This window comes from Pseudorca crassidens, chromosome 7 (assembly GCF_039906515.1).
Source record: "Pseudorca crassidens isolate mPseCra1 chromosome 7, mPseCra1.hap1, whole genome shotgun sequence".
Taxonomy (NCBI): Eukaryota; Metazoa; Chordata; class Mammalia; order Artiodactyla; family Delphinidae; genus Pseudorca; species Pseudorca crassidens.
Genome location: NC_090302.1, coordinates 108,175,591 through 108,228,069, shown reverse-complemented (window position 1 = coordinate 108,228,069; position 52,479 = coordinate 108,175,591). Strand labels below are relative to the sequence as shown.

At 53.2% G+C, this 52,479-nt stretch overlaps 1 protein-coding gene across 2 annotated transcripts; it reads left to right on the top strand.

Moving 5' to 3' along the window:
• Positions 1 to 16,253: 16,253 nt before the first annotated feature.
• FAM167A (family with sequence similarity 167 member A) lies at positions 16,254 to 51,627 on the top strand. 2 transcript variants are annotated; one of them, XR_010945193.1, is made up of 5 exons: positions 16,254 to 16,544; positions 22,324 to 22,423; positions 32,125 to 32,904; positions 48,513 to 49,840; positions 50,062 to 51,627. XR_010945193.1 is itself a non-coding variant. In XM_067745325.1 (4 exons), the coding sequence occupies exons 3-4, from the start codon at positions 32,536 to 32,538 to the stop codon at positions 48,774 to 48,776; spliced, it is 633 nt and encodes a 210-aa protein (XP_067601426.1). In that variant the 5' UTR covers positions 16,254 to 16,544; positions 22,324 to 22,423; positions 32,125 to 32,535; the 3' UTR covers positions 48,777 to 51,627. The 2 variants fall into 2 exon arrangements, 1 of the variants encoding a protein (XP_067601426.1); XM_067745325.1 differs by having other exon boundaries at positions 48,513 to 51,627.
• Positions 51,628 to 52,479: the final 852 nt, after the last annotated feature.

Genomic DNA, 52,479 nt, shown 5'->3' with positions numbered 1-52,479 from the left:
TGAAATAATAAACTCCCCACATGTCCCTCACTGACTCCTAAAATACACACGAGGGCTTCCCTGGTGGCGCAGTGGCTGAGAGTCCGCCTACCGATGCAGGGGACACGGGTTCGTGCCCCGGTCCGGGAAGATCCCACATGCCGTGGAGCGGCTGCGCCCGTGAGCCGTGGCCGCTGAGCCTGAGCGTCCGGAGCCTGTGCTCCACAACGGGAGAGGCCGCAACAGTGAGAGGCCCGTGTACCGCAAAAAAAAAAAAAAAAACACACGAGTCACAGAGACCAGAAAGAGTCCAGCAAAAAATGAAAACCAAAGGAAACCTAAGGACTTACTGTAGATTTGAATTTGTTCCTCCAGCCATACACAGCTTGGGCAGCGGAAGGTAGAAGGCTCACATGTTCAAGGTTGCTGAGCGTAACCTCTCTCCAAATTAAATAGTGCACAAAAAGGGAATACCCTTAGGGAGCCAGACTAAAAAACAAAGTAAATTACTAAAAGTAAAAACTACACGGTGATATCAATGGCTGCACACCATGGAGGAGACCACCTTTGCAATTCAAGTGCAGAAAAGTTAATAAAGCAAACACACCTTTCAGCCAAATGAAACAGAATTCAGATATAAAACAATTCACGGCAATGTCCAATTTTCAGCTAGAAATTACTAGACACGCAAAGGAACAAGAAATTCTGACCAGAGAAAAAGCAACATTATGATGCCACATGGACCCAGATGCTGGATTTAGCAGACAAAAACTTCAAAGCAGCTCCTATAGTTATGTTCTAGAAATTAAAATAAAATATACTCAAAGAATTAAAGGAATTTATGTTAAGAATGTGTCAACAATAAGGGAATCTCAACAGAAAAATGGAAGTTGTAAAGAAGAATCAAGGGCTTCCCTGTTGGCGCAGTGGTTGAGAGTCCGCCTGCCGAGCAGGGGATACGGGTTCGTGCCCCGGTCCGGGAAGATCCCACATGCCGCGGAGCGGCTGGGCCCGTGAGCCATGGCCGCTGAGCCTGCGCGTCCGGAGCCTGTGCTCCGCAACGGGAGAGGCCGCAACAGTGAGAGGCCCGCGTACCGCAGAAAAAAAAAGAAGAATCAAGTGGAATTTCTAGAGTTGAAAACTACAAAAACTGAGGTTGAAAATTTAGTAGAGAGGCTCAACAACAGATTTGAGATGGCAGAAGAAAGATGCTGTGAATTTGCAGACAGAGCAATAAAAGTTATGGAATCAAAAAAAAAAAAAAAGAGAGAGAGAGAGCAAAAAGAGTTAAGAAAAATGAACAGAGACTTAGAGACCTGACAAACGATGTAAAATGTTCAAATATAAATGAAATAGGAGTCCCAAAAAAGAGGAAAGAAGAAAAGACACAGAAAAACTATTTGAAGAAAAAATAGTTGAAAATTCCTCAGTGTTAGTGAATGACATTAACTTAAAGGGTCAATGCTATGGTCTGAATAGCATTTTGGGTGTTCCCCAAAAATGCATGTGTTGAAACCTGATGCCCAATGTGCCCAACCTAATTAGGAAGTGGAGCATTTGGGAAATGATTAGGCCACGAGAGTGGAACCTCATGTAAATTGGATAGAAAAAAATCCCCCACTTTTATTTATCTGGAAAAGAATAAGAATTAGTGCCCTTATAAAAGAAGCCTGAGAGAGCTATCTCCTCTCTTCCACCACGTGAGGCTCGAGCAAAACGATGGCCATCAATGAAGCGGGTTCTCACCAGACACCAAATCTGCCGGCACTGTGATCTTGGGCTAGCCAGCCTTCAGAACAGTGGGAACTAAATTTCTGTTGCTTAGAAGCCACCCAGTTTATGATATTTTGTTATAGCAGCCCAAACACACTAGCACAATCAGAAAACGAATGAACCCAGCATAACATAGACACAAAGAGAACCATACCGAGACATCACAGTTATACACTGACAACCAAAGAAAAGAGATTATCTTGCAAGCAGCAAAAGAAAAAAATGATCCATCATATTTACGGCAACAACACAATTAATGGTTGACTTCTCATCAGAAACAAAGGTGGCTGGAAGTCAGTGAAATGCCTTTTTTTAAAAAAACATCTTTATTGGAGTATAATTGCTTTACAATGGTGTGTTAGTTTCTGCTTTATAACAAAGTGAATCAGCTATACATATACATATATCCCCATATCTCCTCCCTCTTGTGTCTCCCTCCCTCCCACCCTCCTTATCCCACCCCTCTAGGTGGTCACAAAGCACCTAGCTGATCTCCCTCTGCTATGCGGCTGCTTCCCACTAGCTATCTGTTTTACATTTGGTAGTGTATATATGTCCATGCCACTCTCTCACTTTGTCCCAGCTTACCCTTCTCCCTCCCCATGTCCTCAAGTCCATTCTCTACGTCTGTGTCTTTATTCCTGAGCTGCCCCTAGGTTCTTCAGAACCATTTTTTTTTTTTTTAGATTCCATATATATGTGTTAGCATACGGTATTTGTTTTTCTCTTTCTGACTTACTTCACTCTGTATGACAGACTCTAGGTCCATCTACCTCACTACAGATAACTCATTTTCGTTTCTTTTTATGGCTGAGTAATATTCCATTGTATATATGTGCCACATCTTCTTTATCCATTCATCTGTTGATGGACACTTAGGTTGCTTCCACATCCTGGCTATTGTAAATAGAGCTGCAATGAACATGGTGGTACATTACTCTTTTTGAATTATGGTTTTCTCAGGGTATATGCCCAGTAGTGGGATTGCTGTCATATGGTAGTTCTATTTTTAGTTTTTAAGGAACGTCCATACTGTTCTCCATAGTGGCTGTATCAATTTACATTCCCACCAACAGTGCAAGAGGGTCCCTTTTCTCCACACCCTCTCCAGTATTTATTGTTTGTAGATTTGTTGATGATGGCCATTCTGACCGGTGTGAGGTGATACCTCATTGTAGTTTTGATTTGCATTTCTCTAATGATTAATGATGTTGAGCATCCTTTCATGTGTTTGTTTTCAGTCTGTATATCTTCTTTGGAGAAATGTCTATTTAGGTCTTCTGCCCATTTTTGGATTGGGTTGTTTGTTTTTTGATATTGAGCTGCATGAGCTGCTTGTAAATTTTGGAGATTAATCCTCTGTCAGTTGCTTCGTTTGCAAATATCTTCTCCCATTCTGAGGGTTGTCTTTTTGTCTTGTTTATGGTTTCCTTTGCTGTGCAAAAGCTTTTAAGTTTCATTAGGTCCCATTTGTTTATTTTTGTTTTTATTTCCATGAAATGCCATATTTAAAGTGCTAAAAGAACTGTCACCTAAGAATTTGCTATCCAATAAAACTATCTTTTAAAAAATGGAGGTGAAAGAAATACTTTTCCTGATAAATAAAACAGAGAATTTGTTTCTATCTGACTAATACTACGGAAAAAACTAAAGGAAGTCGTTATAACTGAAAGAAAATGATACCAGATGGTAACCAGTTGACAAAAGGAAATGAAAAGCACTGACAATGGCAACCATGTAAGTAAATTTAAGAATATATAATAATAAAAAAAGAATATATAATGATATATTATCTTTTCTTAACTTAAAAAAAACATATGATTGCTCAAAGCAGAAATTATAACATCATACTGTGGGTTTGTAGCACATATAAGTATATATGCCAATAATAGCACAGAAGAGGGTGTAGTGAGAAACGGAGCTACATTGTACAGAGTTTCTTTTTTAAAAAATTTTATTTATTTTTTGGCTGCGTTGGGTCTTTGTTGCTGCGCACGGGCTTTCTCTAGTTGAGGCGAACGGGAACTACTCTTCGTTGTGGTACACGGGCTTCTCATTGCAGTGGCTTCTCTTGTTGCAGAGCATGGGTTCTAGGTGCGCGGGCTTCAGTAGTTGTGGTGCGTCGGCTTAGCTGTTCTGCAGCATGTGGGATCTTCCCAGACCAGGGATCGAACCCATGTCCCCTGCACTGGCAAGTGGGTTCTTAACCACTGCACCACCAGGGAAGTCCCCAGAGTTTCTTTTTGTCACCAAAAAATCAGTATTAATTTAAAGTAGATTGTGATAAATTGAAGAGGCATACTGTAATCACTAGAGCAAACATTAAGGAAAGAAATTGAAGAAAGGTATAAAAGTAAAGAGGAGGGCTTCCCTGGTGGCGCAGTGGTTGAGAGTCCGCCTGCCAATGCAGGGGATACGGGTTCGAGCCCTGGTCCGGGAAGATCCCACATGCCAGCGGAGCAGCTGGGCCCGTGAGCCATGGCCGCTGAGCCTGCGCGTCCGGAGCCTGTGCTCCGCAACGGGAGAGGCCACAACAGTGAGAGGCCCGCATAGTGCAAAAAAAAAAAAAAAGAGGAGAAGTGATCTCAGCAAGTTAGCACACTAGGAAGTCCCAATGTTTGTCCTTCACACACACACACACACACACACACACACACACACACTAATAAAGAACTACATGCAGATGAAATAGCATAGCACTGGCAGAGCTCTGAATGAAAGAAAGAACTTGCAGCAACTCAGTGGAGCACAAAACCCAAGGATGACTGCATAGAAGATCGTAGGAGGCATCTTCCTCGGATCACCCCATCCCCCAGTCTGGCACAGCTCAGTGGCAAGAGGGATGCCCTCAGCAGGACCTTCCCACATGGGGGAAGGGAGATCAGGAGGACCACAGCAGCCCTTGTCACCACTGAGACACCAAAAGCTTTCACCACTGAGGACTTCCACAGAGTTTGCTGACACTGACCCCAGCAAACGGAGATGATTGGAATCCACACTACTGTGTCTCCCTGGAGAAGAAGCCACTGTTGTGCTCCCTGCCTTGAAAGGAGCTGCCATTGCATCCCCCCCAAGGGCCAGAGCTGCCATGTCCCCACACCATCCTCCCCTCTCCAAAACAGTTGTACCCATGGCCAAGACCCTAGCTCAGAAGCCACTCTGTATACACTTGACATTGGCACCACCAGCACCACAGCAAGTTCACTGTGCCCTGAACCTCAGAGCCATAGTCACTCCATGTGTGCCTGCATCTTGGACACCGGTATCGTTGTCACAGCAAGCATGCCTGCACCCTGGATCTGGAGGCCACAGCCGCTCTGCACGTGCCAGACCTGGTCCTATGACCACGGCACACACGACTGCACCTCAGACTCCAGTGCCACCATGGTAGTGAACATGCCTTCATGCCAAACGCAGCACCGAGAGGGATCTTCTTGACCACAACATCCTCCTGCGGGGAATAAAGAGAACAAGAGCATCCCAGCAGCCTTCTCCAAAGAGGACCCCAGCCAACTCTCACCACCACCAAAAACACCCACTGAGTGTTCAGCATGAGGGATAAAATCAAGTATACCACTGCATCATAGAATTTCAGAACAATGAAGTAAAGAGAATACCCATCCACAGGCCTCCGGAGAGAAAAACAGGGGACAGAGGACCAGTGACCTCAAAGTAATCATGGAAGCTGGAAAATAATGGAACAATATCTCCAAAATTCTAAGGAAAAGTTATCTCCAACTTAGAATTCTGTCTTAAGCCAAACTATTAATTAGGAGAGTAGAATAAAGACATTTTGGGGCAGGCAAGGTCTCAAAACATCGGTTCCACGTTGCCTTTCTCAGGAAGGGACTCGGAGATGTGCACCATCAAAATGAAAAAAGAAATCAAGGAAGAAAAAGACTTGAGATCCAAGAAAGAGAACAGCCAAGATGAGAGAGATGAAAGAGATTCCCAAGAAAATAATGAAGAGAAATCTCAAGAAAATAACTGATGCAGGCTTAGGAACAACCCACGCATTTTGGAGTAGGTCAGAGGGCTCTAGGGGATTTTTTCAAGAAGGTGATATTATCATATTGCCCAATATGTTCGAATGTATTAAGAAGAGACTTACACAACTAGGGACAACTAGCTTGGAGGGTTGAATTAATGATAAACATATAGATAATTAAGCAAATGAAAAATTAAGTCAATTATATCCAGGGAAAGTTTATTATCGTGTTTGAAAAAAAAAGTGTAGTATACTATATGGCTCAGCTGCGAGTAGAATTTATGTAATCATAATACAGACACTGAATACTTATAAAAATTACATGGCTCTACTGGAGAGATGGTGAGATAAGGAGGGTGTGCTGGAGAGATTGAGAAGAGCTAAATTTGCTTCATAATAAGAAATCAAAAGGTCATGTCTGAAACCGAAAAAAATCAAGAAGTAGCAATCTAAACCTGCTACTGATATTTGGCAAAATGGGGGTAAATGTCACAAGCATCTGTTGAAATTTCTGAAAGTATGGAGTCTGGAGAGCAGAAGAGAGCCGGCAGCTGGCAGAGGCAAAGGAGCCTCTCTGAGTCTTCAAACTACATACATGTATGACCCTGAGAGACACTAAAACTAGATTAAAAAAAAAAAAAGGAGAAAGAGAGAGAGAACAGGATGACACAGGTTATGGGGCGGGGGGTAGGGGGCAGGGCAAAGCTTCTGTACTCACAGGTGGACTATTGCCCAGAAGCAAAGGGAGATTCTGGGACAGCAACCCTGAAAAAAATCTTGAGGCAGCAGGGAAATGTGATCTTTAGCAGTTATCCAGAAGTTCACCAAATTGCACTTATCCCTAATCCTTGGGAACTCCAATAGGAAAAGGACTTGTGTTTTTGTTTTATTTTTTTATTTATTTATTTTAACATCTTTATTGGAGTGTAACTGCTTTACAATGGTGTGTCAATTTCTGCTTTATAACAAAGTGAATCAGGAAAAGGACTTGTTTTTTCAGAAATAGCTCCGTTCAAAACTGGAGAGGGTACAGGGCCCATCATTAAGGTTTTGAAAGTCATAACCCCTGGGCCCTAGAGGAGGTGTCTGCAGACAAAAGGACTGGAAAGCACACAGCAATGGCTTGCCAAACTTTTTTTTTTTAATTGTGACCTGCAATTTACATTACAACCCAGTACACACATGTAAATAACTCAATCCAAAGTTTCACCCCAAATTACCTATTCTTACCTTCCGTTTATTCTACTGTGTTCTATTCCTAACCCTTCCCCTTTCTTCTGTGTGCTTTGTTTTATTTCATTTTTTAAATGCTGGTTTTGACCTACTAAATGTCCAGCAGGCATCCTCTCCATCCCTTTTCCCCAGTCACAGTGGATCCTACGTGCTCCGTTTCCACGAGATCTGGCATCTGCCCGCTCACGACCACCTCAGTGCTCTCACCCCGCACAAGACATCACTGGCCTGGACAGTGGCGTTCTCTGGACACTCCCCCAACCCCGGTTCTCTCCCTGAGTCACCCTGTTTTATTTTTTGGATGGTACTTATCCGTAAGTAAAGTTACCGTGTTGATCGGTTTATCTGATGGCTATTGCCCGTCTGCCTCCTGCGCTGACTAGAATACAGGTCAGCCCCACAAGAAAAGGCCTTACCGTTCTGTCTGTCACTCCGTCCCCAGGGTCTCCAGCAGTCCTCAGCACACCGAAGGTGCTCGGTCATAGCTGGTGAATGACTGAAGAACCCTCACCTGGGTCCTACCGTCCCCATTTTCCAGGGCTCAGAGAAGGAAAGAGATCTGCTCGGGCTGCCAGCTGGCGCGCAGGAACACGAGGACTGGATCCCGGGGCTCCTGACCCACAGGCCAGTCCGCTTTCCTCTCCAATGTGCTGCCTCCTGGAAAACTCTTCCCAGACCTCCAACCCACAAGCCCGCTAATGACCGGCTTGAGCTGAGAGCAGCTGTTCTGGGAGCTTCAAACCCTGAAGGCTGAGCTGCCGCAAATCAGACTTTCTCCGTAGTTTAAAGAGAGATCGGCAACGTCTGCAGCTTGGCAACTCTGGGCCCTCCCTGGACCCCTGAGAGGCCGCCCCGGCCTGCTGTGGCCACCCCTGATGGGACACGGCCGAGTCAGTGGAAGGGCTTTTGGGGCTGAGTGCCCAGGACGGTCCTGGGCCCCATGCAGGACAGTAGCAGAAGCTGAGACCAAGCCTGGTGACTCAGTGGAACCCAGAGCAGAAGTTCGAAGGCCCAGAGCACGCAGGGAGAAGGCACAGGCTGCCTGGGTCTTTGGGGCCTCAGCTCTCCTCTCAGGCTCCCAAGAGGGGGGTCGCCACTGCTCAGCCCTCAGTACCCTCCATTTAACTCATTTCTTTCCCCAGACTCCGGTCCTGCCTCAGCCCTGCCCCACATTCCAGCTTAAAACAGTCTCCCAAACAGGACACACTGGAGTTTCTAGCCTACTTGGGGGCCTACAGCCAGAGCGGCCTAAGTTCACGCTCCCCTGCTTCAGCATTGGGAGGGACCACCTCCACACACAGGACTGAATTCCAGGCCCGGAAAGGTACGGGGTAGGGGACCGCTTGCATGGCTCTGCCCCTACTCGGGTCACACACGTTCCAGGTACCCAGGTGCAAACACCTCAGCCCCCTGGACCTTGAGGGAAGGTGGGGCAAGTTGTGGAATTTTCCCAAGTCATAAATGGAAAACATTTTAATGTCCCGAGCTCAGCAGTCAGGTTCCCATGCAGGCTATGGGGCACTTAGAGAAGTGCTCACTCTCTCCTCGGCCTCTTCATCTGCAGAAAGGACAGAGCAAAGTTGACCCTTCGCTGATTTCCTGCAAAAGGAGACGGTATAATCTACTACCCTCTTTTAGCTCCTGAGAAAAGAGGGTTGATCACACAGGCTCTTTAATGACAGGGGAGAGAGAGCCCCTGCTGTCTTTCTGTAAGTCAGTGTCAGGGAGGCTAGTGGTGGCCAGACCACGTCCCAGGTGAACCAAGGGAGCCACGTCGACTCGTGCCTAGGACGGGAGAGGACAGACGACCCAGCTCTCAAACTACCCACCCCATCACCAGCAGCCCATCCGGGACACTCTGGCATCCCTGGCTTAGTTTGTTTCCTTCCATTTCTTCTTTGGCAGAGGAAACTAGACACAAGGTGGTACATTCAGACCACAGAACCATCCTGAATATTTTCCTTCTCTTCTCTTTTCCTCCTTTCTTCTCCCCCACTCCTCCCCTTTCTTTTCCTCTCCCTCTCTCTCTCTCTCTCTCTCTCTCTCCCCCCTCCCCCTCCCCCTTCTCATAAGCCTATGGCATCATCACAACAACCATTTTCAAGGAGGGCTGATTCTGTTTGCTAAACATTTTGATCCTATCATGAAACATTAACCTGAAAGTGACTCACAAGGGGTTCTGCAGAAGTAATTTCTCTGTGTGTTCACCATCTGTCACCCGTCCCTTGGTCTCCCACATCCTTGAGAGCATCAGTAGGCCCATCTCAGGGTGCTTCTCCCTGTCTGCTGCCAGTTCTGTCCTTGGACCAGAAACAGTCCTAGTCATGAGATGGTAGTCAGGGTGGTGGCAGGCGACCCTGCTAAGTGCTGGCTGCGTCCCCGCCAGGAAGTGCCCTGAGTCTGTGCCTGAGGACTGCGGCTGAACCACGGGGTATGTGGCTCTGCTCCGTGCTCTGTCCTATTTTCCTAGTCTCAGGTTCCAAACAGCTACTTCATGTTCAAGGAAGACAAACAAGGCAGCTAAGGCACTCGGGAATCCTGCCAGCTTGATCGTTTCATGTTTACTCACGCTGCGGTTTAGGCTAGAAAGAGCCACACGCACGACCCTTCTCAGATGGGGCACAATCAGAGGATCAGTCGGCGCACAGACATGGTAAAAAAAAAACATCGTTTACTGGGTTCCTACTCTGTTCCAAACTTCTGTCAGGCGTTTTATAGGCATTGCTTCTAATCCTCACAACGACCCGTAGTGGGAGGCACTGTCATGTGTAGGTGAGGAAACTGAGGCTCAGAAGGGTTAGATATTTGCCCAAAGCCGCCCAGCAGCAAGTGGCAGAGTCAGGATCAGACCCAAGGTCCCCAAAGCCCGAACTGGGCACTCAGTACACTTCGTCCCCTCCTGGCTGGTCAGGATGGGGTGGGAGAAAGTGTGTATCCCATTTGCTTCAACTTCTATGGGGGCAGTCAGTTTGAGTTGATCTGGGGAGAGCAGTTAAGCATAAGGGAGATTAAGGAGGTCTGTCCTTGTGGTACAATTCTCGGAAAGGGGTGAACATGAAGACCCACAGACTGGTTTCCCCCAGAATCCCTCCCCAGTGATGGATAACAAGCATGCCGTTATCTTTTTTGACTTGGCCCTATTTCTGCCTCTAAAGCCCATGCTTATGGTCTAGGTTTTCTTAGTGATAGAAAGATCAACTTTATCCCTGTATGTGACAACTTCTCCTGACACCCATCCTTGGCCTCTGTATCGTTAGAGATTGGCTGGTGGATATGAAAAGAATAAAGTCATCGGCCGCTAGGAGCACTGCTGAGCTCGTGAAGCAACTGGGAGTCGGCGGCTGTGCTTCCATCAGCCGGGAGCACCTCACCCCACCCCACCCGCCAGACTAAAGCAAGGCAGAGAACAAGCAGGCGCTACCCAAGATATGGGGGTACAGCCTTGTCTGTGAGTGTCTCACCTGCTGGCTCTCACCCCAGCCTCATTGCAAACCCACAGGACTCTTTCTCTCTGTCTAGCTGGCCTTGACCTCTTGCTGACCCAGACTTGAAGTATCTGCCAGGCCCTCCCACTTTGCAGCTTCTGGTCCTGCCTTCTGCCCAGCGTGATACATTCTATTCGGAGAGTGGGGAGCATCATGGAATCCTGGGTCAGAAGGTGCCAGAGCTTGAACCTCTCGTTCCAGTGATTTGACAAAGATCTAATGAGTAACAGAGCCAGGACTGGAGCCTGGATCTCCCGGTTCCTATCCAAGGCTCTTTCCATCATTCAAAGGGGGTGAGATGATGCTTAAAGGCTCTCCTCTGACCATCAGGGCTGCTTCACCGCCATCATTAGTGGCATCATTTCTTCTTTCCTTCCAGAGTTGGGAGTGCCAGGGAGACCTCATTCCAGCTGTCACTCAAATGTGCTGGTGCTGGGCCTGGAAATATCCTGCAGCGTCTTCTAGATGGTGAGTCTTACAAACGTCCATAAGATAAAAGCGCAAACTCTGCAGGACAAGCCACGGTGGAGAGGGGAGTGACCGGGTGACAAGAGTTCACACTTGCGTGCAGTGTCCTGGGCTTCTTAAACAAACCAGCAAGCCGGGCCTGTAATCAGGCCCACCCTCAATGTTTGAGAGGCCCAAAGCCAACACGTAAATGGAGGCCCACGCGCCACGTGTCCAAATATTTGAGAGCTGTAAACCAGGCTAACGAACTGTTAGACAATGTTTGTTCTTTCCTCTTGTCTGGACAAACATATCTTTATAACAACCTCAAAGGCAGGTTTCAATTCCAAATCCTTGGACTCCTGCAACGCCAGGGGCAGGGAGGTGAGGTCTCAGCCCCACCCGTGGCCTTCCCTCTTTCCTTTCTGACCTGAGGGCCCTTGCGCTTATGCAGGAGAAGCCCCATCCTGAGGGTCCAACCTTCACCCACACTCCGGAGACCAGGAAAGAGGCCTGCACGGGCCCAGATGCTGGCCATTTGGGCAGGAAATTCCTGGATCCTGGATGCCTAGAGCACAGAATAAGGAAGGAACAGATTTGGAGTGGGCACGTTCTCTGGCCTCACGGCCCCCTTACCTGGAGGAGACCCAGAGCAGGGCTCTCTAAAGCGTGGGGTCCAAGGCAGGCCCTCTTGCCCATGTATAAGGCTAGTACTACTAAAATGAGTTCCATTGTACAGATGAAGTAACTATAACTAAAATTTGAGTGATGCCATACAGGCGCACGCCAGTCACAGAAGAGCTAGGACTTCAACCTGAGCCTGCCGGCCTACAGATCCCCTGCTGTGCCCCTTCCCCCAACACCCCGCGGTCCAGCATCCCCTGGAAAATGCAGTGAGCCAGTCCCTGCCAGACTAGTAAGATGGAAACCATCTCTTTATTGGTCTTTCCTCCTGTCTTGTCCCGTCATCCATCCAGGTTTTCTAAGACACAAAAGCCGTGACACTCATCCTTCTTAACCCCCTACCTTCAGAGTCATGTTCAAAGACCTCACCTTGGCCCGTCATGTCCTCTTGCACCCTTCCTCTCAGCCACGGTCAAGCCCCTTCTGGCCTGAACACACTCTTGCAAACGCTGTTCCTCTCCTGCCACGCTCCTTGTCAGGCCTCCCCGCTGCCTCTCCTAGCCAGCTCCTCATCTTCCTCAGCTGGGCTTAGACGGCATCTGACGCCTGCCCAACTCCAGTTCTAAGGTAGATGCTCTTTGTTAATTACTTCCTACACCAATAAACGGCAGGCACCGCACCCGGTACTTAGCACCGGCTGGTACGGAGCGAGCCGCCCATAAATGCTCATTGACCGCCCCGCCCCCCCGGGCTCCCTACAGGATGGCAAGCTGGTCCCCCACCTCCCTTCAGTGCTTCTGCCTGAGTCAACCTCTTCTGAGAGATAAGGGCAGCAAAGAGCCATTATCCTTGCCAACATCAATGCCTCCAAATGACAAACACTTCCTGGATCCTCTTAAAATGCTTGACCCATGATGGAAATGTCCCTCCCAAAGGCAGATGGTAGAAACTAGAGGACTCTGGCCGGGGACTGCGAGTTCTAATTGGGGACGGTGTCAGCACCCTCCATGTCTTCCGGAAATAGAGCCAAACAGAAATTTCTTCTTTCCTTCCTTCTCTCATCCAATGAATGGGGACCAAATTTTCATCCGCAGGAGGGATACACAGGAGCCTTAGACAAGGGAGTTTGTCCATGAGTAGCTTAAAAAGGCTGGTGGGAACAGGTAAGGCTAATTTAGACTTCGGGCTGTGGGAGCTGAAGACGGCAGAGACCCATCCCAGGTGTGCATTCTTTGCATTCCCTGGGGGAAAGGCGCGTCCTTACAATGGTCTGCCAGGTCCATGGGATCTGCCAGCACCCCTGCCCTGTCACATCCCTGGCATCATCTCCCACAACTCTCGTCACCCACCCCTCACCCCCGCACTGCACTCCCGCATGAGGCACCGCTGCGCAGGCACGTGTGCCCACAAGGTGCCTCTGCATTGGCTGTGCCCTCTGCCTGGAACACCCTTCCTCCCCTCCCCTCCTGACCAACTCCCTCATCTCCGTCAAATCTCTGCTCACAAGTCACCTTATACACGAGGTCATCCCCGGCCATTGCACGTGGATCGAGCGCATTGTGGTTACTGAGGCTGCCCTGCCCATTGCTTGGAGGGACTACGGGGTCAGTGCGCTGCAGAACGAAGTGCTCTAGATTCGGGGTCAGACCAGCTGGGTGACTTTGAGCAAGCCCCCTAAGCTCTCCAAGTTTGGTGTCCTCACAGGTAAGGTAGGGAGAATAGTTCTTGAGTGCCCTATTTCACAGGACTTCTGTAGGATCAAAAGATGCCTCACTCATCTTGCCTCTTGAAAACTAACTTGGATTCCCTAGGATTGATCCAAAAGGCAACTTTAGAATCAGTGTGCTGTCACCAAGTCCAGACGTACTCTCCCAGGCTTGGCCCAATGTTCCCTGATCCAAAGGGCCACCGGAGGGGAAGAGCTCCCAGGTGGCCCGGCTGCTCTGGGCTCCAGCCCAACCTCACAGCACCTCATATAAAAGACAGCTCCATTCAGAGCAGGAGACATCAGGTATGTACCCCAAACACGGGGCCATCTTCTCTTTGTCATAGTGTCTCTTGACATTGCTAATTACAAAAACTGTTCGCTGCAGAAAATGTAAAAAATTAACGCCAGCCTGTAGAAGAAATGTAAAGTCCTCTGTTATCGCACCGTCGAGAGAAAAGCCACAGCTAATATTTGCATATACCCTCCCAATCTTTCTTCTACACATATAAGAGAATTAGATATTATTAGAATTAAAGCTTTCATCATGTCTTGTTTACTTTGACATTGGATGTTCCAGTCTTATTTATTTAGCATGAGATCATTAGCACTTTCCTACGTCATCAAATTTGTTTTGAGAATGTTATTTGGACGGCTACATGCTATCCTGTGCCAGAGCGCGAACTATAACTCAGTTGACCCCGTCCTGTGGTTAGGCAGTAGACGCGAGACTGTTCCAGCAGAGGTCGGGCTCTACTTCCTCTTTTTCCCGTCTCTGCCTTGCTGACTCTCCTGGTTGAGGATCCAGGCCTGTATGTACCAGGCAGAATGGGAAGCAGGGGGCAGAGACCCTGCCTGCCCTGGACAGGCTGCCTGTCTGTGTGAAGACAGAAGACAATGTACTCACAAGAAGCAGGAGCTCCATGTCGAACGAGGGGCTGGGAGGGTGAAGATGGGAGACAGCATTTCCAGATGGGGTGGGACGGCTCCACTAAGGAGAGCATTTGTCACATGCTGGGGCCGGAATACACTGGTGAGCAGTGGTGCAAACGCTGAGTATTCAGCCAGGGACATCCAGCCCAGGAGGATGCCGAGTTCCTGAGCGGGACCACGCCTTCTGCCTGCAGACAAGATTCCTGCCCCTCAAAGCCTACAGCCTCGGAGGGAGACAGATACTAATCAAATAGCCTCACAAATAAAGATAAAATGACAACTGGCCCAGGAAGGAGAGGATCACCTAGGTTCCCTCAGGAGGCAGAAGTGCGGCCCGCCCCCTGCCGGAGGAGCAGGTGTGAAGAACATCGGTCTGGAGAGCAGAGCGTCAAGCTAGGCCAGGCCCAAGAGGTAGGCAGAGCCAGGCCACACGGGCCCGGTGGCCATGCTGTTTTTTGTTTTTTGCGGTACGCGGGCCTCTCACTGTTGTGGCCTCTCCTGTTGTGGAGCACAGGCTCGGGACGCGCAGGCTCAGCGGCCATGGCTCACGGGCCCAGCCGCTCCGCGGCATATGGGATCCTCCCGGACCGGGGCACGAACCCGTCCGTCCTGCATCGGCAGGCGGACTCTCAACCGCTGCGCCACCAGGGAAGCCCCATGCTGGGTTTTGACCCTGGAAGGGATGGGAGCTGTTGGGTGTCTGTAAACAGAGAGAAGCCAGGATCGGCTTTCCATTCTGCGTCTGCTCCGGCTGTGGAGGAAAAGCTGGCTCAGGCGAAGAGGTCGGGGGCCAAGAGTGGGTGCAGGGCCGTGAGCAAGGGGCTGGTGCTGGAGCTGGGGCGAGCTGACGTGAGCCAGGGCAGCGGCACAGGGGACGGGAGGAAGTGGAAGAATTGGATCCGTATTTAGGAGCTAGAGTCAAGAGGTTGGGTCAATGCTGTGACTCCCCAGAAAACCCCTGTTCGGGCACACTTGCTGCTTTAGCCCCACCAGCCCGTTCGCATGAAGAGGTGCCCCCATTCGTGGGATGTCTCCTTAGACAAAGTCCTTAGCGGATGTCCTAGAGAAGAGGGAAGGAAGGGAGTGGGACCGGGCCCAGATGGGGAGTTGCAGTGAAGGACAAGGGGACAGCACAAGTGTCTCAGGCACAGTGGGGGCCGAGTCCCACAGAAAACAAGGCCAGCCACCTTGGGTCAAGTCACTTTGCAGTGTGTACACCTACTCTGGAAATAACGACGCCTGCCCTGCACCCCCAGTGCTGTTGTGAGCATGGCAGATGAGATAACTTTGAAGGACCCTGCAAACCCCAAGTCTGGGAAAAGAACTTGGCCATGCCTAGGCTGCCGCAAGAGTAAGGCAAACTTCCAGTAGTCAGCCCTGGGGGACAGAGGTCCCAGGAGGAAGCAGAACACCCCCTCACCCCCTCCCTCCCCTACCCCCATCTGAACTGGAGTCCCCTGTCTGCCGTCAGAACTGATCCCAAAGGCCAAGCTGTGGTTAGTGGAGGAAACACATGGTCTGGGGCAGGCCCCCCTGGGCTACTCCCGTCTGGTCTGGGAGACAGATCTGGAAGAACGTCTGTTTCTACTTCTCCTCTCTGAGCCTCAGTTTCCTCATCTGTAAGCTGGGGATGCCCACATCTGCCCCACCGAGTGGCTGTGACAGTGTTGTGACACGTGCTAGGCATTCAGTATGGGCCTTGCTGCTGGCAGCTGGAACTCAAGCCGCTGGTGGGTGGAGTGTAGGCTCTCAGCCTGCCGATACCGCTGGAAGGGGGTTCTCCTGCCCCTCCACGCAGGCAAACTGCTGACAGTGGCGAAGCCACGTGGCCACGCTTGGAGGAAAACTGCCTTGGTTTCGGTTTTCTGTGTTTTCGTTTTGTTTTGTTTTTTGTTTTTTTAAAGCCTATTTGGGTTTGGTTTCGTCTAGGGTTTGGCCATCGCGTGTGCTTTGCTTCTACTTGCGGCAGGACAGCTGCTCGGTTCGGGTCCTGGCCGGGAACGAGCCGCTGGAAGGGCTTTAGGACCCGGCGCGCGCCTTCTGGCCTGGCGCCTCCCCGTCCCCGGAGCCGCGGGCGGAGAGACTTGAATGAGAGGCTGGAGGGGTTCGCGACTGAAAGGCTCGCGGTGGAATAGCTCCGCCGTCGCCAGGCAACCGCCCTGACGCAACGCAAAAAAAAAAAAAAAAAAAGAAAAAAAAATCCCTTAAAAAAAGAATAGTGCTGAGAATTCCCAGAAGCGAGAGAGAAAGGGAGGCAGAAGCCGGCTCAGCCTCGAAGCGGGGGCCTTGGGCTGCGGACGAGCGGGAGCCCGCGTCGAAAGGAGGAGGCGGGGACCTCGGTGACACCCCTGGAATGGGCCTCGGAGCGCCCCGGAAGGTGGGTTTGCAGTAGGGCGGGGACGCTCCCAGGTCTGGGGGCCGGACTGGGGATGATGTGTCTGTGGCCGGCGGCACTGCCAGGGGAGTGCACTTGCCAGTCGGGGCGCCGCAGGTCCTCAGAGCTGGCAGTGGCGGGGAGCAGCCCAGTCCGGGGCTGGGGGAGCACGGACCCCAATGCGCCCTGGAGCGGGCACCGCCCCCCACACACACCAGCCCGCAGGAGATGAGGTCCTGCCTCACCCGCTCCTGGGGGCTCGCTCCCCTCAGGGGGAGCGGGACAGCTCGGCTGGACTCCATCTCCCATATTCCTGGCTGGCCCCTTCCAGGAATAAGATCTGGGTGGAGATGTGAGGTTTGAGGTCTGAAAGGGAGGAGCCCCACTCAGTCTCTCCGGGTCTACTCCCAGACCGCTGGTCGCCTCCAAGCCCACCTGGTCCCCTCTGCCTACTTCAGGCTCAGCGATGTGGTTATTCCTGCCCCCAAGGACGCAATCCCTAACTCAGGAGAAGTGACCCAGGGCACTTGGGCCCGAGGGTGCTCTGAAAGGCTGAGGCCAGTGCGATCAGAGGGGGCTGTACAGCCAGAAGGGCCCCTGGGAATGAGAGGGTCAGCCCTGCGGCTGGGCACCCAGGTCACTGGGAGAAGGCGGGAAGGTCTGTGGCCCGAGGCCAGGGGGCAGGTGTCTCTGTGCACCAAGTCGGGTTGTCTGTTCTGCTTTTTAAAAAATCCCTTATTGCTGTTTTTCATTCCCTGCCCCTCTGGAGAAGATCTGGAAGGTGAGTTGCTTCCAGGTCGGTGGATCACAGCCACTGTCTTAAACCCGCAGGCACGTTCTCCCAGATTAAGTTTCCACCAGCTCCCAGCGGTTCCTGGTGAATCCCAGGTGGAATGAGCCCAGGTCCCACCAATAGGGCAATCCCCAAAGTGCCCGAGGGAGGCGTGGCTCTAAGCAGCTTCCTTTCTGATGCCCCAGAGACAGTCTTGCTGATGGAGAGTGGAGAGCTGGGCAACGTCCAGGGAGAGCAGAGGTGGCCTGACCGCATCTGCAGGGTGGGAGCTTCTGCTAGCGGAGTTTTAAGGGGCCTGGCAGAGCAGCTACAAGCTGTATTGAGTGCGTAAGGATGACGGCTCTTCTTTCCTAAGTGCACTTGCCAGCCGGGCACTGCTTGAGAACCCTTCACACCCGCTGGGCGTTTGACCCTCACAATCACCCTTCGCGGGAACATTATACCCCCATTTTGCCAATGGGTCTCCGAGAGATTCAGTAACTTGGTGCGGCTCGTGGGGCTGGTGAAAAGAGCAGAGAGGTTCAGCTAACGAACGTGCTGACTCCTAAGACAGTGCTCTCAAAGGAAGGCTGCTTTTGGACATCTGATCAGAGAGGCCAGAGAGGGGGAAGAAACCAGTCAGACCCAGACCAAAAGAGAGCTGCGGGGCAGGGCCTGTCCTGTGACCTGGGAACATCCCTGGCACCTCAAGGGCCCTGTGGAGCCAGGAAAGCAGCCAGGCTCTGCATTTGACCTGGCTGGCTTCAACCTGCTCCCCTGAAGCCGGGAGAGAGAAGGGTCCTCCCTCACCCCCCTTTTCCTCCTTGCCCCCTTGAAGACCCCCAACTTCTCATGCACTCGCTCCTGTCTTGTCCTCCCAGTTACATGCATGGATTTCCACTAAATTAACAATCCCACCTCCGTGTCTACCCGCTTGGTCTCCTTACAATATGGACTCTGGCCGGGAAGTAAATTAAGGCAGTGCCTAACTATTGCTGAGAGACTTCCACCGAGCCCCAGGCCGACGAGGAAGAAACTGCTTGTCAGGCTGTTCACTCACACACGCAGGCGGCTTTCTTTAGGTAAATTTTGCCCATGGATAACTCCCTCAGCCCTACAGAAGCGTCTGGGATTACCAGCACCCTCTGGGAGCTGCGCTCTCCCCAGCAATCGCTCTTTGCCTGCCTGGGGCATAGAGCTATTTGCAAAGGTGGAAGATGAATGATAATGGAAACAGCTTGCTCCCTGGTTTGTAGACTAGGCGGGACAGAGTTCTCACTCACAAATCGGAGACCCTCTAGGATTAACCAGGATGGCTCTTAATATGCGCATGTACCCTGGGATTTGGACTGGGGCGAGGAGAAAGGAAGGAAAAGCAAATTCTGAAGAAGACCTCGAAGCGGCGAGCATGGGCTACATGGAGGGCAGTGGGCATGCGGACCCGGAAGGATCTGGAGGTGGGCAAGGGGTTTAGAAGGAGCTTTGCCATCAGCCTGTAGAGTTTGAGCCGCCACAGGGGGTCAAGTTGCCGACAAGAGTTAGGAAGACTGCAAATGTCAGTTTCTACGTGGCTAGGACAGCTGCCCCGGTGCATGAAAGCCCGGTGCTTCCACACGCTGCCCCCCAGCCCCTCCACGCTTGTCTCTGGAGAGGTGTGGGAGCGGAAGGAGACAAGACGACAGAGAAATGGAGAGGAGAAGTTACAAGTGTGCACTGCCTCACTCCTGGCTCCTTTCCTCCTGAATGCTACCTGACGGTCCCCCCCCCTGCCCCCCCAGCTATGCTCGCCCATGAGAAACTCCTTAAGGAAGGGAATGCAGAGCACAGCAGCTGGTCTCCCTGTGGGCACACCCATCCAGGAAGGTAGGGGGGCAGTGAGCTCCCCAGCATCAGGGGTCGCTTCACTCCTGGCCCCTGCCCAGCAGCCTTTGCAGAGCCCTGGGGAGGGGCGGGATTCAGCTTCTCCCGGGGCACAGACTGAGCTCCCGCTTCTTCAAGGCCATCTCTCCAGTATGGCCAGAAATTCCCCTCAGGTATCCTGATCCAGATGTGGGAGCTGGTCATGGGTTCCCAGAGACTATGTCATAGGGCTCGTCCCTTGGGACCTGGAAGGCCCAGCCCAGAGCCGATTTCCAGGTACATAATGGGCCCAGACGGTGACCTCCACGGAGGCCGCAGCTCAGGGCCCACTGAAGGCTGAGCTTGTTTCCTCATTCCAGGAAGCCAGCAGGGCCTGAGTGTGAGGCAGGTACTTCAGCCCCAGAAGGCCAGCTGAGGCGGTCCAGGGTGATGATTATGCAGGAAGGTTCTAAATCAGGATCCTTGAGCGGGAGGCCACTTCGCGCCCTGGTCGCCCCTGTCCATCATCAAGTCAAAGTGACACTACCTCCCTCGTCCTGGGAGCATTTCCATGCGCCTCACCCTGGGGCACCGCCTTACTGTACACTGTCCTACTAGCTTGGTCCAAATTCTCAGGTTCTGTTGTGTTGTTGTTTGTTTACTTGTTTGATGGCAGACACCGACAGCTTTGAGGAAGGTGAGAGCAGACCTCCCTATCAGGCCGGATGGAAATAAGCCTCAGACTGAATTCTGCCACACAGACAGACATTTTTTGAACACTGTTTATTTGCCAGCGGGTCCAGCAGAGTTCAGACGGCCTGCTCTGTGGGCTCAGTGAGGTCACAGCCATCTGTCTCTCTAGGAGCCCCGACCATACCTCCCCCTGAGGTCTCACCAGATGCTTTCACTCTGCTCCTTCAAGAGTCAAGAGTGTCTCAAACTTCGTTTGGCCCGCATGTCTTGAATACCTCTGTTTTCACCTAGGAGAATGTGCTTCTAACGTTTACCCTGCGAGTTCTCAAATGTCTCGTGCTGAGCGGTAAGAAAGACAGCCAGTCACTTCCCAGAGCCCCCTCTGCAGAGGGGGGACCCTACACCAGGCTGCCAATGCCAGCCGGGGTTGGGGTGTCCCTCGTTGAATGCGGCTGGTTGCAGCTGGCCCGGTGATACCACACAGAACATCTCATGTCTGTGAAGGGTTTTAAGATCAATCATGGACATCCCACCAAGGAAGCAGGACAATGGCCCTGTCCTCAAGGAGGTGCAGTGTCTGATCAGAGCTGCCGACGAGAAAAGACCACTCGTGCAGCCCAGAGTCCTGGGCAGGCAACAGCGTGCTGTCCTGCGCGTTCTGGAGTGCACAGAAACATGTGGGCTAACGTTAGTGGTTCTGCAGCCAGGAGAGGTCCAGCCAAGCACTGTTGTGGGCGGGAGGTGACCGTCCTGTTAGAGGCATAACTAAGAATTCACATACACTCTATCTCATTGGATCCTTCCAAGGCTTTGCAGTTGATTCCACTATGATCCCAAGGTCATAGAATTAGTAAGTGTCCGGGCTGGGCTATCAACCCACGTCCACCAACACGCAGCCCTGTCCCATCCCTATAACCTGCTGCATCTCTCTGTCCGGCTCCCGATTCCTGCCCTCTGTGAAGTGTGAACTCAGGCAGCTCAGCAGCCCAGCTACGTTCAGCTCAACTGACCTGAGAAGGGAGCAGGGGCACACACCCTACTTTCTGTTCTCCCTGGGCCCCGGAGCGGGTGCAGGGCTGCACTTTGGATGAGCTGCAGACAGAGCTGGAACGGCCCCTCACTCCCACATCCTTATGACGGGCCCTGCCCAAACACAGTGCAACTCTGAGGGCCCTCCAACCCCCTGAGAGGTCAGCACGCCCAAACAGACTATGCAGGTGAGGTGCCCTACATAAGCGAGTGAAACTTCTTAGGAGGTCCTTGCCAAACCACTGGGCTCTGGGACTTTGGACGCAGAGTAAAACAGAAAGCCAGTCGTCCCAACGCTCTCCCATTTGAGCCGGAGCTGGTTGTTTCTGCACATTTGAAGCTGGAGCCTGTTATTCTGTGGACTCGGACAGTCCTAACTCTGCCTTGGATGGGGGCTGAGACAAATGCCAATTAGGAGACACTTTGGTGGGGCGGACGTACCCCACGGGGGAGGATGTATAGCCCCAGCGTCTTTAGCTGTGAAATGGTGCCTGAGTTTCGCTCAGCTGTGAAATGTTCCCTGTTCTTAGAGCCAGAGCACCCGCCCGAACTGCCTTCTACTTTGATCTCTGCAAATTGCTTTAAAGGCCACTCTGTGTCTGCTTTCTCCCCCCTAATCCCCGTTGCCATGGCCTTTGGCCAGAAGAGTCCTGCGGTCACATGCAGCAGTTGGCTGGGCGGCGACAGGCTGCCTCACCCCTCCTGAGCATCTCTGCCTCGTCAGGGTTCTCACGGAGGAGAATCTGTGCTTCGGACGCTGCATTTCCCATGGCTAATCCCCCCACTCCCCCCGTGGGACCCTCCGATTCTCAGGCACCTTTCTCCCGGCCTGTCGGGGTGGAGCAGCCCTTTCCCAGGGCCTCGCGGCCTTGGAAGGGACAGGGCGGCGACGCCGGGTGACCCGGCAGGCCCCCCGCTCCTTTCAGCGAGGCAGTAAATTAGATCTGTGGCTCCTGGGAGCCAGGGCCTCTTCCCGACCCACAGGGACGCACAACTCTTTCTTGGCGGTTTTCTCAGCCACTTCTTTCACTGGGCAAAAACGATAGGGAAGTTCCGCCTATCCCCAGCCTCGCGGCAGGAGGCCTGTGTGCTGTTCTCCGCGGCAGGGGGCAGGGTCCATCAATTATTCAGCGTGGACCGAGCACTTTATGCAGAGGCCTTAACAAGTATTTTTATAGACTCTTGTCTCACGAGGTCCCAGAGAGACAGAGCAAGGTTTCTAGACAATGGAAGCTGCACTTGGAGTCCAAAGACGCGGGTCTGAGCCCAGCCAGCTCCCTGAACAGAGCTGTGTGACCCCAGGCAAGTCTTGAAACGTCTCTGGTTTGTGATTTCTCTGGGGTCTAACTCTCAGGAAGGCCGCTCCAGCCCAGGCCATCGAAAGTGGGGAAAACGTTTGTAGGCTGCAGTGTGATTTCCTAATGTTTGTGATTGCGCCTGTGATTCCAGGTGTGGACGCGGGAGCTCTGAGTGAGAAGCTGAGCCGTGGCCATTAGCACAGGACGTTGCAAACCGAACTTCACTGGGAGGAACGCCTGAGAGAACACGGGTGAGTGGGTCCCTGTGCCCCCTGCCAGTGCGATTTCATGACGAGGTGACAACCCCACCGGGTGCCGTGGTCTAGGCTCTGTGCTTATTGGTGAGGAAGGAAGTGTCAAGGCCGTTCCACCCAAACCATGCATTTGGCAGGGGAGAAGCAGAGCCCTGAGGGGAAGTGAGTGGCCGCAGGCACTCGGGCTAGGGGTGGGCACGTGGTCCCTGGAGCTGACGCCCCGGTCAGGGACTCCTGTTTCCCACCCGGGTTGAGCCTGTCCAAAACGGTGGCCCCATTCCCCTTCCCTAGCAGCGGTGCTGGGACTCCTGGAGCAGGCAGTGAGGGAGTGAGGATTGCAGCCCGCCGGGCCTCTCACCCCCGGTACTGTAGAATAAGGTGGTGTCTGAATTAGGCTCAGAGACTCATCAAATTCAAACCTGAGGCTACGCGGAAAGGCCAAAACATCAAGTTGAGACCAGTCTCCCAAACCCACCCCGGCCCCCCAACTCAGACTCGCTAGAAACATTCTGACCTTGAAGCTGCAGGAGGTCTTCTACTGGGCAGGAAACCATCTGGAGGTGTGAACTTGTTCACTAGCTCACAGCACTGCCGTCCTCAGCATTTATTGAACGTCTGCTGTTTGCAGAGCCCTGTGCTCAGGACATGAAAGAGAAAGGAATGCCCTTCCCATCGAGGAGCTAGACAGTGGTCAGGGAGCCAGACACTCCCACGGTTCAAGGTCACACAGGCCAGGGTGCCGTGCGTGTGACAGAGGCCAATGCCGGAAGCAGTCAGAAAATGGCCTGGAAGGTGGGGTATCCTGGAGCGTTTTGGCCAGCCCTCAGCTGAGCTTCAGAGCAGAGCTGTAGACCCAGTGAGAAGGGAGTTCCCTGAAGGGCCTGTGATGGACAAAGGGATAAAACCGACTGCCCAGAAAGTCCTCCTTCTTTCATTCATCCACTCACTCATTCACTCATCCAACAAGTTTATTGAGCACTTACTATGTGCCAGGCACTGTTCTGAGTGCTAGGATCACAGCAGTGAACAAGAGAAAGTCACTGCACTCAGGGGACTTACCTTCACCGTGCAACATCCTAGTTCTGTGAGTGAGGAGAGCTATGAAGAAAAAGGAAGCAGGGACATCTCAGTGGGCGGGTCAGAGCTGGTCTCTGTGGAGGTGACGTGTGAACGGGTGCGTGAGATCAGGCGGAAGTCAGTTGATGGCGCAAGGCATGAGGGCAGGAGCACAGCCTCAGGCTCTTAGAGGAAATGGCTGGAGTCTCACAATGGTTTGTGGCAGGAGGAGTGATCCAGGCAGCAAACGGGTGGCTTCCAGGAAGTGGAAAGCAGAGGGCTCTCCTGGTGGCAGCTCGCAGCCCCTGTGGGCGTGCCCTCCCCTGAGGGGTACATCACCGGTGCATGGGAAGAACCCAGGTACCACTCCACTTCCCTCACTAGCATCCCAGAGCACACACGCAACAATAAAGCACCCCCCCAACACACACACCCCCCCACACACCCCGTCCCAGCTCAGTTTGCCTCCGCCATGCGCACACAGTTTGTACCCGGGGTCCTGTCTCTGCATCTTGTCTTCCCCCCCATCTCTGGCACTCCCAACACCAGCTCTGACCAAGACCTGGAATAAAGATGAGCTGGGAAAGATGATCTGTGAAGGGCCAGACCAGCGGGTGTCCCCTCCTGCTTCGGTCACCATGGCAACCTCAGAGGAGGCGAGAAAACACGTTCTCTGGCAGCTCCTGGAATCACCCTGGTGACCATGGGCCACAGGACTGTGTCCCCAGCCTCTCAACCCTGGTCATTAGGGCTCCCTGAGTCTACAAAACACAGACGGGATTTCACAGCCTCCATCGGCCACCGGAGGTCAGTCCCGAGGCCCAGCCCTGTGCGCTCAGTTTAAGATAAACATCAGGGTTTTATGATTAAACCTAAAAAAGCCTGCCTCGTCCTAGCTGCACTTCTTTGTCCCAGACCTACCGACCTGTCACCCACCTGGAAAGAAAAGGGACTCGCTGCTTTGGGAAAGGAAAGAAAAAGGTTCAGGTGTGAGCCATGGCCTGAGCCACGCTGAAAGCTTATAAAACGCAGTGCAGATGCTGGAGCCCTTTCCCCCCGACTCTGTCCTCAGCCCGGCGGTGGCTGACAGGGTGGACGCTGCAACACCTCATTTCAAAAGAGGGGCCGGCTGAGACCCAGACAGGCGAGGCGAGGTGACTCGCCAAGTCTCAGAGCTCCCGCTGGAGAGGGGCTCCGGTCCCAGAGGACAGACCCGCAGCCCGGGAAGCAGGGGTCCCCTTTGTCCTCAGCCCTGGCAGCCCCTGACCCGCCCTCAGGTCACGGCCTGTGGGTAGAAGGTGGGGATGTGTGGCCCTGCTGAGAGCTGGCAGGCAGGCCTGGCCCGGCTAAAGCCAGAGTGGGTGCCGTCCCTCCCTTCCTGCAGCCCCTACTCCCAAGACGCTGGGCGGCCCCTGAGCCCTGGGCCCGAGTCCGTCCAATGAGCGTTTTAGGCCTGGTGACACATGTAACACGCCCACAGGGCGGCTCTCTTTGGGGGACTGATGGGTTGGGCTCATCAGTCCGGGGCCTGAGGCCCACAGAGGTAGAAGGTGGATAAGCAGAGGCAGCACCAAGCAGAGCCAGCGGCCCTGCCCTCACACCCCCGCCCCCGCGAGTGGGCCCCGCTGCTGGGTCTGTGTCCTGTGGGGACACTTCTGCAGTGAAGAATCGGCTACACGGTGGCTGAGGCCCTCACGGGATCTGAATTTCCTCAGCAAGGCAGGTCTGGCAGGGATGGGGTGTCTTAAGGGTCCGTTCCTGCCTTTACCAACCCCACCCACAGCCCCTGTGTGTTACCCACCGCTCTGCTGCTGGGGGCCAGGGCGGGCCTGCACGCGTGTGCAAGAGAGTCTGCGCTCTGTGTATCACCAAACCTAAACCCAGAGCGTGTCAGCTTATGCACGAGGACCCACGGGCGGCACTTCTGCTGGAAGGAGCAGCATACGTGTCAGTTTATCCCTGTGGAAAACTGTTATTACATTCTCATCAGGCACTGCCTGTAGTAGATCGTAAATTAAGAAACATATGAGGGGCTTCCCCGGTGGTCCAGTGGTAAAGAATCCGCCTTGCAATGCAGGGGACGTGGGTTCCATCTCTGGTCCGGCAACTAAGATCCCACCTGCCGTGAGGCAACTAAGCCCACGCGCCACAACTACTGACCCCACGCACCACAACTAGGGAGAGAAAACCCCCATGCCACAACTAGAGAGAAGCCCACACGCCGCAACGAAAATCACGCGTGCTGCAATTAAGACCCAATTCAACCAAAACTAAATAAATAAATTTTTTTTTTTAAAAAAAGACAAGAAACATATCAACTATGAATGCGAATGGACTCTTGGTAAAAGCTTCTTTGAGTCCACAATGGTCATCCGCTCTCTGGTTCTCAGCTGGAGGTGGCACCCTCTAAGGGACACGTGGAAATGGGGGGAGGGAGCCTCTCTTGGTATTCAGGTGGTTTTATGACACTGCTTAGCTGTCAGTCCTATGCTTTGCCTCCCCCTCATTTCAGTCAGCGCTCCTGGTTATAAGCAACAGAAAGCAGTGTTATTGTAAGGTGTACACAGAATTGGCAGGAGGTAGAGACCCAAGAGAGAAAACAGGCAGAGTCGGGGCAGCTCAGAAAACCGAGAGGCGAGAGGGCCCATAGTGATCTGTCTGAGACCCACTCATCGGGGCACTAGGTTTTTATTCACACAAACACCCCCTCCCGGAACACTTCTGACACCAGATGTGTGAGTTTCCCACCCCAAACAACCCTCCAGTTCTCTGCAGACACCAACTGGGTGTTCTACGATTTAACTCAATTTTGACACTATCCAACTAAGGGTAGCATCAGACCCCACAAGTTAAGGACTCAGTCCCACAAGACTGTCCCCCACTTCACACACCAATTGCAAGTCCCAGGTTGTCACCTGAACTTCTGACCAACTGGCTGTAAACCAGGAATTGCCCACAACCCCTTCCTCAGATTCAGTCATCTGCTTAAATAGCTCACAAAACTCAGGGAAGAATTTAGTACTTGTATTTACCATCCAAGTGAAGAGGTCCATAGGGGGAGGGGTGCAGAGCTCCCATGCCCCCTCCAGGTGTGCCATCCCCCCAGTACCTCGGCGTGCTCACCAACCTGGGAGCTCTCAGAACCCCTTCAGTTGGGGTTTTATGGAGGCCTCATTGCATAGGCATGATTGATTAAATCATTGGTGGGTGGTGATGAGGTCAACCTCCAGCCCCTCTCTCCTCCCCAGAGGTCAGGGATGGGGCTGAAAGTTCCAACCCTCTCATCGCAGGTTGGTTCCCCTGGCAACCAGCCCCCATCCTGAGTGGTTTCCAACAGTCACCTCATTAACATAAACTCAGGTGTAGTAGAAGGTGGCTTCTTATTAATAACAGATGACCCTCTTTGCACCTGAATGCCCTGGAGCTGTTTCAAGAAGTGGGAACAAAACTGAGATACTCTAACAAAAAATACTCTTATTGCTTTCATCATGTAGAAAATTACAAGAGTTTTAAGAGCTCTGTGTCAGGAACCAGGGATGGAGACCAAATACATATTTCTTATTATATTACAACATTACCCTCCCACAGTCCTTCAGTAAGGATGGTTTGGCTAAGATGACGCCACATCCCCTGCACTTGACATCTTCCTCCAAGGTTCAACGTCCCTCCGTCCTGGCCTCACATGCCCCAGACTCAGAATCCTGGACCTGAGCAACTGATTGGCCAAGCTCAAGCCTCATGCTCAACTGTCAACATCCACTGAGTCATTTTATGTCCTTTGTCCAACACACGCTTATGTTGGTTCCAAGTGTCAGGAACCCGCTTCAAAGTAGGAGGATATATCAAGGCTCTATAATCAAGGTCAGGTGGAACTGCTTCCCACAGGGCCCACTTGAGGGCCTCCAGCTACCTCATCTGCTTGGCTTCGTTTGCTAGGCAGACCCTCTCCCTGTGGTGAGCAGCGGGGCCACGGCCGGCTTCTGGGTGGTTCTGACACAGCCACCCAGGGGGGCTCTGACGGGCCAGTTTGAGTCATGTGGCCACCCTGAGGCGAGAGCTGTGACTTCCTTCCAGGAAACAGAAATGCTCTTTCCAGGGGAGGGAGGGGACACTGGGCAGAAGTCCCCTCACCTCACGATGCTGGGCCTGACAGCCTGTATCCAGGCGCCCGAGGTCAGGTCAGGTCTCGCGAGGACAGGTGGGGGAGCCCAGATCCCCTCTGCTTCTCTGAGCCCATCCAGATGCGGGGGGAGAGGCGTCCGTGCTCTTTGCTTGTTCATTCACGAACATTTAAAGAGAGCAGCTTGGCCCTAAGGGCTGGGGGTTCCAGGGTGCAGAGCCTGGTCCTTGCCCTCCTGAAGCTCAGAGTCCGACAGAGGAGACCATGCAGAAAGTTCCTGGTAGAAATGCTGTGGCCCGAGAGGGCCGCTGAGTCCAGCGTTATGAGCCAGCCTGGAGCCGGACTGCAGGGTTCCGAATTCCACCTTCTCACTTAGTTCTGTGACCCCGGGCGAGCTACTCAACCTCTCTGTGCCTCAGTCTGCTCATCTGGGTCACGGAGACAAGAATAATATTGCCTCGTGGGGGTATTGTGAGGATTAAATGTGTCCGTGCACATTAGCTCTTAGAACAATGCCTGGAATGACCTGCTCTGAGTAAGCGTCAGCTAATGTTGGGATGACATAATTGTTTGCCCGATGTGGTCTCGTTGTATCCCCGGGGGCACACACAGCTTGGGCAAGTCAAGAAAAACTTGAAGGGGAAAATCCCTGAGAACTGAGGCAGAGAAGGGAGGGAAGGGCATTCTAGGCCGAGGGGACAGCTTGTGCAAAGTCACGGGAGCCGTGACAGGGCCTGGTACTCGGTGTTGGAAGGATTGCGTATCATGGAGAAGAAATGAGAACCCCATAGTGGAAGGAGCAGGCCTGAGCCTGGGGATCCACACAGGGAGAGAGTGGCTTGGAGTTTCTTAGGAAAACGTAGGGCAAGAGGGAGGGAGGGAGGGAGTGTCCCTTGAGAGAGGGCCGGAGAGACAGAGAGAGTGAGAGAATGGGTCAGCGCATCCTTCCCTGCCCGCAGAGCCCAGCTAGGAAGTGGGTTTGGAAGTTGTCCAAGTGGACAGACTAGGTCATGATGAGATGGGGTGTTGGCCGAATGACTGGGCTGCGCCCACCTGGCTCCCCCAGCAGCTGGGGGAATTAGCTCACGGCTGGCATGGCAATCTTCGTGGCAGCAACCGTGCGCCCAGAGTGAGCCAGGAGCGTGTTTGAACAGCAGTCCTTGTGTGCTGCGTGGGTCCCGAGCGCTGGCACGTTGCTGCTGCAGGAAGGCTGACGTGCCCCCGGGGGCTGTCTTCTGCTTCAGGAATTTCGTGTTCCCCTGCAGCCCGGTGGCCTGCCTGGCGGGGCATGCCTGGGCCTGGTCAGATTACCATCCGGCCCTGTTTTTCCAGATGCCTCAGGCCCCAGGTCTGGCAGCCTCCTGTGGCTTCCCTCCTCGGGCTCTCTGCCTTTGCCACGTCCCCAGTGAGTGTCACTTTGTCTAGGGCTTACTGTAGACCAGGCACTGTTAAGGACTCGATATTTGTCACCTTATGTAATGTTTAAAATGACCTGTGAGGTTGATGTTATTACCCTGGGGCTGTGGCTTCGTGAGCCAGGGACCTGGGCAGCCCACAGGGCCCTTGAAAATCTTTTTTTTTTTAATTAATTAATTAATTTATTTATTTGTGGCTGCGTTGGGTCTTTGTTGCTGCGCGTGGGCTTTCTCTAGTTGCGGCGAGCGGGGGCTGCTCTTCTTTGCGGTGCGCGGGCTTCTCATTGCAGTGGCTTCTCTTGTTGCGGAGCACGGGCTCTAGGTGCACGAGCTTCAGTAGTTGTGGCTCGCGGGCTCAGTAGTTGTGGCACACAGGCTTAGTTGCTCCGCGGCATGTGGGATCTTCCCGGACCAGGGCTCGAACCCGTGTCCCCTGCACTGGCAGGTGGACTCTTAACCGCTGCGCCACCAGGGAAGCCGGAAAATCTTTTTAGTTAGTACTTTTTAATGAGGCGCCCGATTGCATTTTGCACCAGCCCCAGCAAATTACATAGCTGGTCCTGGTTCTTCCCACTTGTCAGGAGAAGACACAGAAGCACAGAGTGGTCATGAAGCCACATGACCAAGATCGCAGAACTGGGCCCCTGGGGGACTGACCCCAAGGCCTATGCCCTCTGGAGTAGAAAGAGGCTGACCCGAGTCCCTCAACCTTCCCAGCCTTGATTTTGCCATTCTCAAAATGGGGTGACCCCTCCTGCTTCTCAGGGCAGCTCTGAGGCTGGAGAGAGAGGACGTGCACACTCGCTAAAGCTCAGCTGATCAAGGGTCAGCACCACTGATTCTCAGCGCACTGGCGTTCCCGCCAGTGTTTCCAAACCATCCTGACGCCTTTGTGCCGGTCTTCTCTGAACTGATTTAGAAACCACTAATTAAAATAAGCTCCCCCACCCCCCACCCCCTGCCCAGGAGGCAGCTACAAGAAGGCAGTCGTAACTGTCCCCTCCACACCGCCCCCTACCCCGTGGCGCTGAAGGAAGACCCTTCCTAACAGGTCCTCCCTCTGCAGGCAGGGTGCAGGTGGCAGAAAGGGGGAGGGAGACAGACGTCCCAGCAGCTTCTTCTGCTCACAAATCTCAGGGCTCATCTGCAACTAGATCCTCTCCAAAAAGCTTCGCTGGAAATAACCAGCGCTCCTGGTCAGTGGAGCACGCCCTGTAGGTAAACACCACCCCGGCACCCTCCAAACAGACTCTGGCACCTCGGCAAAGAGGCAGATGGCGCCTGGGAGGGGCCCCAGACTGTGGCTAATAGGTCTTTAGATTTGGAGAGATACTTAAGAAGCCTGTGTGACGGTGAGGCTGCACAGAAGACCCCCATGAGAACACCCCAGATTTGCAGGGCATGCTAAGCCTGCAGAGGGTACATACAAACCTTAGTTGTGCCACTCCCCCAAACCTAGGAGGTTGCTATTATCACCCCCATTTTACAGGTGAGGAAACTGAGGCTCAGCTAGCCTGGCAGCACCTACGGCCAGACCATCTGATCCCAAGTCTAGTGTTTCTGTCTCAAGACCAGCGGTTCTCAACCCTGGTCATCTCAGGTCACTTGGGGAGCTTTAAAATATGCTGATGCCTAAGTCCAGCCACGGACTTACTGAATCAGGACCCCTGGGATGGCCATGGGACTTGTGTTTGTGGAGGTTCCTCAGGGGATTCTCATGTGTGTGGCTGGAGGCAAGAGCTAGGTTTCCCTGCCGTTGGTTGGGGTGGAAGATTTCTTCTCATTCCCGGGCCCAGGCTCAGAGCATCCCTCTGGTCACATGCCACTGCAGGAAGGGGTTGCAGGAACCATCCGGAAAGACAGCAAGCTCAGCTCTTCTTGAGGAGCTCCAAGCCTCAGTGAGAGAGGAGCCCACAGTCTTCCTGGTGGCCCAGCCTGCCCACCATCGCCCCATGCTTGGTCCCCGTCACCCCAGACAAGCAATCACAACTCTTAGTTTCAGCTTTTCTCCTCAGGCACACACAAGTCCATGAAAATCTCTTCCTTCCCCGCCTTTTCCACACCAAGGGCGGCATCCTCTCCAGGCTGCGAATATATATTTTGTTTCATGTACGCTTTATCTTGGACATTGTTCCAGACCGATTCAGTCTTTTTCACGGCGGCCCGCCCTCAGCACAGATTTTTAAAGCTCACCCTGAAAGCCAAGGGCTCCTCTCCTTGGCCCAAGTCAAATGTCTCCTACTCTGATGGCCCATCTCCACCTGCCAGACACTGTGGGATATGGAGGCTGGGAGCCCGGGGCCTGATTCTGGCTCAGAGCTACTCCTCTGCCTTGTGACTCCAAATTATGGGGCAAGGGCCTGGCTCACACCTCCTCCCTGGGGGTGGGAAGGCCAAAGCGGATCAGAAGACTGCAGCCCCGGCAGGGGAGGCGCTGCTGTGTGGGCCTTTTAGGTGAATGTGAGAACCGTCTTTCGAGAAGGTGAGTCACAGCCTCGCTCCGTTTAACAATCTCCCTCAGCTGCTGCAGGTTTACTTTCTTCCTCCTCTGACGAGCTGAGAGATAAGGTGCTGTTCTTGGGGAAGGAAGCTGAGAGTGTGCAGGAGGACTTGCCCCAAAGGGCTGGAGCCTAGGACGGGGTTGTGGTGGATGGGGCGGGGCGGGGTCGGGGGTGCCTGGACCCAAGGCTCACCCGCGTCTGCATGGGGACGCCCTCCGCCCCTCCAGACAGCCTGCGCTCAGAGAGGCCTGAGACCGACTCTGTCCTTTCTAATCAGCGGGAGCTCTTGGGTGAGTCATTTAACCTCTGAGACTCAGGCTCCTCTGCGTGAAACGGGGACAAAAAGAAGTAATTACAGACCTGCAGTGAGGAGTAAATGAGATAATAGAGGTGGAAGCATTTCATACGTGGTGAGACACTGTACAAAGTCAACGCTTTTATGATGAACTTTTTTGCATGGACTTAGGGCGTTGAAGTAGCCTCTCTTCCAGTCCTGAACTAGCAGTCAGCACCCCGTGTCTGAGCCTCTCTGAGCCTCAGTGTCGCCTTCTGAGGCCGCCTCAAGGGGAAGGGTCAGCACTGACATCGTTCCAATCCTTCCTGCAGGCCTCACACCAGCCAGCAGCTTCTCACCGCCTGCCCTTCCCTGTGAGGAGAGGGCTCTGTCCCGCATCCCCTCCGGTCTTCAATCTGCGTTCACCTCCAGCACTGATAGATCTGCTTAGCAAAGCTGCCTCCAAAGATTCCTGCTAACGCTTGTCTGTTCCTGCATCTTGCAAAGCATGGCGCCCACGGCATCTTAAACCCAGATTGTCTGCAGCTGCTCCGGTGGACACTGCAGCTTCGCCGTCCTCCCTCTGGACTCCGGGAGCTGCGCCCGTCCTAGCGATGCCCTCGAGACCCTCGGCCCCAGCTGGGTGAGACCCTTCCAGAGCAGGACCCGACCTTGCCACCCACCAAGACTCCCACGGTGCCCTCCACCACCTCCCATGTCTGGCTGCCCAGGCAGTTTCTAGAATGTCTGTGCCCCAGAGCCGAGGAGAAGACGCAGCCAGTGGGGAAGAAGGGCCGGCAGGCGCAGCCCCGCCTCCCGATGACCACCTCCGGAGCCTGAAGGCCCTCACGGAGAAACTGAGGCTGGAGACCCGCAGGCCCTCCTACCTGGAATGGCAGGCCAGGCTGGAGGAGCAGACGTGGCCCTTCCCGAGGCCGGTGGCCGGGCAGCGGGCCTGTGTGGAAGAGGGGCCCCCAGGCCCCCCAGGAGCGCCCAGGCGGCATCCTCAACCTCATGGGATGGCCAGCCAGGATGATGGGGCCTCGTGCGCTGGCAGGCTGGAGGGCTTCGAGAGCATCGATGAAGCTATAGCCTGGCTCAGGAAGGAACTGGTGAGTAAGTGGCTGTCCCTCCAGGAAGCCCCAGAAAAGATGCCATTCTCTCTCTGTCTCTGTCTCCACCCCTCTGTCTCTCTGTCTCTCCCCCATCTCTGCCCCTCCCAACGGCACATTTTCCTGTTTAGTCAAGGCTGGGCCTCATTACTGTGTGGGTGTATGTGGTCCATGTGCCCATCAGCCCCCAACCACAGGTCCTTGTGGAGAGCCTGAGCCCGTGTTTTTCATTTTTAGTTTGTTGGCCACGCCTTGCAGCATGTGGGATCTTAGTACCCCGACCAGGGATGGAAGCCTCACTCCCTGCATTGGAAGTGTGGAGTCTTAACCACTGGACTGCCGGGGCAGTCCCCCTGAGCCTGTGTTTTGAAGGTGTCCCCAGCGCCACTCCTGGCATCAGAGTCCCAAACCCTCCTTCCTGGACTGTGACTGCCCCTCTTCCTCTCTGAACCCCTGTCACCCTGCCACCTGCCCAAGCTGCTGGCCGCTCCCGTGGCCCTTTATCCAGCAGCCACCCCCTGCCCCACGGCGCCACTCTGGGCAGCGGGGCCGCGTGAGGCAAGCACAGGGCAGCGCGGGCGCTGCTGTAAGCAGCTCGGGCTCAGCCCAGCAGCGCTCTGCCCACACTGACGGGTGTACAGGGAGCTGCCCAGGGGCAGCGTGGCTGATCAGGCCTGGCAGCGGGTGAGGGCTTTGGGCTGAGGCTCGGGGGCTGAGTAGGAAACTGCCCAGACGTGACAGCTGGGAGGGCACCCAGGTGGAATAAGTGTGAGCATTGGGCGTGCGTTGGGAGCTGGGGCCAGCAGCTCGACCTTTTTTCTGCCCACGGGCACGGCAGGCTCCCATCAGGGGCGTCGCTCAGCACATGAGAAGGGAGGTGGCGTGCAGAGCTGTGCGCCCGTCGCCTGGGGGAGAATCACTGGTCCTGGGCATGGTGGTGTCTCAGCAGAGCCAGGTGTGACGCTAATCGTGTGCGTTCAACTCCTGCCCCACCCAGCCCGTCACCTGCGGCCCAGGTCACAGCTGCCCAGTCGGGCCACTCTGGCCACAGGTGAGCCAGCAACCGAGGGCCAACCGCCTTCCAGAGCCTCCAGTAACTCCTGGTCCCACAGGGTAGGCAGAGGCCCGCCTGGTTTGCTGGGCAGAATCCTGAAAAATAAATCCCCTTGGGGGCCTGGAATTCCTTGTGAGTTAAGGTAAAGAACTGGGGCCAGGAGGGCTCAGGGACTCAAGTATCTGGTTAATCAGACATCTTTTTCGGTTTTAATCTTTGATGTTGAGACTGTTTCTCAAAACACGTCTCCACTACGTCTGTCCTGGTAACTGGAGTGTTAGTTGCTTGCAGAGAAGACGTGGCCGCTGGGGATTCGCGTTGCGTCTCCAGACTCCCCATCGCCACTGGGTGCTCTCGGGGCATGTAAGAGGCGAGGACGGATGGACACGAAGCTGCTCTTTAAATCCTTGAGGCTGCACTGCTTTGATTTGTTTTCGTAAAGAGGAACAAAAAAACAGTCCCATCAGTCAAGGATTCAATTAGTTGGCATTGGGTTCATTTGAGGTTTGATGGCTTCTGGGAGTGGAGGCTTTTGCTTCTAAGTAGGTTAGCATCCCGCACGGGTCCCCGTCGGGGGTGGAAATCAGAGAAGGAGTTTCCTGGATGTGAACCAGTAGGGCATTCTCTCAAGTTGTCCCCCACGTGCACCGGAGGAGAGCCGCCCCTCAACCCTGGCTGTATGTTACACTTACCTGGGAAGCCTTGAAACCCCCAAATCCTAGACCACACCCCAGACCAGTCAAACCAACATCTGGGGGTGGGCCCCGGGCGTCAGTAGTTTTTCAAGCTATTCTCAAAGTGCAGCCTGGGTTGAGAACCACTGCCATAGACTTACAGGCTGTGCTCATTTTTCTTGCCAAGCGCATTGAAGCCAAGCAGCGTGAAGTACCCCGGCCGGAGTGCACTGGCTGAGGGGAGGAAGGTGGACCAGGCCAAGGGCACCCAGGGGTGACGTATGGAGTCATAATCCACAGGCAGGGAGAGGAGCGTTAATCGTCAGGACTAACGTGGCTGCCTAAGGCTGTTGTAAATAAGTACAGTGAACTTCGGCATTATTAATAATGCTTCATATTTGCGTATTTTCCCCCTTTCCATGCCACTTCTCTGTGCTGCCAAAGGTGGGTAATAAGCGTAATAATAATAATAATATTAAGATTTGTTACCAACTGAGTGACTACCGTGTGCCAGGTGTTTCACATGCATGACTTAGCTCTTCTGAGTGTCACATCACCTCCCTGTTGCCCCATTTTACAGAAGAGGAAACTGAGGCTCAGAGGGGAATGTAGCAATAAGTGAGAGGGTAGAAATTTGACCAGTGGCCTGTCTGGTTGCCTCGCCCAGGCTCTTCTTAGCCACTGTACTACATAGTGTCTTCCAAAGGCAGTTGATTTTGTGCCATGACTTCACAAAGATGTTGGCAGTCGATAGGTGAGGCAGAGGGAGAAACAAAATTGAGAGTCCAGCCCTCACACTGTGGTCTCTTTTGTTCCTACAGCAGACCTGTGCAATTGCTGTTATGTATCCATTATACAGATGAGTAAACTGAGGCTCGTAGAGTCAGACGACCTGCCTAGAATTATATGACTAATAACTGGTGAACTCAGCCTTCACCAGTGAGAGTACAGCTTTGGGGAGAAAGGCAGGGGGTGAGAGGTGTCCCTCCCACAGGGCCCCATCGGGCAGGCCTCCTCCAGCTGCAGGTAGAGAAACTCTCAGAGCAAAGACTCTCCAACTCTAATGGGAAGATTCTGATCTTGTTAAAATGAAGATTCTGATCTTACAGGTCTGGGATGGGGTCCATGATTCCAAATTTCCAACAAGCGCCAAGGTAGTGCTTGCTGTACTGCTGGTCCACGGACCACACTTTGAGAATCAAGGACTGAAAGGCAGGCAAGACTGGGGTCAGAGAACCAAGAAGGGTCCTCAGAGGGAACCCCCAAGGGTCCCCAAGCCTGTGCCCTAAACCCTGTCCCTGCTGTAACTGTCCTCTGGGCTTGGGCTCAGCCAGTGGGCTCCGGGGATGAAGCCACGTCGTCCCACACCGAATGGTCCAAGAGCTGAATTAGTTCAGAAGACTTTAAGTCTGAGGTCAGAGCAGCCCAAATGCAGACCAGCAGGCAGGCCAACTGAAATGTGAAGTTCCGCTGCTTCTGAGATTAAACAGTAACAAAGGCGACCTATAAAATCCTTTGACTGACTTGAAAACAGAGTCGAACATTTGATCAACACGCCCACGCTCCTGTTTTGACTCTCAGTCGAAACATTAAACTTCACGTCATTGTTTTCCCTAATTCATCATCTGTTAACTCACTGAAGGTGTCATTACAAATTAACCTGTTTTTTAAAAATAGTGATTTCAAAAGTGGTTTCAAATAACCTTTGTTTTATTTTAAGCCCAGAGTCAAGTTTTCTCTATACTGGGGCAGGCTCTCTCTACCAATTTATCAGACCCGTGTGCAAATTTGTCTTTTCTCTTGGTGTGGCCAAGGAAACGTGAAACATCTGTAATTCAGTCAACTGTGTAGCTGTTTGCCCCACATGATGCCGTACTCAACTGGCTGGGAGTTCGGGGTCAGTCGTGGGTTTGTGCCCTGAACGGGTCTCTGACCATCAAGGGCTTATACCGGAGCAGTTGATGAAACCAGCGAGGTTCTTGTTGACAACGCTGACCCTCCTAGAGGCAGGCGATGTCGGGTCTGGAAGGATGGGCGGTCCAACCCTATCTCCTAGGAGGTTAGCTCAAAGGCAGAGAGCGACTGCCTGAATCTCGGCTTATTTCCAAGGCCAGAGAGGGTCCTAGCAGCTCCCTCAGGGTCCACCCTTCCTCTCAGCTTTCACTGCAGGGAAAGTGCAGTCGCTCCTGACACCCCCAGGGACCTGCACATAGAGGGTTTTCCTTCAGAGTAACATGTTGGGGGTACAAGGAGGGTGGCAATCCTTAAGCCCTGTTGGCACTGCTCCTCGGAAGGCTTGACCTTCAGCTCCCTGTGTATTCAGGAAAGGTGTCACCATCCGGCCACGGCAGGCAGGGCTGCCGCCTCTGTGCCCGGCAGCTTCGGGCCACCTGACTCCCCAGGCTGAGACCCAGCATCGTTTACTGGGGAGACCGACTCAGAGCCTACCGAAGTGGCCCTCTGCAGCTCTGCTTGATCCAGGCTGCTCCCGCTGCCCGAGGCCACAGCCTCCAGCTTTCCACCTTCAGGGTGGCCTCACTAGGTCCAAGTGGCCTGGAGTGGGGCTGGGGCAATGCTTCAGGAAGGGGTGAGCTAGAAAGGATGTGGCCCTGAAGCTGTGCGTCTCAGCCCTCTAGCTGAGCCTGAAATTCAGAACACGTCACAAACCTCTGATTGCGTTTGGCCCCAGAGCTTGCAGCCCAAGAGAAAGAGGGACACTCCCTTCTGCCTCTCTCTTTAGTCCTGCTAAAACGCTCCCCTTGCCAACATGAAGGATAAAGAAAAGGGAGAAATCGTCTACTTGGCCTGTGCGGTGCCAAAACTAAAACCAAAACAAAACATTCCAGCTTCCTAAGGTGTTGTCTTTGCGGCGAGAATCCCTGGCGTCAACAAGTATTTTTCTTTTAGCCTCATGCAGGTGTTTGATCCCCACAGACAGAGCCCCCCGCCAAAAAGGTGTTTATGGTTGTTAGAAAAAGGGAAAGGAAATCTGACAAGTTTTAATTATTCTAAGGCCTGCCATGGCAGGAGGCCCGTAGCCCTGGACCCAGCTGGCCTCTCCGGGTTAACCCTCTCTTGCCTGTGCCGCCCGCTTGACAAGCACGTGACTGGTGTGTCCAGGCACAGCCCTCTGAGGCCAGTGTTATCCACTGCTGCTGAATGATAGCGGCCGAATGACAGTTCGAGCTCACTGAGCATCTTCTGATGGGGATGGAGGTGAGAGGCGTGAGGGTGATAGCCACGTTAACCCTGCCCATCTGGGGGAGCATTTTATGGTCCTCAAGGCATGTTTACATACAGTATCTGAGTGAAACGGCTTGGAGGTATTTTCTATTCCCATTTTACAGATGAGAAAACTGAGGCTCAGAAAGATGATGAGCCCGAGAGTCAGAGAGGTTAAGTGACTTGCCCAAGGTCACATGTAAGGGTGTGGCTGAGCCAAGACACAGACCTGCATCTCCTGGCTCTGGACCCAGGTCTCTTTCCTTTGTACTGGGTACAGGTGCTCACATCAGATGTTCAAGTCAGTGGGCCCACGAGTTGTCAAAAAGCCCATTTGAAACTCTGCTGATTTCAGAATGGGGGGACTTCCCTGGTAGTCCAGTGGTTAAGACTCCTACCCTCCAATGCAGGGGGCGCAAGTTCAATCCCTGGTCGGGGATCTAAGATCGTGGCGCGGCTGAAAAAAAAAAAATCAGGCCTTGATTTTAGAACGGGACATGTGTAAGGGGTCACAGAGAGTTATTAGCAACGCCTCATAACAACCCTATGGCAGGGATGGGGGCAGCCATGCCCGGTCCATAATGAGGATAATACCTTGCTCAGAGCTACCCAGGGGGCTGCTGGCTGAGCTGGGGTTTGATGCACAAGAGTTTCTAGCCCAGGTGTCACTTTGCCCGAGGCTAGGTCTCTGCATAGCAGGGGCTTTCCACCCATCCACTCCTGCCGGGGGAAGCCTATCTCGTTAATCTGGCCAGATACCGCCCTTTAGCAGTTACTAAGGAATTGCTAAACAAAGGGGCCTACAAAGGAAATACTCCAAAACATCAATGACCTTTATTTCTGGGAGCTGATATTATCCTTTGGACTTTTCTGTAGTTTCTGAAATTTCTAAAATAGAAATATATATGATTAGGGAGAAAAAAAAGATTATAAAAGTAAAAGACAAAAGACGGGAAAGAACTAAGGTCCTCTTCTTGCCAGTGTAATTGGCACACATGCCTCCCCTCATAGCTTCCAGGTTAAATAAGGCACCGGATCTCCGAGAAAAAGATAAAAAAAGGGATCTGCCATTGCTAGACATCCCCCACTCGGCACTAGGTGGGAACTGTTGACCGGTGGGATGAACGTGGCTCCAAATCAGGAGATCCTGCCTGCTTTCCATCTCTTGGCCACCTCGCAATGCAGAGAAGAGGATGGGAGAGGGCAGGGCTAGAGGCCTGATGGCCGCACTTAACCAGAACAGCGCCAGGTGGTCCTGGGGCTGTAAGAGGCAGGCGGGCGTCCTTCGATCCAACTTGTTCGTTCAGTACGAGCTGTGTTGACCAAATGCCTGGGCTTAGGTGCTGGTGCCGGTGGGGACAGGGCCCTTGTCTTTATGGGGCCCCCCCTTTGTGGATGAGACAAACATGTAAACAGTGACACCGTGAGACAAGAGCTATGCTAGAGGAACAGTAAATGTAGTCCCCAAATGCTTTGGGGTGTGAGGCCCATGTGGAGCTATCACCGAGGGCCAGGTACGGTGGACTTTGAAATTAACCAAAGGAAGTACACATCCCTAACTTCCTTAGCAACCAGATCCACGTCTCCAAGGCTTGACATTAGCCTTCTCCTTATTCCCATTCCCATTGTCCTGTGATAATTAAAACCCAGCTCCTCGGAGGGGCACCCTCCCAGCTGTGGTAACTACCCTCCAGGCTAGTGTGTAGTAACTGCTGGATCAGGCTCCCAGCCCTCTGTGGAAATGCAGATGCCGTAAGGCTGGGACTTCACATGTGCCTGCAGGTGATTCTAATGTGACAGGGCCCGTAACTGGTCACAGGTGGAGTCAGCAAAGCATGCAGTTTGTAACTAGATTAGACGTCCAGTCAAGTTCTGCCTCATCCTGGCTGTGTGAGTTTAGGAAACCCCGTTAGCCTGGCCCTCGGTTTTGTCATTGTAAAGCGGAGATTATACATCCTACCCGGCAGGGGGTTGTGACGGGACAGCGAGGCGGGCACAGAGGGCAGAGGGCACCTGCTGGGCTCCCGAGGTGGGCAGGCACTATGCACGCACATCCATGTGCCTCTTCTATGGTGGCACTAACACCACCCCCATTTTATGGGTGAGGAAACTGAGGTAAAGTGACTCGCCTGTGGTCAACCAGCAGAGCAGGGATTGGAGCCCAGATCTGCCGGCCTCAGAACCCCTGCGGCCCAGCCAGGGGCTCCCGAGGTCAGAAGAGGTGAAGGCGCATCGTGCTTCACGAGGCTTTGGGCCGTCAACACCTCAGACGTAGTTCATGAGTTGAGCAGTCAACTCGCTGTCTCAACTCGTGGAACTCTGGGCTGTCGTTCTCCAATGCTTCCCGATTCTGCACTCTTTCAGGCGCTCTCCTGCCTCTGAGAAGGACACTCGTTATCCTGACACAGAGGGTGGCACACAGGGTCTCGGGACTGTTCACGGCCGAGGTGCCCCTGGGCTGGACTGTCCGTTTCCGAGGGGTGTGTTATTTTACAGGCTCTGGACCCACCCTTGCCCTGGGGCTCCTCCAGGGGCTGAAAAACCGGCACTGCCCCGAGGTGTTGGCCGTGTCCCCAGGCTCAGGCGTGAGCCAGACTCAGCCAGCAAGCTGACAAAAGCCAGGGAAAGGCCACCGAGGCTCCCTCCAGGTGGCTAAGCCCTTGGCAGCAGGGAGATGGTTTCCAGAGCTGCACCGAGGGTCTGGCACTCGGGGGGCACCGCTCCCGACCGCTGGCAGGGCCAGGCCAGGCCCCAAGGTGCCCAGGAGCCAGGGAGGGGCCCGGGTGGCAGGCGGCCCTGGCTTCTCTACCTCCCACGTGGCTCCCCGCAGGCCGGGTGCCCCACCCCTGCCCCGGCACAGGGACTGAGGAGGACAACGCCTCCTCCTCCCAGAGCAACTGCTTCGCGCAGTGCTGGTTACAACTATGGAAGGAGCCATCGGTGCTCGAGCAGGAAGGAACCCAAGGGGTGGTGAGCCTTCATTTTTCAGCCAGAGACGGAGATGGGTGGAGAGGTCCTGCGAGTGTCCACTAGCAGCTGCTGCTCGGGGGCTCCCCCTGCCCTCTCTAGCCTCTCCCACGCTCCGGCCGGCGGCCCCATGTCGGTGCTGGACACACTGCATGGCGTTCAGCAGTCCCCGAGTTTTCCTGAGCACCCAGGGTGTGCTCGGACTCACCCCCTAACTCTGGCACGTGAAGGGGAGCCAGGTCACGGACGCCCCACGGGCACAGCAGACACCCTCCTGAGATGGGCTCTGAGTCCAGCCCAGCACTGAGGCTGCTGTGAGGCCCCTCCCGGGGTGAAGCCCAAACCATTATTCCCTCTAAGGAGGCAGGTTCCAGGGTAACGGAGCGTGAAATGACTTAGGAGAGCTAATGGCCTTGCTCACACTTGCAGAGAACAGATTTGCTTCACTTCCTTTGGAAAGCACAGGTGGGAATCTATATATAGAAACTGCAGGTGCAGGGGCACCTTAATCACTCATAGGAGACCTAGTTCCACAGGGCTCGCTTCCTGACTCTTGGGCAGTGAGGGTTCCTGGGCTCACTTGGTGTCAGACGTGAAACTCCCAGCCCATCCGTTTCCAAGCCGGGGAGCCCAGAACCCAAGAAAAGTCTAGAAGTCCCCACACAGGTGCTCCAGGGGTCTTCTGGGGGCTCCCTAAGGATGCCAGGCACCTCAGCCCTGTTCCGTCACATTTGACAATGGCCCTGGCTAGAGCTGATCTCCACGCAATCCCTTAATGAAGCGCTACTCCTGCCTGTGCTGGTGGGCGCTCCCTGCAGGTGGAAGTTCAGAAGGCAACCCAAGGAGCTCATGGCAGAGCAGGAAGTGCCGGGGGGGGGGGGGGGGGGCGGTCTCGTCTCTGTCTACTCTCTCACCTAGAGACACCCTAGCAGGAGAGGCGAGGGGGCCAGCCCTCCCTGCAGTCTTGCTTGGGGCTCAGGGGGAATAGCTGTGCTGTGGGCCCCACTCCAGCAGCCTGGCACAGGGGGTCACCATCCCGGGGCTAGCTGTTGCCCAGCAAGGCCCCCACTTGCTGTCCAGGGCAGTGGCAGGGAAGTTGGGGAAGTCCCCAGCCCACCCTGCGGGCCTGAACCCATCATGTCCAAGCTGAGGACACCCCTGCCTGGGAGATGCCTCCACGGCGAATGCTGAGGTGCTTCGGTGTTCCTGGCTCTGTGACTCTGGACAGACCACTTGGTGACGAGATGCCAGTACTGCCCTATCAGCCCAGCCAGCCGTACTTGGTATTGATAACAATGGGAAGGGCGACACAGGTGTCAGGTGTGAGCAATCACCCCCAAAGTGTGTGGGAAGCATGGGTTGGTGACTAGTTCTGCTCCAGGCAGTTGGGGAACAAAGGAGAAACACACTGTCCTCCAGAACTCCTAAACCTAGTAGGAGAGATAAGAATGTCGTATGGGAAATAAGAAAAAATAACTGACGGCTTAGCTCTATGAAGAATGGATAAAGTGGAACTAATATTTGTGGAACCCCGTGTCCTGGACCAAGGGTCTTATATATGTTTTATTTACTTAATTCTCAGAACAGGCAGGCATTATTATTGCACCCATTTCACAGATGAGGAAATTGAGGCTCAGGCAGCTTGAGCAACTTGCCCAGAGGGGCACCTCCAGTGAGTGGTGGTGAAGGACTTTGGACCCACAAGCCGATGCTCTGTTCATTCTACTCGAGGCCTCTCCCCAGGCCTGGAGGGCAGCCTGGGTGGGAAAGGCAGGGATGGTGTCCTAGGATTGTCCCACCTGTGTAAAATCAAGACCTGGCTCTAGGAGAATTGAATTCATTCATTCGATCAATGCCTTTTTTTTTTTTTTTACTTAAAAAATATATTACTTTATTCCAACTTGTGTTTCCACCTCAGCCATGCCTTTTGAGCACCAGGCCTGATCTCTCCTGCGTGTTTTACTGTCTGGTGAGGAGACAGGCAATGCTGTGTGTAGGTGTTGCCGTAAGAGGTACCTATGGTTGGGGTGTCACCCAGCCTGCAGGGTTGGGGGGCAAGGGCTGAGCTGGGCACGTGGATGATGGCGTGGGAAGGAGTGGTTCTGGGGGAGGGGACACAGACCCAGCGTGGCTGCCACAAGGCGCCAGGGGCTCAGAATGGGAGTCCAAGGCTGGAGAGAGCAAGGGAGCCAGGAGGGCCGGTTGTACCTTTGAAAGGTTTGAAGAAGGGGAGAAACCTGGCTGCTGGCCTCTTGACTGCAGGGCTGAGTGCAGAGAGTGGGAGGGGGGCAGGGAGGCGCGAAAGGAAGCTGAGGTGCAGGCTGACAAGTGAATGTGGGTGTGCTCATCTGGGCCTGTCTTTCCCGTCTCTCCCCTCACAAATTCCTTTCTTGGGTGTACGGCTTCTAGGGCTCCCTCATGTCCAGGATGCAACCTTATGAGGTGGGGGGAGGTGACGAGCATCCTCTTTCCACAAAGGGGTCGCATCTCCTGCCCCGGGCCACTCATCTCCTTATAGGCTGGACTGGGACTGTCTTCATCCATTCAGGCCGCTGCAGCAAACCATCTCCAACGGGGTGGCTGATAAACGACTGACATTCAATTATCACAGCTCCGGAGGCTAGAAGTCTGGGGTCAGGGTCCCAGCATGGTCAGGGGAGGGTCGTCTTCCGAGTTAAAGACTTCTCGCTGGGTCCTCACATGATGGAAAGGGACGAGGGGACTCTCTGGGGGTCTCTTTTTTTTTTTTTAATGCGGTACGCGGGCCTCTCACTGTTGCAGCCTCTCCTGTTGCGGAGCACAGGCTCCGGACGCGCAGGCTCAGTGGCCGTGGCTCACGGGCCCAGCCGCTCTGCGGCATGTGGGATCTTCCCGGACCGGGGCACGAACCCGTGTCCCCCGCATCGGCAGGCGGACTCTCAACCACTGCGCCACCAGGGAAGCCCCCTGGGGTCTCTTTATAAGAATACTAATCCTATCATGAGGGCTCTACCCGCATGACCGCATCACCTCCCAAAGGCCCACCTCCTAATACCAACACATTGGGCTTTAGGGTTTCAACATATGAATTTGAGGGGGACACAAAGATTCAGACCAAAGCAGACTAGAACCCAGAGCCTCTGGGGGCAGCCCTGGGGGCCTTCAGAAGGCACCACCCTGTCCTTCCCAAAGGTCAGCCTCACCTGTGCAGGCGGCAGCTTGGCCTAGGACCTTCCAAGTTTGCAAACCGAAGACTTTATCATATAGTATGTAGAGCTTGACTCTTGCCATTGGCGACGGGGAGTCCCTGCTGGGGCCTGAAGCACCCCCTGCTCTCTGTCCTGGCTCTGGGGCTCTGCTCCGACTTTCCCTCCCGGCAGACAATGGCTCCAGGGGCATCAGGAGAACCCAGATTCAGCCTGTCCCTGCCCCAGCGCCAAGATTGGGGCTGCAGAGCAAGCGGAGGCCGAAAAACATGTTCCAGCCTCTGCCTGAGTCAACGGCATCCCCTGGAAATCAATTCACAAACCCAGTTTGGTTTCTAGGACGTATTTGAAAAAAAAAATTAAATTTTCCCAGCATCTGAGGTTGTCATCCAGCAGCACACCTCAGTGACAACCCTCACGGTCTTTCCTCACAGCACGTCTCTGGCTCTTTCTCAGAGGCCAAACCCAAGATCAAATAACGAATCATGGTTTATCCAGGCTTCTATTTCTACACAATGCTGATTAAAAACAATAACTGGACGTTTAGTTGAGCTAAGTCATGAGACAGGTTATGAAAACTCTTTCCATGGTTCAAGATGAAGTCTCATAGGGAAGGGAGCATGTTCCGAGAAAACGGCCTGGATTTTATACCCAGTTTCTCTTCAGCATCGATCAGAGGCTCATTGTGGCTGTTGGGCTGGGATAGCTTAGATTCCAGCCTCAGAAATCGGGATTGAACAAAATGCCCTTGATCACCTTGGGATTTTTGTTTTCCTGTCTGCCTGGATACTGTCCATTCCAAGAGCTGTAAGAAGCAAATAGATCATAAGTAATGCACCATATAAACAACAATATTGGCCAAAGAAAAGTAAGAATTTCACCATGTAGGACCTTTCTCTCCAGGCCTAGGTGCAGAATGTTGAAATTGGGCAGGGCCCAATAAAGTTTTGAGCCTTTATTAAAAAGACTTAGATGCTGGCCCTAAAACCTGGCCCTGGTGACTCAGCTATCAACATGAGTTTAATGCTCTCCCTGGCAAAGGCTCAGCTGTGGGATATGCCGATTTCAATCCCCCCTCCCAGGGTGGCCTGTTGCCTCTGCAGGGTAAAGTTACTTGTAGGATTCTCAGAGGCGCTGCCTGTAACTCCAGCAATCCTCTAATTGCGGTATAGTATTTGGTGAAAGGGTGTGTTGCCACGGGGTGAGAAAGTACACACACCACGGGGGTGGCAGCTGACCCGTGGCCCTGTTGCAATAGCTTGGCTGTAGCCAACGTGTTTGATTCTCTGAGTCAGATAAGAATGGCTCTTAGGAGAGGCTGGTTGTTTCTAAGGTGGAAGGTGAAACCCCAAGGGAGGGAAGAAGTAACTAAAGGTGGTCATCAAGCTGCTCTGCAAGAGGAAGAGGGAGATTTCTTGGGTTTTGCTTGAAGGGATAAGGAGGCGTGAGGGGCGGTGAGGCTCTGAGAGTGGGGAGGGGCTAGAAAGGGGGCATCAGGGAGGGTGGCGGTCGGGAAACTCAGGACAGAAGAATCTAAGTGTGTAGGTGGTGTCTCTTTATCCGAGTGATGTCTCTTTATCCGAGTCCCATGGATCACTAGTGATTTCCTGGAGAATTAAAAGAGGGGCTGACTCCTGCCTCTGGACTGGCTGGAATAAAAATATTTACTGGCTGCAGTAAAATGGTGCAGAGAACAGTATGGCGGGTCCTCAAAAAATTCAACATAGTATTAGCATAGGATCCAGCAATTCCACTTCTGGGTATACTTCCAAAAGAAGTGAAAGCAGGGACTTGAACACGTACTGTGCACCTGTGCTCATAGCAGCATTATTCACGAGAGCCAAGAGGTGGAAGCAGACCAGACATCCATCCATGGATGAAAGGATAAGCCAAAGGTGATGTATACGTTCCGTGGAATGTAATTCAGGCTTAGAAAGGAAATTCCAACATGTGCTACAACGTGGATGAACCTTGAGGCCATTATGCTGAGAGAAATATGGCAGTCACAAAACGGTAAATACTGTACTGATTCCACTTACACAAGGTAATTGGATAGTCAAATTCACAGAGACAGAAAGTAGAATAGTGATTGCCAGGGGCTGGGGGGAGGGAAAATGGGGAGTTATTATTTAATGGAGACAGAGCTCCAATTTTGCAAGATGAAAAGAGTTCTGCAGATGGTTGGTGGTGACAGCTGCACAGCAATGGAAAAGTACTTAATGCCACTGAACTGTACGCTTCAAAATGGTTAAGAGGGTAAAATTTTATGTTCTGTGTACTTTGACACAATCGAAAAAATCCTGGGGGGAAAAAAGCCTCTTAGCCCTGTACGTTTTGCTTAGGTTTCTTCGGGGGCTGAGAAAACTCATTTCTATATGGATTTGGCTTGACTACAGTGGAGTTACCTCTTAAGCGGGGACTCAGTTTAGGGTTTAAGTGTGGAGTCCCCCTTGGAAAATTCCTGTGTGGCCCACAGAGTAGGTGGGAAGGGGGCCAACGCTGCTGCTTTTCCTTGTAGCCCTGGAACAAACACTGTGTCTTTGAGCATCAGGTGCAACGTGGATTTACATTCATGAGTCATAACGAAATACGTCTTGCAAGCCAGTCCTAGGGTGGGCTGCTCACGCTGTGGTGGGCCCTCAGGACCAAGCTTAGTGAGGAAACAGAATGATCAGCCTCTTCTGGTGTTGGGCTCCAACAAGTGGAGGGACATGCATCACCTTCCCCACAGGAAGCCGTTTCCTTCCCCTCATGCAGAGGCGAACGCCTCCAAGCTCAATGGGCGTGTGAGGTGTCTCCACCGAGGTGGCCTTTGTCCAGCCCAAGGACAGACAGATGCCTTACTATCAAACCACCCCCCACACACACCTTTCAGCTGACTCTGATGGGTTTTCAACACTAAATTGTTCTCTGACCTTGGACCAGACCTACTGGCCATAGAAAAATGGCCCCTTCCCCCCACCAGGCCTCCCTGCTGACCACATCTCACAGGTACTTCCAGACACCTGCTCAAAACTGAAATTCTCCAACTTAAAAGGATCTTTTCAGATTGAAGATGCAATCCCTGAGGCCAATGCCTTGGTTCAGATCCGAGCCATAGGGTTCCTAGCTTTCAAAGAGAACCATCTTCAAATTACAGGATACCCCAAAGAGAAGTGGTTCAAGGCAAACTCACAGAAGACCATATTAAATAAAGCAGTGGTGTGAGCCGGCACTGGCTTTCAGACAAATTGGACCCCCATCTCCTACAGAAGGGCTTAGGCAGCACCTAGCCCAGTTCTAGGCATGGCTGGAGGCTCCAAATAAGTGAATGAATGACCAGCTGCCCTCTGGTGAGCCCGCCAGCGTTGATTTGGCACTATTCTAGATCAATACAATTTCTGATTGGCAATACATTTGGGTTGTGATGCCCAAGGATTGAGAAGTAAACTAATGAACAGGACGCTATGAATTTTAACCCCGTTTTCCATTAAACACTTTGCTGATCCCCGGGCAAGTCTTTCTATCTTGGTTTTTCTCACCTATAAACTCTGTATAAGAGAGATCTGTAGAAGTACATCAAAACATGGAAGAGAGAAAACAGAGCAGTGAAATGCTTACTGGTGAAGTCGCTAATTTTTCTACCCCGAAATGCACTTGGTTCCAAGGCCGAATTCTTAAATGTTTAAAATGCATTTAAGACAGACATTCTTAAGAATGCAGACATTCTTAAATGTTTAAAAAACAATGTGACGGCATACCCACCACCCAACATAAGATACAAAACATCATCAATAGAGTTGAAGCCCCTGAATACCTTCCCCAAGTTCAGTCACTGCTTCCTGCCCAAAGGCAACCGTGCTCCTGAATCTGGACAAACGTGATAACCACTGCGCTACAGAAATGACGTCTGAATTTGGTGTTTATCATTCCCGTGCAATTCTTTTTTTTTTTTTTTTGATGTACGCGGGCCTCTCACTGTTGTGGCCTCTCCCGTTGCGGAGCACAGGCTCCAGACACGCAGGCCCAGCGGCCATGGCTCACGGGCCCAGCCGCACCGTGGCATGTGGGATCTTCCCAGACTAGGACACGAACCCGTGTCCCCTGCATCGGCAGGCGGACTCTCAACCACTGCGCCACCAGGGAAGCCCCCGTGCAATTCTTTATACCCTTACTCCATTTATATATATATATATCTGTAAACAGAGAGACAGCTGGAAATACCTTTAAGCCAGGACTGACACGCATGTCTTCCAGAAGGATTTTGACACAGTATCTAGCTTAGCACAAAGGATTGTTTGGCAAGCACATCCTTATTTGTCACCTCACTCTCTGTGTCTTTTCACCTCCCTGAGCTGGGAACGGGCTACTCTCTCTAGGTGGACCCCAAATGGTGATGCAAGCCCTTCATTAGGTCTCCTGTTAACGGGCCTGGGCCCGTCCGGGACTATGGAGCTGAAGCACCGACCCCCCACCCCTCTCCCCGGCCCAGCTCGGCGCTGATGCCTCCCCCATCTTCCCTTGCAGACGGAGATGCGGCTTCAGGACCAGCAGCTGGCCCGGCAGCTCATGCGCCTGCGCAGTGACATCCACAAGCTGAAGATCGAGCAGACCTGCGACCTCCACCGGCGGATGCTCAACGACGCCACCTACGAGCTGGAGGAGCGGGACGAGCTGTCCGACCTCTTCTGCGACGCCCCGCTCGCCTCCTCCTTCAGTCTCTCCGCGCCACTCAAGCTCATTGGGGTCACCAAGATGAACATCAACTCCCGCAGGTTTTCTCTGTGCTGAGAAGCCCTAAACGGGGCGGTGGAGCCGGAATGAGGGTTTGGGAGGTGGACGGTGGGGGGCGGCGGGGGGCGGGGCGTGGGAAGGAAGCTGAGGCCCAGCTACCCGAGCGGGTCTCCCCGGAGGCAGGGCGTCCCCGAGACCTGTGACACGTGCTCTCAGGGCCCAGCTGTGGAGCTCAGTGTCCCCATGCCTGGCCCTGGTTTAATACCCAAAGAGTCCTGCAGAAGGGCTGCCGCATCCGCTGTTCAGTGAGACCTGGGTCCCCAGGGCACACGTCTCATCCTCCCCTTAGTGACCCACATTCCTGTTTCCGGAATCACTGGTGCTATGACCTGGGAACCCAAAGGGGGACCAAAGCTGTGATTCTTGCAGAAGGCTTCCCCAGGTGCACCGACCCCCAGGGGGAGGTGATTAGATGTTAGCCGCGCCCATGTCACTGTTGCTGTCCTCTAAGTACTGGCTCAATTTCACCCTAAGTGGGTGACTCAGCAGCCTCGACAGGGACCCACCAGCAAAGGAAGACCAAAAGGAGTAACACGTGGAGCTCGGGGAAGCAGGCGCCAGAGCCGCAGCCAGTGCCCCGGATGAGGTCTCCGACCTCGGCCCTACAAGTGCGGGGTACACTGTTTCCAGTGTGTGTGGTCCCACCAGTGTAGCTGGGGGGGAGCAGGCACACCCGCCCTCTGCTGCCCGTTCTGGCCACGCACACCAGTCCCAACCTCCAAAGAGCCCCTTTGCTGCCACGCTACAACCCTGGGGAGCACCTAGGAGTGGATTTCCCCGGGGAGGGTGGGGCAGCAGAGGCCTCCTGGTGTATTCCGACGGTGCCACCTCCGTCACCTTCGTGCCCTCCCCAAAAGCTCGCCCTGAGCCTCCACTGAGATTCTGTGCCTGACTTAAACAACTAATTTTAATTGAATCAGACTGTTACTAACCTGTGGCTAACTTGTCAATAACTGTTTGATTTTTGTCCAAATGGCGAAGCCAGTGGGTAGGTCAAGTACAGAGGTTCAGGGTTTGATTTTAGAAGATTCTCCCTCAAGACAAGTGGGAGGATCGGCAAGGTAAGGACTGAGACCTCAGCAAGTTAGGAAGTTACCCCAGTAGAACGCCCCGTGCGGGGGGTGGGGGGGTGGGCTGACCTTTGACCCATCTAGCCGAGCCCTCTGCTTCATAAGGGAGTGAGGCCGGGGGAGGGGAGTGGTCTCCCTCGGGCTCCGCGGCTCTTTAGCCGCTGTAGAATATTGATGTGTTAATAATAATCATTGTTAATTACGCTACACAGATCACGTATCCATGAACTTGAACTCCAAAGACGGTACTAATGCTTTGCCAAACCCACGGACTGCCAACTGCCACTCTCCACTCACTCAGCGCCGTCACCGCCCCCGCCCCCCGCCCCCCCCCCCAGCCGAGTTACCAGTCCTACTGCGTCCGGGTTCCACTGTCGATGTGAGGCGTCCTGTTGCTCTGTCTTTCATGCTTCGTCTTCCTGTAGAATTTCAGTGGGGCCCAGGCATGCTCACACACACACACCGTGACCCACACTGGGGAGCGGTTGCTTTTCTCTTGTGGGCCAGGAGTGGGAGTTTGTGGATGGTCGGTCCCTAGTTAGAAAAGAATTTGGTGTTTTCTTGTGGCTTCCAAGAGCCGGAGGGTTTACGCTTCCTTCAAAGACGGTATTACCACGTAGCCAAGATCTGTTTTTCCTTCGGCTCTGAGCAGTGGCAGAAGTCTGAGGCGCAGAGCATTTGTCCATGAAGAAGCCCTCGGTGGAAGGCTAGGCCTCCTCAGGCCGGCTCCTCCCCAGGCAGGAAGGAGGGAGGTTTTCTCTAGTTAGTTGATGCCTCTCCTCAGGGGTTCTGTCTGAGCGCTGCCAAGTCCTACAGAGGCGTGCCCACCAGCCGTCCTCCAGAAGAACCCTTGAGGTCTTGAGGTGGCCGGCCAGCCTGCACACACGCTCACTCTTCAGAGACGTGCACATACACACGCTTGAACCCACACAGGCAAGCGCATTCCACAACTGAAAAGAGGGCCAAACTGATTAGTTTTCTTTCTAGGAACCAGTCATTACAGTAACTAAAAAAGCTGGGTCCGGCCACAGCTGAGTGGTTTACCTGAATTTCGTCAACCCAGTTGAGTTGGAGTCAACTGGGCAATTTAGTTGCTCAGTTGACCTGATGATTCTTTGAGATCAAGAACACTTGATGGAATAGGTTTTGCAATAGGCGCACTTTTTGGAATAGGTTAGATGTCTCAGCTTTTGTGCTTAGTTCATGCCAAGGGAATTTTATTTTGGGATAAGGGGGGAGGAGAAGTCAGGAAGAGAAGTGCAGGGAAAAGACAGGTGTGTTTTCTTACTCACTGTCCAGTGTCTGTTAGCGTCCTTATTTCCATGGCGAACACAGGCAACTAACCAAGTCAGTTCGGCTTTGTGAAGTCCCTGCCTCCTGTGGGTCAAGAAACGTCTGAGTCAGTCGCAGCCTAACCTGCGTGCCCAGCTCCCCAGGGCAGCCTTCCAGCTTTACCACGCGTATACGATACTGTTGCAGTTTTACTCATTATCTACCCGTCTCCCTGCCATCCCTCAAGGACCCCTGGGTGTAAAACTCGAAGTCTCCATGACACTGCCTCGCAGGGTGATGTCTGACGCCTTCGTGGGCTCAGCAGTGATCACAGGCCTGGGGAGCCCGGGCAAGCTTGAGATGACCTGACCCAGCCTCAGGCCTCCTCCCTGTAGCAATACCAAGTGCTATTACGTAATCGATGGACAATTTATAATTTTATTTTTTATGATTGTTTGTTTCTATATTGCTGTTAGAAAAAGTGAAATTAAAATATTTCAAAAGAATATATTTATAAAGAGGAGAAATGTGCTTCCTTTTATCTTGTTCCTGTTACAGCACACACAGGGCCGAGCACTAAATTGAAAGAGAAAGAAGTGGGAGGAGGGAGGGAGGGAGGGAGGGAGGCCTGGAGGGAGGAACAGTCACCTGAATCACTCTCCTTTCTTTATGGTACCTTCCCCCAAGGAGGGCTGCTTGGTGGTGTCGCCGTCAGGAGCCTCCCGGTGCAGGCTGTGTGAGCTCAAGATGTGAAACTGAGAGATGCAGGCATTCATTATTCCTGAATTTGACCAAGGCCGGAGCCTCTCTTACATTAGCCACTTCCAAAGGTGACTCTGATTGGATTCAGAATATATGGGTCCAACTCAGAGCCCTGCTGGATAGCGGACCCACAGGACATGTATTTCAAATCGCAGTTCTATCATCCAAGTACGGGGCTTAGCATTACTGTCCTGTGTGGAGAACTCGTGTCAAACTTTTTGAACATCTTAAGTGGCAGTGCTCAAAATGAAGGCTGCGTGAGGGTCACCTGGGGCACCTGCTGCAAATGCACATTCCCAGGAAATTCCTGGGCTCCACTCAGAGGTTCTGGTGTGCCGCTCTGGCACGGGGCCTAGGAATCTGTTTTTAACGAACACTCCAGGAGACTGACACAGGTGGTCTACAGACACTTGGAGAAACCTTTAAAGGGACAAAGCAGGCAGGGAAGGCATGTCTTGAATGGCTCCCGTCTCTCATTCCCGGGAGAAGTCCATGTCCGCAGGTCAGAGCAGGTGTCAGGAATCCCATTCTGTAGAAGGAACAGCTGGAGAGAAGCACTGTAGCCGTCTCGAGATCATATCACCTGCTTACACCAA

Coding starts and splice junctions, on each gene's coding strand:
- FAM167A (XM_067745325.1), top strand. CDS start 32,536: ATGTCTGTGCCCCAGAGCCGAGGAGAAGACGCAGCCAGTGGGGAAGAA. Junction 32,905..48,512: donor CCTGGCTCAGGAAGGAACTG/GTGAGTAAGTGG, acceptor CTTCCCTTGCAG/ACGGAGATGCGGCTTCAGGA.